Source organism: Oncorhynchus mykiss, chromosome 12 (assembly GCF_057628025.1).
Source record: "Oncorhynchus mykiss isolate SJ-2025 chromosome 12, ASM5762802v1, whole genome shotgun sequence".
In the NCBI taxonomy this organism is placed as follows: Eukaryota; Metazoa; Chordata; class Actinopteri; order Salmoniformes; family Salmonidae; genus Oncorhynchus; species Oncorhynchus mykiss.
The window spans coordinates 37,325,422-37,392,804 of record NC_143033.1 but is presented as its reverse complement, the minus strand read 5'-3'; the positions used below and the strand labels follow the sequence as shown (position 1 = coordinate 37,392,804).

The 67,383-nt window shown below is 41.6% G+C and overlaps 3 protein-coding genes across 6 annotated transcripts in view; all 3 read left to right on the top strand.

The window, feature by feature from the left end:
- The first annotated feature begins 16,988 nt into the window (after positions 1 to 16,988).
- On the top strand, positions 16,989 to 29,347 carry LOC110537523 (hexokinase-2). The gene is made up of 11 exons (XM_021623628.3): positions 16,989 to 17,129; positions 17,397 to 17,507; positions 19,565 to 19,727; positions 20,023 to 20,171; positions 23,091 to 23,210; positions 23,495 to 23,590; positions 23,857 to 23,956; positions 24,571 to 24,754; positions 24,910 to 25,065; positions 25,367 to 25,600; positions 26,078 to 29,347. Exons 2-11 carry the CDS (start codon positions 17,397 to 17,399, stop codon positions 26,265 to 26,267), a joined length of 1,503 nt encoding a protein of 500 aa, XP_021479303.3. The 5' UTR covers positions 16,989 to 17,129; the 3' UTR covers positions 26,268 to 29,347.
- Positions 29,348 to 30,458: 1,111 nt separating this feature from the next.
- Positions 30,459 to 42,784, top strand: LOC110537522 (uncharacterized). The gene is made up of 10 exons (XM_021623627.3): positions 30,459 to 30,629; positions 33,736 to 33,882; positions 34,157 to 34,264; positions 35,460 to 35,865; positions 36,145 to 36,263; positions 36,536 to 36,683; positions 36,940 to 36,992; positions 37,143 to 37,240; positions 39,035 to 39,167; positions 39,390 to 42,784. The coding sequence occupies exons 1-10, from the start codon at positions 30,609 to 30,611 to the stop codon at positions 40,857 to 40,859; spliced, it is 2,703 nt and encodes a 900-aa protein (XP_021479302.3). The 5' UTR covers positions 30,459 to 30,608; the 3' UTR covers positions 40,860 to 42,784.
- Positions 42,785 to 51,231: 8,447 nt separating this feature from the next.
- The window catches only part of LOC110537521 (drebrin), a 99,629-nt gene continuing 83,477 nt past the window's right edge, over positions 51,232 to 67,383 (top strand). The window contains exon 1 of one of the 4 annotated variants that reach the window (XM_036937479.2): positions 51,232 to 51,516. In XM_036937479.2, coding sequence (XP_036793374.2) covers positions 51,434 to 51,516 — 83 coding nt within the window. In that variant the 5' untranslated portion in view covers positions 51,232 to 51,433. The remainder of the gene's footprint in view (positions 51,517 to 67,383) is intronic. The other 3 variants (XM_036937477.2, XM_090192388.1, XM_036937476.2) reach the window with 3 other exon arrangements.

The following is a 67,383-nucleotide window of genomic DNA, read 5'->3' as shown; positions in this document are numbered from 1 at the left end:
AGTTAATAGACTTTTTTGTAAGGTAAAATCAAGTTTGACATTTCCAAGTGGAAATTGCAAACTTCAGAAGCATTTTTAAACCTCAAATACACAAGTAATACATTTCCTGTAGTACCTACTGGGCACAACATAATCTGAAACGCAACCAAAACAAACAGCAAATGCATCCAAAAGTTTGCCACCAGCTTGATGTAGTCATTGCGTGCTAGGAATATGGGACTCGATAGTACATTTTTGACTAAATACACAAGTGAATTTTTCAAATACTTATGACCCCTTCAAATGGGGCGACTAAATCCATAAAGTGCTTTCATTTCTAAACAGTAAAACCGATATTCATGAAAATACCCTTAAATAAAAGGTTTTATTCTCTACTGTGAAAATATTTATCAAATCCCAAATTTTAGCTTCACTGTCCAAGTATATACATAGTGTATGTACAAAAGGTAGCCTAAAATAAAAGTTGACATTCTGGACTGTGGACTGTTCTAGTGTTGGAAGCCAATGTGAACGGCAGAGACTCAATGTTGTAAAAGCGGAAATAAACTCAGTTGAGATTAATCTTGTTAAACTATTATGGTCGGTTTCTGCCTGACCTGGCCTCTTTTCTGGACCCCACGCCATCTTCTGAAATCTGAAGTGAAATGGGTGTGTGGCTCCCCCAAAGAACAGCTTTCAGAAAGTCTACTGACGACACAACAGTGGTAGGCCTGATCACCGAAAACGATGAGACAGCCTATAGGGAGGTCAGAGACAACAACTTCTCCCTCAATTTGAGCAAGACAAAGGAGATGATCGTGGACTACAGGAAAATAAGTGCTGAACAGGCCCCCATTGAAGAGACTAGTGGAGTGGAACGAGAGTTTCAAGTTCCTTGGTGTCCACATCACCATCAAATTATCATGGTCCAAACACACCAAGACAGTTGTGAAGTGGACGCGACAACACCTTTTCCCCCCAGGAGACTGAAAAGACAGTCACGGACCAGGATGTCCTGCTCCCAGGCAGACTAAATAACTTTTTTGCCCGCTTTGAGGACAATACAGTGCCACTGACACGGCCTGCAACGAAAACATGCGGACTCTCCTTCACTGCAGCCGAGGTGAGTAAGACATTTAAACGTGTTAACCCTCGCAAGGCTGCAGGCCCAGACGCCATCCCCAGACGGCATCCCCAGCCGCGCCCTCAGAGCATGCGCAGACCAGCTGGCCGGTGTGTTTACGGACATATTCAATCAATCCCTATACCAGTCTGCTGTTCCCACATGCTTCAAGAGGGCCACCATTGTTCCTGTTCCCAAGAAAGCTAAGGTAACTGAGCTAAACGACTACCGCCCCGTAGCACTCACCTCCGTCATCATGAAGTGCTTTGAGAGACTAGTCAAGGACCATATCACCTCCACCCTACCCGACACCCTAGACCCACTCCAATTTGCTTACCGCCCAAATAGGTCCACAGACAATGCAATCTCAACCACACTGCCCTAACCCATCTGGACAAGAGGAATACCTATGTGAGAATGCTGTTCATCGACTACAGCTCGGCATTCAACACCATAGTACCCTCCAAGCTCGTCATCAAGCTCGAGACCCTGGGTCTCAACCCCGCCCTGTGCAACTGGGTACTGGACTTCCTGACGGGCCGCCCCCAGGTGGTGAGGGTAGGCAACAACATCTCCACCCCGCTGATCCTCAACACTGGGGCCCCACAAGGGTGCGTTCTGAGCCCTCTCCTGTACTCCCTGTTCACCCACGACTGCGTGACCGCGCACGCCTCCAACTCAATCATCAAGTTTGCGGACAACACAACAGTGGTAGGCTTGATTACCAACAACGACGAGACGGCCTACAGGGAGGAGGTGAGGGCCCTCGGAGTGTGGTGTCAGGAAAATAACCTCACACTCAACGTCAACAAAACTAAGGAGATGATTGTGGACTTCAGGAAACAGCAGAGGGAACACCCTCCTATCCACATTGATGGAACAGTAGTGGAGAGGGTAGCAAGTTTTAAGTTCCTCGGCATACACATCACAGACAAACTGAATTGGTCCACTCACACAGACAGCATAGTGAAGAAGGCGCAGCAGCGCCTCTTCAACCTCAGGAGGCTGAAGAAATTTGGTTTGTCACCAAAAGCACTCACAAACTTCTACAGATGCACAATCGAGAGCATCCTGGCGGGCTGTATCACCGCCTGGTACGGCAACTGCTCCGCCCACAATCGTAAGGCTCTCCAGAGGGTAGTGAGGTCTGCACAACGCATCACCGGGGGCAAACTACCTGCCCTCCAGGACACCTACACCACCCGATGTTACAGGAAGGCCATAAAGATCATCAAGGACATCAACCACCCGAGCCACTGCCTGTTCACCCCGCTATCATCCAGAAGGCGAGGTCAGTACAGGTGCATCAAAGCTGGGACCGAGAGACTGAAAAACAGCTTCTATCTCAAGGCCATCAGACTGTTAAACAGCCACCACTAACATTGAGTGGCTGCTGCCAACACACTGACACTGACACTGACTCAACTCCAGCCACTTTAATAATGGGAATTGATGGGAAATTATGTAAATATATCACTAGCCACTTTAAACAATGCTACCTTATATAATGTTACTTACCCTACATTATTCATCTCATATGCATACGTATATACTGTACTCTATATCATCGACTGCATCCTTATGTAATACATGTATCACTAGCCACTTTAACTATGCCACTTTGTTTACATACTCACCTCATGTATATACTGTACTCGATACCATCTACTGTATCCTGCCTATGCTGCTCTGTACCATCACTCATTCATATATCATTATGTACATATTCTTTATCCCCTTACACTGTGTATAAGACAGTAGTTTTGGAATCGTTAGTTAGATTACTTGTTGGTTATTACTGCATTGTCGGAACTAGAAGCACAAGCATTTCGCTACACTCGCATTAACATCTGCTAACCATGTGTATGTGACAAATAAAATTTGATTTGATTTGAAGATATGGCAATGGTCCCCAGATCCTCAAAAAGTTATTCAGCTGCACCATCGAGAGCATCCTGGTTGCATCGCCGCCTGGTATGGCAACTGCTCGGCATCCGACCATAAGGTGCTACAGAGGGTAGTGCGTACGGCCCAATACATCACTGGGGGGAAGCTTCCTGCCTTCCAGGACCTATATACTAGGCAGTGTCAGAGGAAGACCCAAAAAATTGTCAAAGACTCCAGTCACCCAAGTCATAGACTGTTACCTCAACTAACCTGTACCCCCGCTCATTGACTCAGTACCGGTACCCCTTGTATAAAGCCTCGTTATTGTTATGTAATTTTATTGTGTTACTTTTTTATTTATTTTTTACTTAAGAAAATATTTACTAAATTAACTTAACTCTATTTCTTGAACTGCATTGTTGGTTAGGGGATTGTAAGAATTTCACAGGAAGGTCTACACCTGTTTTATTCGGCGCATTTGACAAATAACATTTGATTCGATATGTATATGTACATGTAGATAGAAGTGACTATGCATAGATAATAAACAGAGAGCAGCAGCAGCGTAAAAATGGGGGGGGGGGGGGGGGGTCAATGCAAATAGTCCGGGTAGCCATTTGATGCCATATTAGAAAGGAAATATGCATAGCAATTTTACTAATCTCAACAATATTACAAGCATTAATTTAGGTCTGCTTCAATGGCTTTTATAGGTTGGCAAGCATTGTTAAATGAGGACTGACGTCAAATTTGAACAAATTATGGTACAAATTATGGTATGTCCTAACACAACTATTTAATTACATTGAAATTAATGCATTTTAAGGTGATGTATAATGTAATGTCCTTCAAAATGGTTTTCTGGACAAACTGTGTTTTTTATTACTATTATATGCATTCTTTTATAGGCAACCTGTAGTCTGAATATTGATGAATTGTGGTTTACCAATGTACAGTTGAAGTCGGAAGTTTACATACACTTAGGTTGGAGTCATTAAAACTCGTTTTTCAACCACTCCGCAAATGTCTTGCTATCAAACTATAGTTTTGGCAAGTCAGTTAGGACATCTACTTTGTGCAAGACACAAATATTTTTCCAACAATTGTTTACAGACAGATTGTTTCACTTATAACTCATTGTATCACAAATCCAGTGGGTCAGAAGTTAACATACACTAAGTTGACTGTGCCTTTAAACATCTTGGAAAATTCCAGAAAATTATGTCATGGCTTTAGAAGCTTCTGATAGGCTAATTTACATAATCTGAGTCAATTGGAGGTGTACCTATGGATGTATGTCAAGGCCTACCTTCAAACACAGTGCCTCTTTGCTTGACATCATGTGAAAATCAAAAGACCTCGAAAAAAAATTGTAGACCTCCACAATTCTGGTTCATCCTTGGGAGCAATTTCCAAACACCTAAAGGTACCATGTTCATCTGTACAAACAATAGTACGCAAGTATAAACACCATGGGACCACGCAGTCATCACATCTGTCTCCTAGAGATGAACGTACTTTGGTGCGAAAAGTGCAAATCAATCCCAGAACAACAGCAAAGGACCTTGTGAAGATGCTGGAGGAAACAGGTACAAAAGTATCTATATCCACAGTAAAAAGAGTCCTATATCGACATAACCTGAAAGGCCGCTCAGCAAGGAAGAAGCCACTGCTCTAAAACCGCCATAAAAAAGCCAGACTAGGGTTTGCAACAGCACATGGGAACAAAGATCGTACTTGTCCACTGGCCTGATGAAACAAAAATAAAACTGTTTGGTCATAATGACCATCGATATGTTTGGAGGAAAAAGGGGGATGCTTGCAAGACGAAGAACACCATCCCAACCGTGAAGCACAGGGGTGGCAGCATTATGTTGTGGGGGTGCTTTGCTGCAGGAGGGACTGGTGCACTTCACAAAATAGATGGCATCATGAGGCAGGAAAATTATGTGGATATATTGAAGCAACATCTCAAGACATCAGTCAAAGTTAAAGCTTGGTCGCAAATGGGTCTTCCAAATGGACAATGACCCCTGTGCTAACAAACAGTATCTGGATATTATGTGTGAAATCAAATCAAACTTTATTTATCACATGTGCCGAATACAAAATGTGTAGACCTTACTGTGAAATGCTTACCTACAAGCCCTTAACAAACAATGCAGTTCAAGAAAGAGTTAAGAAAATATTTACCAAATAAAATCGAACAAAAAAATTATAAAAATTAACGCAATGAAATAACAATAACGAGGCTATTTACAGGGGGTACCGGTACCGAGTCAATGTGTGTCTCTGTGTTTGTTTGCACCAGATAGGGCTGGTTAGGTTTTTCACGGTACGTTTATTGTTTTGTATTGCATCGTCATTATCTTTATTAAAGATGTATGAAGATAACCACGCTGCATTTTGGTCCGATCCCTGCTACACCTCCTCTTCAGAGGAAGAGGAAAACCTTAACAATTACATTGCCCCTCCCCCCCATTTGTTTTATATGCTGCTCCTACTCGTTTATTTTCTATGGACATTCACTTTACCCCTACCTACATGTACAAATTACCTCAACTAACTTGTACCCCTGCACACTGACTCGGTACTGGTACCCCCTGTATATAGCCTCGTTATTGTTTTGTTATGGTGTTATTTTGTATTATTTTTAATTTTTTACTTTAGTTTATTTGGAAATATTTTCTTAACTCTTCTTTAACTGCACTGTTGGGCTTGTAAGTAAGCATTTCACGCTAATGTCTACACTTGTTGTATTCGGCGGATGTGACAAGGTTTGATTTGACTGTAAAATGACTGTAAAAACTGTTGAATTTCTGTGGATTGATGAGGAAATGAAAAATGTTATGGTTGAGAGGGATGAGGCAAAAGGAATTGCAAATAAGTCTGGTTGCATAACCAATTGGCAAACCTACTGCAAATTGAGAAATCATGTGACTAAACAGACAAAGAAGAAGAAACTATAGTATGACACAAAGATAATTGCCAATTTTTTATTGCCAAGATTAGAATAATTTGGCATGACATGCCATCAACAAATGCTGAACCTACACATCCAAGTATAACTGATCAAATTATGAAATACAAACATTGTAATTTTGAATTCCGTAAAGTGAGTGTGGAAGAGGTGAGAAAATGGTTGTCTATCAACAATGACAAGCCACCTGGGACTGCCAACTTGGATGGAAAATTTCTGAGGATGACAGCGGATGATATTGCTACCCCCATTTGCCATGTTTTCAATCTAAACGTACCAAAACGTGTGTGCCCTCAGGCTGTCACGGATCCCTCCGGAACTTTCATTACGCACACCTGGGCCCCTATTCCCACTGATTGTATTTGTATATACAGTGGGGCAAAAAAGTATTTAGTCAGCCACCAATTGTGCAAGTTCTCCCACTTAAAAAGATGAGAGAGGCCTGTAAATCACATTGTAGGATTTTTAATGAATTTATTTGCAAATTATGGTGGAAAATAAGTATTTGGTCAATAACAAAAGTTTATCTCAATACTTTGTTATATACCCTTTGTTGGCAATGACAGAGGTCAAACATTTTCTGTAAGTCTTCACAAGCTGACTAAATACTTTTTTGCCCCACTGTATGTGCCCTTTGGTTTCCATTGGGCGGTCGATTATTGTTACAATCTCCACTGGTACGTGCGAGTACCTGTGCTGTGTGTTTTTGCTTTCGTGCCATTGTGGATTGCAGATGATTACGGGTCTCAACGCGGGTGTTAATCATTGTGCGCGTGTTATTTATTCAAGGTACTCCTCGCTCTTTTGTTTGGGTTTTAACCCTGTGTTTTGTTTAGTGTTTGGTTGGTCTTCATCCCTGTGCCTTTACACGGCACGCAATAATTTGGGTACAATTAAAAAAACTATTACGCATTCCTGCGTCTGTCTCCCGAATCTCTTCATACCAACGTGACAGTGGCCTGGAGGGAAGCTAACCCAAAAAGAGTAAAGCACCCTTTACTGGCTCAACTAACTGACCAATCAGCCTGTTACCAACCCTTAGTAAACTTTTGGAAAAAATTATGTTTGACCAGACACAATGCTATTTCACAGTAAATAAGTTAACAGACTTTCAGCACGCTTCTAGGGAAGGGCATTCAACATGCACGGGACTTACACAAATTCATGATTGGCTGAGAGAAATAGATAATAAAAAGATTGTAGGTGCTGTTTTATTAGACTTTAGTGCGTATTTTGACATATCAATCATAGTATGCTGTTGGAAAAACATAAACTGCTCAAAAGAATAAAGGGAACACTTAAACAACACAATGTAACTCCAAGTCAATCACACTTCTGTGAAATCAAACTGTCCACTTAGGAAGCAACACTGATTGACAATAAATTTCACATGCTGTTGTGCAAATGGAATAGACAACAGGTGGAAATTATAGGCAATTAGCAAGACACCCCCAATAAAGGAGTGGTTCTGCAGGTGGCAACCACAGACCACTTCTCAGTTCCTATGCTTCCTGGCTGATGTTTTGGTCACTTTTGAATGCTGGCGGTGCTTTCACTCTAGTGGTAGCATGAGACGGAGTCTACAACCCACACAAGTGGCTCAGGTAGTGCAGCTCATCCAGGATGGCACATCAATGCGAGCTGTGGCAAGAAGGTTTGCTGTGTATGTCAGCGTAGTGTTCAGAGCATGGAGGCGCTACCAGGAGACAGGCCAGTACATCAGGAGACGTGGAGGAGGCCGTAGGAGGGCAACAACCCAGCAGCAGGACCGCTACCTCCGCCTTTGTGCAAGGAGGAGCAGGAGGAGCACTGCCAAAGCCCTGCAAAATGACCTCCACGGCGACCTGGAGACGCCGTGGAGAACGTTCTGCTGCCTGCAACATCCTCCAGCATGACCGGTTTGGCGGTGGGTCAGTCATGGTGTGGGGTGGCATTTCTTTGGGGGGCCGCACAGCCCTCCATGTGCTCGCCAGAGGTAGCTTGACTGCCATTAGGTACCGAGATGAGATCCTCAGACCCCTTGTGAGACCATATGCTGGTGTGGTTGGCCCTGGGTTCCTCCTAATTCAAGACAATGCTAGACCTCATGTGACTGGAGTGTGTCAGCAGTTCCTGCAAGAGGAAGGCATTGATACTATGGACTGGCCCGCACGTTCCCCAGACCTGAATCCAATTGAGCACATCTGGGACATCATGTCTCGCTCCATCCACCAACGCCACGTTGCACCACAGACTGTCCAGGAGTTGGCGGATGCTTTAGTCCAGGTCTGGGAGGAGATCCCTCAGGAGAGCATCCGCCACCTCATCAGGAGCATGCCCAGGCGTTGTAGGGAGGTCATACAGGCACGTGGAGGCCACACACACTACTGAGCCTCATTTTGACTTGTTTTAAGGACATTACATCAAAGTTGGATCAGCCTGTAGTGTGGTTTTCCACTTTAATTTTGAGTGTGACTCCAAATCCAGACCTCCATGGGTTGATACATTTGATTTCCATTGATAATTTTTGTGTGATTTTGTTGTCAGCACATTCAACTATGTAATGAAAAAAGTATTTAATAAGAATATTTCATTCATTCAGATCTAGGATGTGTTATTTTAGTGTTCCCTTTGTTTTTTTGAGCAGTGTATATGTTATGGTTTTACACTCCCTGATACACTGCGGATTGAGAGTTATTTAAAAAGGATGTTCTTTAATGGCATCCTCGAACATAATCCAGGTAGAATCAGGCATTCCCCATGGCAGCTGTCTAGGCCCCTTACTTTTTTCAGTCTTTACCAATGACCTGCCACTGGCTCTGAGTAAAGCCAGTGTGTCTATGTATGTGGATGAGTCAACACTATACACGTCAGCTACTTCACTAAACCCAAAACCTCAACTAAATCTTGTAATGAATAATGTGGAAATTGAGCAAGTTGAGGAGACTAAACTTGGAATAACCATGGATTGTAAACTGTTATGTTTAAAACATAATGATGCAACAGTAGCTAAGATTGGGAGGCGTCTGTCCATAATAAAGCGCTACTCTGCCTTATCAACAAGGAAAATTACAACTGACCCAGAAGATGGCAGCACAGACGGCCCTTAAATTTACACATAGAGCTAACATTAATAATATGCATGTTAATCTCTCATGGCTCAAAATAGAGGAGAGATTGACTTCATCACTACTTGTTTTTGTAAGAGGTATTGACATGTTGAATGCATGGAGCTGTCTGTTTAAACTACTAGCACACAGCAGCGGACACCCATGCATACCCCTCTGTCAAGGCTCAGGAGAAGACCCAGATGCAGACAGTTTTGAAGTAACAAAAGTTTATTACAAAAACAGGGGTGCAGGCAGAGGTCAGTAATCCAGGGTGATATAACAAGGTACAAAATGACAGGCAGGCTCAGGGTCAAGGCAGGCAGAATGGTCAAAAACCTGGAAAGATAGAAAACAGGAATTAGAGACAGACAGGAGCACGGGAATTAACGCTGGTAGGCTTGACAAAACAAAACTAACTGACAACAGACAAACAGAGAACACAGGTATAAGTACACTGGGGATAATGGGGAAGATGGGTGACACCTGGAGGGGGGTGGAGACAACCACAAAGACATGTGAAACAGATTAGGGTGTGACGCCCACAAGACATACCACCTGAAGTCTTTTCACAGTCCCTAAGTCCAGAACAGACTATGGGAGGTGCACAGTACTACATAGAGCCATGGATGCATGGAAATCTTTTCCACATCAAGTAACTCACGCAAGCAGTAAAATGAGATAAAAAACTGATAAAAATACACCTTATGGAACAGAGAGGACTGTGAAGAGTCACAAACACAGGTACAAACACATAGAAGCACACATAACATACACACTATACACACACGTACACCTGGATTGTGTGTTGTAGTAGAGTAGTGGCGGGAGGGCACACATTTAATGTATTGTGAACATTTTTGTAAAATGTATTTTAATGTTTAAAAAATGTATTATAATGTATATTACTGCCTTCATTTTTGCAGATATCATCTTACTCATATATTTAACACATACTTACAGATTATAAATTGACTTGTAAGTCTATATCATTAATTAATTAATACATTTTTTGTTTGACTTTCAGTGTAAGGTGTGAGGAACTAATATGATATCTGGATTGTAGTGTATATTATACCACCAGATGTTGCTCATTATGAAGAGACAATGCTGTTCAATATGTATTTTTTGTCTAAAACGTGTACATTGTGGAGAGCACACAATTAATATTTTTTTCATACAAACTGATTATAAATAAAAAAGACTTTCAGCAAATTTACAGCTAGTTATTTGTGTAAGTTTAGGTTTCTCTAAAGCAGGTATTTCCAAACTGGGAATACCAGAGGTACGCACAATGCTGTCGGGGGTGAACCAAATAAAAACGTGATTCACATATAAAATACTTTTAAAAATATTTATATATATTTTTTTTTAAGCAAAAACAGTCCATTTATATTTTCCAACAGGGCTATACATTTGGGGTTCACTTATATTGGGAGTAGTGCCTTTCTGTCACACTGTGATCTGGTTCACCTGTCCTTGTGATTGTCTCCACCCCCTCCAGGTGTCGCTTATTATCCACGGCGTATATATCCCTGTGTTTCCTGTCTCTCTGTGCCAGTTCTTCTTGTTTGCCAAGTCAACCAGCGTTTTTCCTTGCTCCTATTTTTCCCAGTCTCTGCTTGTTTCTAGTCCTCCTGGTTTCGACCCTTGCTTGTCCTGACTCCAAACCCGCCTGCCTGACCACTCTGCCTGTTCTGACTACCAGTCTGCCTATCCCCTTGTTCTGATTTTGGACTCAGATCTGGTTTCTGACCGCTGCCTGGCTTGACCTCGAGACTGCCTATCGTCTGGTACTGTTTGGACTCTGACCTGGTTTATGAACTCTCACCTGTCCCCGACCTGCCTTTGCCTACTCCCTTTGTTATAATAAATATTGGAGCTCTAACATCTGCCTCCTGTGTCTGCATTTGGGTCTCGCCTTGTGCCCTCATACCTTTCCTCAGCCACATTGTGTTATATGTGCAAAAGTACTATCTCACAACTCGATGAAACCGTCACTCTTGCGCAGACATTTAGAAACAAAACATGCCAATTTGAAAAATAAGCCACAGGAGTTTTTTTGAGCGAGAATTAAGATGACTTTCGAGTAGTAAGACATGTATAAAAGCAAAATATACCATTAATAAGAGTGACGTTGTCTTAAATGGTGAGCTGCCCGAGTGGCTAGGACAGGCAAGCCCCATACTATTGTGGAGGACTTAATTCATCCTGCTGCCGCGGATATGGCTGGGACAATGCTGGGGGAAAAGACCAAAAAAACTATACAGACAATGTCTCCATCAAACAACACTGTTTCACGATGCATCAGTGGCATGGCAGGAGATGTTTTGAAACAATTACTGCTTCGCATAAAAGCCAGTGAATTCTATGCATTACAGCTGGATGAGTCAACTGACGTGGCGGGCCTGGCACAGATCCTGGTATACTGTATGTCCGTTACGTTTATGGGGGGCCAATTAAGGAAGACATCCTCTTCTGCAAACCAGGACGACATGAGAGGATATTTTTAAAAGTACTGGACCGCTTTGTGACATCAAATGGACTGGTCAAGATGTGTTGGTATCTGTACTGATGGCACAAAAGCCATGACAGGGAGACATAGTGGAGGGGTAACGCGCGTGCAAGCAGTTGCTCCAGACACCACTTGGGTACACATCCACCGAGAGGCTCTTGTTTCCAAGGGAATGCCTGACAGCTTGAAAGACGTTTTGGACACTACAGTGAAAATGGTTAACTTTGTTAAAGCAAGGCCCCTGAACTCTCATGTATGTTCTGCACTATGCAATGATATGGGTAGCGACCATATAACCCTTTTACAACATACAGGAGTGCGCTGGTTATCAAGGGGCAAAGTATTGACACATTTTTTTTTAATTGAGAGACGTGCTTAAATTTTCTTTACTGACCATAATTTTCACTTGTCTGACCGCTTGCATGATGAGTTTCTCACATGACTGGCCCATCTGGATGATGTTTTTTCTCACCTGAATGATCTGAATCTAGGATTACATGGACTATCTGCAACTATATTCAATCTGCGGGACAAAATTGAGGCTATGATTAAGAAGAAGCTCTTCTCTCTCTGCATTAACAAGGACAACACACAGGTCTTTCCATCATTGTATGATTTTTTGGTGTGCAAATGAACTCAAGCTTACAGACAATGTCAAATGTGATATAGTGAAGCACCTGAGTGAGATGGGTGCGCAATTACGCAGGTACTTTCCCAAAACGGATGACACAAACAACTGGATTCGTTATCCCTTTCATGCCCTGCCTCCAGTCCACTAATCAATATCTGAACAAGAGAGCCTCATCGAAATTTGAATTTAATCAGAAGCCACTGTCAGATTTCTGGATTGGGCTGCGTTCCGAGTATTCTGCCTAGGCAAATCGCGCTGTTAAGACACTGATGCCCTTTGCAACCACGTACCTATGTGAGAGTGGATTCTCGGCCCTCACTAGCATGAAAACTAAATACGGGCAGACTGTGTGGAAAATGATTTAAGACTGAGACTCTCTCCAATACAACCCAACATTGCAGAGTCATGTGCACATTTTCAAGCACACCCTTCTCATTAACCTGTGAGTTATTCACAATTATTTTTGACGAACAAATGAGGTTTTATATGTAAGATGGTTAAATAAAGAGCCAAATTATTGATTATTATCTTATTATTTGTACCCTGGTCCTATAAGAGCTCTTTGTCACTTCCCACAAGCCGAGTTGTGTCAAAAACACACACTCAGTCTTATGTTTAATAAATGTTTCATATAGTGTGTGTGTGTGGCAGGCTTACAATGATGGCAAAAAAACTTTTGAGAGTGTGCTGACCCTGGTGCTAGAGGGGGTTCGCAGCTGGAGGTTAACTGTTTGAAGGGGTACGAGACTATAAAAAGTTTGGGAACCACTGCTCTAAAGGAAACAGATCTGAGATAGGCTTACATAGGATTCTGGTGGTCAATTGGTTGTGTAGTAAAACAGTGTAGCAATCTCTCCAACAGCCGCTGAGGTGACCACAAGATTGGTACCCTTTTGAGGTTTCCTCTTCCTGTGATTTGAAGCAACTGGATGCAATGTGAACTGGATGCAATGCTTTTTAAATGTTTGTGCATGTTGTTATTTTGTACGTTTCTGCCCAAGACTGGGTCTGTTGAGTGAGGCATTGCTAGTGGATGTTAGATAAATATCTGGTCATGATCTCATATTCACAATGCATATTAGAAGGACAAGATGAATGTGGTACAATAACAGTCGTCTTTTAGAGTGTTATTATGCTTTATGTATATTTATATACAGTATATTATACAGTGCCTTCAGAAAGTATTTGACCACTTTACTTTTTACACATTTTGTCGTGTTACAGTCTGAATTTAACATTGATTCAATTGAGATTTTTGTCACTGGCCTACACACAATACCCAATAATGCCCAAGTGGAATTCTGTTTTTATACATTTTTACAAATGTATTAAAAATGAAAGCTGTAATGTCTTGAGTAAATAAGTACTCAACCCCTTTGTTATGGCAAGCCTAAATAAGTTCAGGAGTAAACATTAGAAATAACAAGTCACATAATAAGTTGCATGGACTCACTCTGTGTGCACTAATAGAGTTGAACATGATTTTTGAATGACTACCTCATCTCTGTACCCCACATACAATTATCTGTAAGGTCCCTCAGTTGAGCAGGGAATTTCAAACACAGATTCAACCACAAAGACCGAGGAGGTTTACCAATGCCTCACAAAGAAGGGCACCTATTGGAAGATGGGTAAAAAAAAAAAAGATATTGAATATCCCTTTAAGCATAGTGTATTTATTCATTACACTTTGCATGGTGTGTTAATAAACCTAGTAACTGCAAAGATACAGACGTCCTTTCTAACAGTTGCCGGAGAGGAAGGAAACCGCTCAGATATTTCACAAAACAAAAAGTCACAATGGTGACTTTAAAACAGATACAGAGTTTAATGGCTGTGATAGGAGAAAACTAAGGATTGATCAACATTGTAGTTACTCCACAATACTAACCTAATTGACAGAGTGAAAAGAAGGAAGCCTGTACAGAATAAAAACATGCATCCTGTTTGCAACAAGGCACTAAAGTAATACTGCAAGAAATGTGGCAGAGCAATTCAATTATTGTCTTGAATACAAAGTGTAATGTTTGCGGTAAATCCAATACAACACATTACTGAGAACCACTCTCCATATTTTCAAGCATAGTGGTGGCTGCATCATGTTATGGGTATGCTTGTAATCATTAAGGGCTGGGGAGTTTTTCAGGATAAAAAAGAAACTGAATGAAGCTAAGTACAGTTGAAATCCTAGAGAAAAATCTGGATCAGTCTGCTTTCCACCAGACACTGACAGATGAATTCACCTTTCAGCAAAATGTGGAATAAATTAAGTATGAACAGGCTTCTTTCTGAAGGCAGTATAAACAGTGCATTCGGAAAGTATTCAGACCCGTTGACTTTTTCCACATTTTATTACGTTACAGCCTTATTCTAAAATGTATTAAATTAATGTTTTTTTATCATCAATCTACACACAATACTTCGTAATGGCAAAGTGAAAACAGGTTTTGCGAAATCTGAGCAAATTTATAAAAAAAGGAAAAACAAAAATACCTTATTTACATAAATATTCAGACCCTTTGCTATAAGACTCTAAATTTATCTCAGGTGCATCCTGTTTCATCCTTGAGAAACATCTACAACTTGATTGGAGTCCACCTATGGTAAATTCAATTGATTGGACATGATTTGGATAGGTACATAGAGTTGAAGTCGGAAGTTTACATACACTTAGGTTGGAGTCATTAAAATTTGTTTTTCAACCACTCAACAAATGTCTTGTTAACAAACTATAGTTTTGGCAAGTCGGTTAGGACATCTACTTTGTGCATGACACAAATATTTTTCAAACAATTGTTTACAGACAGATTATTTCACTTATAATTCACTGTATCACAATTCCAGTGGGTCAGAAGTTTACATACACTAAGTTGACTGTGCCTTTAAACAGCTTGGAAAATTCCAGAAAATTATGTCAAGGCTTTAGATGATTCTGATAGGCTAATTGACATCATTTGAGTCAATTGGGGGTGTACCTGTGGATGTATTTCAAGGCCTACCATCAAAATCAGTGCATCTTTGCTTGACATCATGAGAAAATCAAAAGAAATCAGCCAAGACCTCAGAAAAAAACTGTAGACCTCCACAAGTCTGGTTCATCCTTGGGAGCAATTTCCAAATGCCTGAAGGTACCACGTTCATCTGTACAAACAATAATACGCAAGTATAAACACTATGGGACCACGCAGCCGTCATACCACTCAGGAAGGAGATGCATTCTGTCTCCTAGAGATGAACGTACTTTGGTGCGAAAAGTGCAAATCAATCCCAGAACAACAGCAAAGGACCTTGTGAAGATGCTGGAGGAAACAGGTACAAAAGTATCTATATCCACAGTAAATCGAGTCCTATATCGACATAACCTGAAAGACCGCTCAGCAAGGAAGAAGCCACTGCTTCAAAATTGCCATAAAAAAGCCAGACTAGGGTTTACAACTGCACATGGGGACAAAGATCATACTTTTTGGAGAAGTTTTCTCTGGTCTGATGAAACAAAAATGGAACTGTTTGGACATGATGACCATCATTATGTTTGGAGGAAAAGGGGGAGGTTTGCAATCCGAAGAAAACCATCCTAACCGTGAAGCACGGGGTTGGCAGCATCATGCTCTGTCAATGTTTTTCAGTGGCAGGGACCTGACAGAGCTTGAGAGGATCTGCAGAGAATGGGAGAAACTCCCCAAATACAGGTGTGCCAAGACTCAAGGCTGTAATCGCTGCCAAACGTGCTTCAACAGAATACTGAGTAAAGGGTCTGAATAAATAAAACAAGGCTGTAATGTAACAAAATATGGAAAACGTCACAGGGTCTGAATACATTTCGAATGCACTGTATATGGAGCAAATATATATGCTTTATGTACAGTTGAAGTCGGAAGTTTACATACACCTTAGCCAAATACATTTAAACTCAGTTTTTCACAATTCCTGACATTTAATCCTAGTATAAATTCTCCGTCTTCGGTCAGTTAGGATCACCACTTTATTTTAAGAATGTGAAATGTCAGAATAATAGTAGAGAATGATTTATTTCAGCTTTTATTTCTTTCATCACATTCCCAGTGGATGAGAGGTTTACATACACTCAATTTGTATTTGGTAGCATTGCCTTTAAATTGTTTAACTGGGGTCAAATGTTTTGGGTAGCCTTCCACAAGCTACCCACAATAAGGTGGGTGAATTTTGGCCCATTCCTCTGACAGAGCTGGTGTAACTCAGTCAGGTTTGTAAGCCTCCTTGCTCGCACACACTTTTTCCTTTCTGTCCACAAATGTTCTATAGGCTTGAGGTCAGGGCTTTGTGATGGCCACTCCAATACCTTGACTTTGTTGTCCTTAAGCCATTTTGCCACAACTTTGGAAGTATGCTTGGGGTCAATGTCCATTTGGAATATTATATATTCACATAATTGTCTTGCCTCATGATGCCATCTATTTTGTGAAGTGCACCAGTCCCTCCTGCAGAAAAGAACCCCCACAACATGATGCTAGCTTATCTAGAGAGACATGCCAGTTGCATCATTTTATGGATTGTATTCATTATGCTCTCTAGCCTTTATGTCATTTTTTGTGTTTATACTGTATGTGTAATACATGCACTAAGATTAATTTATGAATAAGTTTGGCTACATGAGGAAGTTAATGGAAATCATTACCAAAATATCCTTTTGAATGAAATACAATGTGTGTAATGAATGCGCAAATCACAAAGTGCAACTATCCCCACCTCAATGAATTGACTAATTGTAGCCTACAAGATTATATATAGTAATCACGTGAAGGCATTTTGTGTAATCTACATACCCGTTCTAGAGGTGGGTGTATCATCACCATTCCAAGGCAAACTCATGTGCAACTGTTTTGCAGGAAGTTGATGCAAGTCTGAACATTGCTGTCAAGACACGAATTTGTCCATTTAATCCACCAAAGGTTAGTCTAATTCTTTAAAATAATTGTCGTTATTATTGGTCTTTTGTACAATTTTCTGTCACATTTCCTAAAATAGTTGAAAAGGCTACAGAAGTTAGAAGGCTACAGAAGTGAAGACTACTGATTTGACACACAGAGCACATTATTGGGTCTTGAGATAGAAATTGAATAGTCAATATGGTACTGTACTGTAATTGCAAAAGTGACACATTGAAAATAGTTTTCTCTGCTAAGAATTACTAACATGTCCCCTATGTGTGTGTCCAGATGAGTTCCACAGATACCAATGCCGAGAGCGACGACCCTGTCCCCAAGGGGGCCAGACTGAGCCGGGCCGTCGCAAACCTGGACACCATCCCCCCAGACACCCTCAGTGAGGTACACCTGCTGCCTCCACGGGACGTCCCATAGAGACACACATAACCTCTGACCTTTCTCCTCTTATACTAGACCTGGGTTCAGATATATGTATTTGATTATTTGTTATTTAAATACTCATTTTCTGTGTATTTGAGTATTTTCTAATAATGTGGCCCGAATCAACTACTTCTATTGGAATAGATTAGTTTCTTATAAATGAAGGTATTTTCAAATACCTGGGAGTGTTATTTGAGTCAGTGTATTTGAGTATTTTCAAATACTTTCCATTTGTATTTCCAGATACTTTCCAATATTAAACTATGTGTTTTTTTTCAAATACAAATATCTAAAATGCTTACTTTCAAATGTTTTTCTAATTGAAATACCCTAAACAGTATTTGAACCCAGGTCTTATACACAGTAGAGGGGACTTATTTGAGTGTACTCTGTCTAATGTCTCAAGGCACTTGTATTGATATCTCATAGTTTGAACATAATCACATTCCTCTTTGTCTCTCTGGTTCTAATAGCTAGTCCCCTCATGGCGTAACCCATAATAATGCCTCATCGCTTTTGTCCACATTTTGAAAAGGTGTGTGGGAACACTGGTTAAGTACAAGAGGATCATTTATGTGACGTGTGACGTGTGTGTCTGTTCTGGTTTGGCGTCTCTCTCCTGGCTTTGTTTATGTGTTTTATCCAGTCAATGGCATCTTTCTTGATGTTATGATTCCACTGTACAGTAGGTGTTTGTGAAAAATGCAATCATATTTCTTAAAGCGGTTGCAATTATAGTGCTATCAAGTCTAAACACATCAAATAATCAAAATGAACCACATTGTCATAGTCATGGAGGTACTGAGGCTGCTGTTATCGTGCAGAGACGGGAGACACTGATCTACCTGCATGATCTCTACCTCTGCCTTGCTGTCCCCTGCCAGGGCATATTTCACAACAGCCTTAAACTGAGCCTGAGTGAGAGAGAGGGGCGGGGGGAGAGAAAGAGAGGAAGGCCCCAAACATTTAAGGAAGAGGAAAAGAGAAGCATGTAGAGGTGCAATTGTGTGTAATATCTTCAGAGGTCTGTAATGTGTTGATGACAGACTACGTTCGACCAAACAATACCAGCTTTCTTCCTGTGGAATGGAACGTTTCCTATTTTGCCCGTTTTCTGGTTCAGGTTATACCCCCGTTGACTGATGAAGTCAGACATTAGTCAGTGCTGAAAGTTGCCAATGACATTACAATTATAATTTTTATTTTACCAGGTTAGTCTCATTGAGATGAAATCTCTTTTGCTAGGAACATGGGTAAATAAAATGGCCCACCTGGATGAATTAAGATGTACATGTATTGTAAATATAGTGCACTTTTTTCCAGTAATTATGTTTTATTGTCACATACACTGGATAGGTAAAGTGAAATGTGTTGTTTTACATGGTCAGCCATAGTAGCACGGCATTCCTGGAGAAAATTGGGTTTAAGTGCCTTGCTCACGGGCACATTGACAGACTTTTTGTTCACCTTGTCAGCTCCCAATGCTCTAACCGCTAGGCTACCTGCCGTACCCTGGTTTCTCCAGACAATATATCTGTGTCATCATAATCGGCTTTACAACATTTATTTAAGATTACAGTACAACATTTCATGAAGGGAACTATAAAAGGAGGATTAAATCATCTTGCGAATCATCCAGTAACATTAGCATGATATATTTCTTCAACTGGAGATGTAATATTACAGACAGAGAATTGCTATGTTGTGGACAGCTGTTAGACACTGCCACCTTTTGGGGAAACCTGCCTTTCTTCGTGCTGGCTATATTGGTCATCTTGATTTACACGTCATAATGTCGCTGGTTATGGGGAGTATCTTTCCCATAGATGACATTGACAATGCTATCCTTCCCCTGAAATTGAAATATCAATTTGGGTTGGGGTAAATTCCATTTCAATTTAGTCAATTCAGAAAGTAAAATGAAATTTGAATTCCTATTTCCGTTATTGAAAAGCAATTTTAGTTGAAACTTTCTGAATTGAAATGGAATTGACTCCTGATATCAATCCCTCTCATAGGTAGAAGAGTGTCTGCAGCCTTTCCGTCTCTCTTTGGAGAAGCTGCAGGACGTGTCATCTCGCCTGAGGAAGGACCTGATCAGAGGGCTGGGCAAACACACACACTGCCGGGCACCCGTCAAGATGCTGCCCACCTTTGTGAGGGCAACACCTGATGGGAGAGGTACAGTACTGTAATCTGTATTCCTTAAAGACTCTCCATAGTATGCACCGGTGAGAGTATGGCCCTTTGTTGAGACCTGTACTTTAGTAACCTAATTAATTCAACTGGAGGCATACCATTCACCAGACAGCCTCTCACCCAGACTGAGGTGCCCAGTCTGAAATGAATCTATAGACCCCAACACACTTCTTCATGTCCTCTTGCACTGTAGATATGATGGATTATTGATCATTGATTTTGGGCTGAGCAAATTGGCCAACAGTAACATTTTCCTTGAATTGATTGGTCCCCACAGAGAAGGGGGACTTCTTGGCTCTAGACCTGGGCGGGACTAACTTCCGGGTGCTGCATGTCCGTGTGGTGGAGGAGATGCAGAAGCTCCTGAAGATGGACAGTAAGATCTGTGCCATCCCCCAGGAGATCATGCTGGGGACGGGAGAACAGGTGTGTGTGTTTGGGATTTACATGTTTGTACAGCTGATCACATCCCACCCCTCCCATGGGGCGGTCATTCTCTAACCCCAGGTGGGAACAGTGCATGTAAATCCCTCTGATGTTACAATTTCTTACTTTGTAAACATAGACTTTCAATGGTTCATTAAATCTAACTTCAACTACAAATATTGAACATTAGCTGGGAAACCGGCTGTCTGTCAGCCACAAAATCCCACTTAAACTGAGAATTTAACATGAACATACTCATGTGAGAATAAACCACATTATATTTTACTGTACTTTATGATGATTTAAACAGTAACCTTGTTTGATAAAATGCAATAACAGAAACCAGAATTATTCTGGATTAGTGATGAACTGGAACGCTATTTAGTTAATAAGGGTTCCTGGTTGCAGGTTTTATTTACAAATCTTGGAAGATGTGTTAAGAGAAGTTGTATAATTGAGAGATTTTTTGTTTTGTGTTTCAATTGTTTTTTTTATATCACTAGGAATGCAAATGTACTGTTTATGTACGTATGTATAGTACCAGTCAAGAGTTTGGACACCTACTCATTCTAGGGTTTTTCTTTATTTTGACTATTTTCTACATTGTAGAATAATAGTGGAGACATCTAAACTATGAAATAACACATAAGGAATCATGTAGTAAACAAAAAAGTGTTAAACAAATTCAAATATATATTATATTTGAGATTCTTCAAAGTAGCCACCCTTTGCCTTGATGACAGCTTTGCACACTCTTGGAATTCTCTCAACATCACCTGGATTTCTTTTCCAACAGTCTTGAAGGAGTTCCCACATATACTGAGCACTTGTTGGCTGCTTGTCCTTCATTCTGCAGTCCAACTCATCCCAAACCATCTCAATTGGGTTGAGGTCGGGTGATTGTGGAGGCCAGGTCATCTGATGTAGCACCCCATCACTCTCCTTCTTGGTCAAATAGCCCATACACAGCCTGGAGGTGTGTTGGGTCATTGCACTGTTGAAAAACAAATGATTGTCCCATTAAGCGCAAACCAGATGGGATGGCATATCGCTGCAGAATGCGGTGGTAGCCATGCTGGTTAAGTGTGCCTTGAATTCTAAATAAATCACAGACAGTGTCACCAGCAAGGCACCATCACACCTCCTCCATGCTTCACGGTGGGAACCACATATTCAGAGATCATCCTTTAGCTACTCTGCGTCTCACAAAGACATGGCGGTTGCAACCAAAAATCTCACATTTGTACTCATCAGACCAAAGGACAGATTTCCATCAGTCTAATGTCCATTGCTTGTGTTTCTTGGCCGAAGCAAGTCTCTTCTTATTATTGGTGTCCTTTAGTAGTGGATTCTTTGCAGCAATTTGACCATGAAATCCTGATTCACGCAGCCTCCTCTGAACAGTTGATGTTGAGATGTGTCTGCATTTATTTGGGCTGCAATTTCTGTGGCCGGTAACTCTAATGAGCTTATCCTCTGCAGCAGAGGTAACTCTGGGTCTTCCTTTCCTGTGGCGGTCCTCATGAGAGCCAGTTTCATCATAGTGCTTGATGGTTTTTGCGACTACACTTGAAGGCACTTTCAAAGTTCTTGAAATGTTCTGCATTGACTGACCTTCATGTCATAAAGTATGATGGACTGTCGTTTCTCTTTGCTTATTTGAGCTGATCTTACCATAATATGGACCTGGTCTTTAACCAAATAGGGCTATCTTCTGTATACCGCCCCTACCTTGTCACAACACAACTGATTGACTGAAATGCATTAAGAAGGAAAGAAATGGGCCTCCCGGGTGGTGCAGTGGTTAAGGGTGCTGTACTGCAGCGTCAGCTGTGCCACCAGAGACTCCAGGCTCTGTCGTAACCGGCCGCGACCGGGAGGTCCGTGGGGCGATGCACAATTGGCATATCGTCGTCCTGGTTAGGGATGGTTTGGCCATTAGGGATATCCTTCTCTTATCGCGCACCAGCGACTCCTGTGGCGGGCCGGGTGCAGTGCACGCTAACCAAGGTTGCCAGGTGCAAGGTGTTTCCTCCGACACATTGGTGCGGCTGGCTTCCGGGTTGGATGTGCGCTGTGTTAAGAAGCAGTGCGGCTTGGTTGGGTTGTGTATCGGAGGACGCATGACTTTCAACCTTCGTCTCTCCCGAGCCCGAACGGGAGTTGTAGCGATGAGACAAGATAGTAGCTAACAATTGGATACCACGAAAAAGGGGGTAAAGTTTTTATTTAAAGAAATTAAAAATTAAAAAAGAAGGAAAGAAATTCCACAAATTAACTTTTAACAAGGCACACCTGATAATTGAAATGCATTCCAGGTGACTACCTCATGAAGCTGGTTGAGAGAATTACAAAAGTGTGCAAAGCTGTCATCAAGGTTTCCATATGTGTTATTTAATAGTTTTGATGTCTTCACTATTATTCTACAATGTAGAAAATAGCAAAAAAAATTAAGAAAAACCTTAAATGAGTAGGTGTGTCCAAACTTTTGACTGGTATGTATTTACGTGTGTACAAACTGTATATATATATATATAAACATTATCATTTATTTGGCTACAGCAAATACAGTGTCTTATAAACCAATCTGGGCTGGGTATCCTGAAGATACATGACACTATAATAAAATAAATCATATTCAAGGGAATACATATGGGTGACTCATAAGGGTTGTGACTTTGCCAGGTCTCCTCAGATTTGACGGATGAAAGCTATGCTCAGTTTCTAGAGAAAACCTTACGTCTGACAAGACGCCAACCTTGCTTCATTAATTAAAAGCGAACATCACTTTTTGACAGGATGAATCGGTATCCTTTACCAAGCACCCAAGATATTTGCCATCAATATTACGCTATTAAATAACACTAATGCCACTGTGAGATTTTGACTAATTTGGGATTTCTCTCTTTCTATCTCCAGTTGTTTGACCACATCGCTGCATGCCTGGCTGAGTTCCTGGAGTCTCTGGAGCTGAAGGATCAGACTCTGCCTTTAGGCTTCACCTTCTCCTTCCCCTGCGAGCAGAAAGATATCGACAAGGTCAGTCACACTGCCCCAGAGACACACATACAACAATTATCCATACAAAAAGGAGACATCTGCACGCTTCAATAAAGCAATTAAAACATAAACTAGGGGGAGGCATCTCATTCAGTCAGGACTGATATGAGTAGGACATTTTTCGTCCGGTCCCCAGTGGAAAGACAGTTGAGTAGCATCAAGAATGTCATTCAAGGATAGTTATGTTGTGGTGGTCAATTCCCATTTTAATCGTGTAACACACTGTGCGAGAATACTGTAGCTAATGGGACCTGAACTTCCAGAGCCTCCTGATCCACTGGACCAAAGGCTTTAACTGTTCCGGAGTGGTAGGAGAGGACGTTGTGAGGTTACTGAGAGAAGCCATCCACAGGAGAGGGGTGAGTCTATAGGCCCCTTTGAACCATACAACTATCATCATTATTGCAAGATACAACTATCGCCACTTCTCCCCTAAAAATGTTTTACTAAATTAAAAACGTTTAATGTTATTACTACGGTATTATATAGTTAATATTGGCACACAATTGTGTATTTTACAGATAGGTACTTGTAACTTTTGCTTGAAGTGGTACCCTCAAACTTCTCTTCCCCTCTCTCTCTCTCTCCCTCTCTCTCTCTCTCGCTCTCTCTCTTACTCCCTTAGGATTATGACATTGGTTCCGTTGCCATGGTGAATGACACGGTGGGGACCATGATGAGCTGTGGATACAGGGACCAGAGCTGTGAAATTGGCATGATCATTGGTAGGTAGCGCCTAACTTTACTGCAGCCACACTACTGCAACCATTGAATTAGAGAAAATAACACAAATAAAAGCATACTATGAGATGTGTCCCATTTAGCCTAGCAAGTGAAGGGGAGGGTGACTGTAGTAACCATATAGAACAGTAATAGTATCATGTTATTAAAAGAACACATGCATGTAGGTTAGGGATGTTAAGAATAACCATGGAGAGTCATATTTGGGCTCCCAAGTGGCACAGCAGTCTAAGGCACTGCATATCAGTGCTAGAGGCGTCATTACAGACCCTGTTTCAATTCCAGGCTGAATCATAACCGGCCGTGATTAGGAGACCCATTGGGCGGCGCACAATTGGCCCAGCGTCATCCGGGTTAGGGTTTCCCCGGGGTAGGCCATCATTGTAAATAAGAATTTGTTCTTAACTGACCTGCCTAGTTAAATAAAGGTTCAATAAAAAAATATATATATATATCTTGAAACACATCATGTAGTTTCTAGCACTTTCATACTGCAATGGCTCCCTCTGCTGGAGATGATGGCAACATGGTTTTGTGTGCGTGCATGTGCCTATGTGTTTGCATGTGTTTCTGTCTAACATTGTCTTTGCCTCCCCAGGGACGGGGACGAATGCATGTTACATGGAGGAGATCAAAAATGTGAAGAGAGTAGAGGGGGAAGACGGCCGCATGTGCATCAACACAGAGTGGGGGGGATTTGGAGACGACGGATCCCTAAAGGACATCCAGACTGAGTTTGACCTGGTGGTGGATCGAGACTCACTCAACCCAGGCGTGCATGTGTATGTGTTTTTAATTCATGAGCAGTTGAAAGTACATAGCTAAAGTACATAAAATACAGCTATGACTGTAACTTCTATGCTTGGCTCTCTTGACTACATCCTGGCCCATTTATCGACTCTCTGTTGTATGCTTGTGTGTCTGTCTCTGTATCCAGCTTTGAGAAGATGATCAGTGGGATGTACCTGGGAGAGATAGCCAGGCTGGTGTTGGTGAAGCTGGCTCGGGACAAGCTACTGTTTGGAGGAGATCTATCAGTGGCCTTGCTCACACAGGACAGCTTTGAGACCAGATTCATCTCCGAGATAGAGGAGTGAGTGACAGACACGCCATGCTCTTATGTGTCATATATCTACTTACACAGATCCTAAATATAGCAGTTATTTTTAAATATGAATGTGCTACATAATACCGAAGCTTCCATTGTGTAGCAATGAGAAAAATGAGGTGTCTTTACAACTATATTATACCATTTACCATCAATAGGCCTTCTCAGTCAGTTTAATCCTTAACAACCTATCTATTTGAAATCCATGTATGTCACTTATATCAGCTTGCATTCATACCAAAGTATATTGATGGATGACTCAACTGACGAGTGTTGCTTGTCTCAGGGAGAACACAGGACTGCAGAAGGCCCAGGAGATTCTGTCAAAGCTAGACCTGCCTGCCGGGCCTGTGGACTGTCAGATTGTGCGTCTGGTGTGTGACTCTCTCTCCACACGCTCGGCCCAGTTGTGTGCCACTGCCTTGGCAACCATTGCCAACCGTATCCGTGTCAACCGTGGACTGGACCATCTAAGCACCACAGTGGGGGTGGACGGCACAGTATACAAGAAACACCCCAAGTATGTTCACCTCAAATAGAAATTATATGACGTTTTTCCACAGGGTTATTTCAGTGAAAAGATACAACTAAATCCTGCTTTTATTTGTCACTTGATTGAATGGAGGATATCCTCTTGTGCTGCCATAACTGTGGATTTCCTGCCTTATTTTTCTTAGTGTATTCACAAGTGGCTGAATCTCAATATCTCAGTCTTACCACTATCCTCCCTTCCTAAAGTGAATTATATTCCTCTCTCAACCTTAACCCTACCTTTCCACTCACTCTGTCTAAATGCAGGAATTTCACATGATAGAAGTATTTAATGGAATAAGCTATTTCGTGTCAAGTGAGATTGTATTTAGTGTCAGGTGAGATTGAACTCTCAGGACCTATGTCAGTGTCAGGTGTCCAGGTAACCATACATTGATTTAACTATCCCCCCTGTCTCTCTCAACACGGTCCCTGCCCCACCACCCCAAACGCTTTTCCCCTCCAGCTTCAGTGAGAAGCTCCAGGAGACTGTACGCATCCTGGCCCCCAAGTGTGATATCACTTTCCTCGTCTCCGACGACGGCAGCGGGAAGGGAGCTGCCATGGTAACGGCAGTGGCACAGAGGCTGGCCATGCAGTCCCGGATACTAGAGGACATCGATGGAGAGGAGGAAGAGGAGGATGAAGAAAATTAAGCCATGTATTCGACCAGACAACTTGAAATGCAGTACCATGAAAATGTCCCCCTCAAATGCTTTTGTCATAGACAAAGATTGTAAGGTAGGGGAGACCAGGGAACAAAGTAGGAAATAGTCTACTTTTAGTCTTTAGCTTATTTGTGAAAATATTATTTGAGTTAGATTTATAATATTTTTATGCAAACATAGTGCATTTGGAAAGTATTCAAACGCCTTAACTTTTTCCAGATTTTGTTGTGTTACAGCCTCATTCTAAAATTTATGAAATACCCCATAAGGACAAAGTCAAAACAGGTTTTAAAAATGTTTGCAAATTTATTCAAACAAAAAAACAGAAATATCACTTTTACATAAGTACTCAGACCCTTAACTCAGTACTTTGTTGAAGCAACCTTGGCAGCGATTACAGCCAGGAGTCTTCTTGAGTATGAAGCTACAAGCTTAGCACAGCTCTATTTGGAGAGTTTCTCCTATTATTCGCTGTAGATCATCTCAAGCTCTGTCAGCTTGGATGGGGAGCGTCGCTGCATAGCTATTTTCAGGTCTCTTTAGAGATGTTCGATCGGGCTCAAGTCCCGGCTCTGGCTGGGCCACTCAAGGACATTCAGAGACGTGCGTTGTCTTGGCTGTGTGCTTAGGGTTGCTGTCCTGTTGGAAGGTGAACCTTCGCCCCAGTCTGAGTTCTTGAGCGCTCTGGATCAGGTTTTCATCAAGGATCACTCTGTACTTTGCTCCATTTATGTTTCTCTCAATCCTGACTAGTCTCCCAGTCCCTGCCACAGCATGATGCTGCCACCCTCATGCTTCACCGTAAGGATGGTATTGGCCAGGTGATGAGCGGTGCCTTGTTTCCTCCAGACGTGATGCTTAGATTTCAGGCCGAAGAGTTCAATCTTGGTTTCATCAGACCAGGGAATCTTGTTTCTCATGGTCTAAGAATCCTTTTGGCAATCTCCAAGCAGACTGTCATGTGCCTTTTACTGTGGAGTCGCTTCCTTCTGGCCACTCAACCATAAAGGCCTGATTGGTGGAGTGCTAAAGAGATGGTTGTCCTTCTGGAAGGTTCTCCCTTCTCCATAGAGGAACTCTGTAGCTCTGTCAGAGTGACCATCGGGTTTTCGGTCACGTCTCTGACCAAGGCCATTCTCCCCTGATTGCTCAGTTTGGCCGGGCGGCCAGCTCAAGCAAGAGTCTCGATGGTTCCAAGTTTTATTCATTTAAGAATGACGGAGGCCACTGTGTTCTTGGGGACCTTCAATGTTGCAGAAATTGTTTGGTACCCTTCCCCAGATTGGTGCCTCAACACAATCCTGTCTCAGAGCTCTTTGGACAATTCCTTTGACCTCGTGGCTTGGTTTTTGCTCTGACATGTACTGTCATCTGTGGGACCTTATCTAGACAGGTGTGTGACTTTCCAAATCATATCCAATCAATTGAATTTACCACAGGTGGAATCCAATAAAGTTGATGATCAATGGAAACAGGATGCACCTGAGCTCAATGTCGAGTCTAATAGCAAAGGGTTGAATATTTACACTACCTTTCGAAAGTTTGGGGTGACTTAGAAATGTTTTTGTTTTAGAACGAAAAGCACATTTTTTGTCCATTAAAATAACATCAAATTGATCAGAAATACAGTGTAGACATTGTTAATATTGTAAATGACTATTGTAACTGGAAACGGCTGATTTGTTATGGAATATCTACATAGGCGTACAGAGGCCCATTATAAGCAACCATCACTCCTGTGTTCCAATGGCACGTTGTGTTAGCTAATCCAAGTTTATAATTTTAAAAGGCTAATTGATCATTAGAAAACCCTTTTGCAATTATGTTAACACAGCTGAAAAATGTTGTTCTGATTAAAGAAGCAATCAAACTGGCCTTCTTTACATTAGTTGAGTATCTGGAGCATCAGCATTTGTGGGTTCAATAACAGGCTCAAAATGGCCAGAAACAAAGGACTTTCTTATGAAACTCGTCAGTCTATTCTTGTTCTGAGAAATGAAGGCTATTCCATGCGAGGAATTGCCTACAAACTGAAGATCTGGTACAACGCTGTGTACTACTCCCTTCACAGAACAGCGCTAACTGGCTCTAACCAGAATAGAAAGAGGAGTGGGAGGCCCCAGTGCACAACTGAGCAAGAGGACAAGTATATTAGAGTGTCTAGTTTGAGAAACAGATGTCTCACAAGTCCTCAACTGGCAGCTTCATTAAATAGTACCTGCAAAACACCAGTATCAACATCAATAGTGAACAGGCAACTCCAGGATGCTGGCCTTCTATGCAGAGTTCCTCTGTTCAGTGTCTGTGTTATTTTGCCCATCTTAATCTTATCTTTTTATTGGACAGCCTGAGATACAGCTTTTTCTTTGCAACTCTGCCTAGAAGGCCAGCATCCCGGAGTTGCCTTGTCACTGTTGACGTTGAGACTGGTGTTTTGCTGTCATCAAGGCAGAGGGTGGCTACTTGGAAGAATCTAAAATATAAAATATTTTGACACTTTTTTGGTTACTACATGATTCCATATGTGTTATTTCATGTTTTTTATGTCTTCACTATGATTCTACAATGTAGAAAATAGTCAAAAATAATGAAAAACCCTTGAATAAGTAGGTGTCCAAACTTTTCACTGGTACTTATGTTGATATACATGGGGAATGTTCCATAGGTCAATATTCAATAAAGAGAATATTTCGAATTCTGCCTGAAAAAAAAATGTTGGTCAATAAAACAAAAAATTATTAATGGATTTAAGCAAAACTTCCTATGCAAGTAGATATACTAACCAAACATTAGCATATTGAATAATAGTGGTTTCTAATTTGAGTTATTTAGTTGTTACTTTGTGTCCTCATGCCAGAGTGTTAGTTCAGCCTTTTGTGAACTAACACTCGCAATTAATTTTTTACCCCTTACTAGCTCTGACTTTGCTGATAGCTACTTTATTGAGTAAAAATGTACTTACTATGACTGTGATATGTGGTTGTCCCACTTAGCTATCTTTAGATGAATGCACTAACTGTAAGTCACTCTGAATAAGAGCCTCTGCTAAATGACTAAAATGTTCAATGCACATGCCCTGTGTTACTTTGTGCCCCAGTCTCCTCTACATGCTAAACACCTCACTCACTTTCTTGCAACCTACTGTATGGAAACTGAAATAATGAAATCATGAATTAATTCAACCTACTGTATGCATGCATGACTGTAAGTCGCTTTGGATAAAAGCATCTGCTAAATGGCATATATTATTATATTATTCTTACAATGTTCAACTTCTCTCTTTTTTACAGTATCGTTTTTAAATACAGTTATATTGACAACTGCAATGCAATATTTCCTGTATTACATGGTCAACTTTCAAGGGGGAAACTATCTTATTTCTGAACCTGCTGTATGTGAAATTAAAATAATGTTTAAAAAAATGTATTAGTATATATCATTTTATACTAGAATGAAAACTTTGAATTGGGATTATCTCACTGTATTTAGTATATTTTTAGACCAGATACTATAACACTGCAGCCATATTGAAATGGCAGCTTGTTCATACAATTACTATCTTGGAGTACACATTTATGAATTTCATGGTCAAGCCAAATATAAGTTCCACAGAATGGAAAGGTACACGTGCTCACTCCCCCTGTCGGAGAAACTAGAGGAACATCAGGTTATTCAATTAAAGTTTTCAGCAAAATTAGAAAACTATAGAATATTCAGACACTCCAATTGACAGACCACGTGTTCAGAAAGTGTTGAAAATTAAAGATGGCTAGCATGATACAGATACAATGCTGCAATGTCAGTTTCCCTGCCACCCCCAGTAGGCTAGTAGTTACAATGTTGCACTGCCGAATGTAACAACTATCACGTGTTCGACTTTGCTCTTCAAATTTCCCACACTATACGGTGAATTTATCATGTACAATACGAGCCACGATTACTTAAAATTATCACCAAGTATTTGTCTCCACGCATGCTCCGTGGTTATAGCCGACCAATGTATCAGCTCAACAACTTTGATATTACAATGTAACTAAACTTCATTGATGCAATACCATCGTGAAAAATAAAAGAAGGACATTTTTAAACTCGAACCACAATGACTTCAGGATGATAAAAATGTCCTTACATGAAAAATATCCACTTTCATATGAACAATATGTTATAGCCTACTCTCGCAAACAGCTTTGGCCACACCTAGATCCTGTCCTATTTTCACAAAAAAAGAGAAACCTTTTCTTCTTGAGCATTTGTTTGTGTGCCGGTGAGTTCCCGGCTGTGTAACTTGATAGGGGGCTCTGAGAGGGAATAAGGGAATGTGTTACTGCAATGGAGCAGAATGCAATACAGGTAAAGCCGACACTCACTTTATATTATTTTGAAATAAATCGTGATTTTCCTATGCGCACGCATGCCACTTTTACCTGTTGATATCGAAAATAAACCGACTGTGTATCGGTCTCATTTTGATATCAGTTTGCCCTTTTTCAAATCTGTAATTTTGTTTAGAATGTCGAATTGATTGTTATCCTATCAAGCTAAAAAGACTTTCGCAATTACAACTTTGCTGGATGAGTCACAACTTTCCAAGGGAGAAAATAGCTCGCTATTATATTTTGAAAGCCCCAAATTCCGCTGACATGATTATAGGATTTTATTGGTCAGGGTTTGCAATTTAATTCAACTTCAATATGTCTATATTTTCTTCTTGTTAATGATTGATTTCTTTGTGTGTCGTGTCGACTACTTACGTTCTCCCTCTCTACCCCCACCCCCACATTTCCACATTAAAGACAATTTTATCTGACGATTCCGCAATATTAAGAAACTTTTATGCTTGTTTTTCAACCAAATCGATGGTATTGTAACTTAAAATCAAGTTTGGAGTAAGTCGAAAATTAATATTTTACATTTGCAGTGACGTGATATTAAAGATTAAAATATAATCTAAGGAACAAGGTGGAGCAGTTTATTTAGCGAACAAATGGCCAACATATGGGTATAAAAAAATCCCTGACATTATGTATCGTGTTTATTTGGTATAGCTCAAAATGGAATGTTAATATTGTGAGGAAATCGCTGTACTTTGTACTTGAAATTGCGAGGATTAGCTTGATTGTATAATACCAGGCCCACCAAAAACTTCTGTCGAATTGTAGGACTTCAGTAACAGTAGGCCTATATTGGTTTTATATTAAATATCAGAAAGATTGAACATAATATAGGCTATACTGCACTCATAATGATATTTAAGTTGTAGCGTATACAGTAATCATATGTTTCTCAAAGTTATGGTGGATATTATATGTTCCAATTATCTAATGTCTAATGATATAGGCCTACTTTTCCACTTCGTATAATGTTGTAATATTGTGTAGACAATGTTTTGTATAATAGGATATCCAAGGTCACATTGTTATTTTGCAGAAATAACACATTTTCCATTCGTTTCTCTATTTCTGGAACAGCAGTGCAGGCTATATCAAATGCCATCATGAGCATTAACGTATCCTTTCAGTAGGTTCGTTTTTTCCCCTTCAAAATCCTTCTAAAAATTGAAAATCCAGTTTTATGTGGTTTAAGGATTTACTGTAAAATCAGCCTTGCCTCGTTTTCACCACTAGTTGGCCAAGTGATCAACGTGTGCACGCACAGCTCTGTTCCTGCTGCATTGGAAGGGGGGTAGGGGACGGGGGTGCCGACAATGGGCGGGTACGAGGGGTGCGAATTTGAGCATTTTCCTCATTTAGGCAGCTAGGATATACCCTATAATAGAACTACAGGGGTATTAATATATATATATATATATATATAAATATATTATATTTTTAGATTAGGCCATCAGAGTTTAAGGTTTATATGAATTAAAATAGCCTGTTTACAACTCATTTCTTCATAGTTTTGATTCATCACAAAACAAGTGTTTTATGTTGGATATCCAATTGTATCCTTTTATTTTTTATAACCCTTTCAAATATGCATACAGTCACATCATACTATCTGTGAATACGGATTGCCTACTAAATAGATTAGATATGGGTATTAGATATTTTGGAATGGATATTGGTGCATGGTGACACTAGGGTGGAAAGCAGAGCAGGCTCTGTATTTGGCCTAATTCAGATATTGAAAGCCATTGTAATTTAGTGAAAATGGCTGTCCTTTGTGGCCAGTAGCAGCGAGGTTGCTCTCATATAGAGAGCCATATATTGAGCAGAACAACATGTATGAACTAATGCTGATAAATGGGGAGGAATGCAGGCCTTTGCCAGGAACATTTGGTGGAATCTGAAAGTTTATGCTCATGGCCCAAATGGATAATTGGTATCATGTGAATGAGTTTTTCTGTATACGAGTTGTTTGACATTCAAATTGTACACATAGAAGGGATGACATCTGTATTTGTTTGAGTTTTGCAATTTAAATTAAATTTCCTGTGTCTAGATTACGGACATTTGTGATGGGCTCAAAAGTTAGTTGTACTATTAGCTTTTTTAAATTATTATTTTTAACATTTATTTAACTAGGCAAGTCAGTTAAGAACAAATTCTTATTTACAATGATGGCCAAGTTGTAACAAAAGAAGACTATGATTTCTGGGATTTTTCACGAAATGTAATCCATATAAGGGTCCTTTTGGAGGAAGGATTATTGACATATATTTGACATTTGTATCTTCAAACATTATTGAAAAATTATTATTTAAAGTTGGAATATTTGTGACATTTTGGCCTTACCAAGGCCTCTAAGAGTGTATTAAACATAATACACACTACGGGCATTTCAAAGTTCCAAAGTGGGATTTCAGATACTTTTAGAGTTAGGATCCAACCAAACAGTAAATGTGAAACTATATTCAAAATGGTCGCCCTCTGCTGGTGATTTGCAGGATCTACAATGATACAAGTATGATGGCTGTAATTGGTTACATCGCCTGTTCGAAAATATAATTTAAAACAAATAGCCAAATCATACTTTTTATTGTTTCAGTATTGATGTTTATATTCCTGAATTAATGTAGTTTTTTTAAATCCAATACTACTCATTATTGAGCAAGCGGTACAGCTAAAGAGGAAACATTAAATGCTTAAAGACAAAATTTCCCAAATGTTTAAACTTCAATTAATTATTCCTCAATTATGCTTTAAAAATGACCCTTCTATTGATTACATTTTGTGAACATACTAAAAATCATGGTCTTGTTTTGTGAGGAATCACCCTATTATTCAAATTGTGTATTATTTTCTGTTTAAAGGAAGTTGATTTAAATAGCAAATCTTTAACAGAGTTGTATTCATACCATATTACAATTTAGCTTAAATGGACTCCATGAAAATCAAATGGGGAACAAGACTACATTTACATTATGGATCGAGGTTGATTCAGATCACATGCCCTGTCATTGAACAGACGGGAATGGTTGAAATACTCTGGCCTCTCTCTCTCGCTCACACAGTGGTTAGGTGCTCCCTCCTACCTGCGCGGCTCATTTGCCTTCTATAAGTCAGTGAGCTGTGGGTCCGGGTCCGCTGCTCAGGTCTGGAAACTGGGGGAGTTCTACTATGTACGCTGTGGCCCTGAAGAACCTGTGGGCATTGCTGAGGTATGAATTCTAATAGCTGTGTTAGATTGCACATTATACTTGCCATACAAGGGGTGTATTCAGGGTGGTGACTGTGTAGAACGTTGCAGATGGATACTCAATATCTGTTCTTCCCTAAGGATTTCTACCTGATTATGAACGTTCTGTAACATTGCACCCTCATGAACGGACCCCAGAGTTTTGGGATTAATTCCTTCTTGTGCCACTGTACCGATTACGTATTTATTGTAAGTCGCTCTGGATAAAAGCATCTTCTATGTATTTCTTATTTCAGGTGATGTTACTGTGGGAGGACCAGGCCCAGTGCCATCTGCTGGCCAGCTCCAGACTCTACTTCCTCCCTGAGGATACTCCCAAAGGCAGAACCAGAGAGCATGGCGAGGTGGGTAGGGGGCAGGGCACCACCAAGCTTGATCGTTTTACATAATGTAGAAGTGTTCAAAACTAAACTATAAAAATGTTAAAACTATGTACATTTTAAAATCTACATTACTGTAAACACTGAGTGTGGTTGTCATACTTTGTTTCACCAAGAATCACACAAACTTACCGGCCATATGTCATTGCTAGACTAGCATGTCATAGACAGCATATCTCATGAAAGGACATACTGTACTGTGCATTTCTTCCATATTCAAATTTTGGCTTGGGTTGATGCAATAATGGATTGTGTGTGCCTGGCTTTTAGCCTACTTGTTTAACCACAAGTGTTTCACAATCTCAATTTACAAATGGTTGCCACATAACTAACTATTAACAAGAATCATTAGATTGATGTGTCACTTTTCCCCTTCTTATTTGTGAAATGTTTTTAACTTGCACAATTCATGTATAATGAAATGCATTCTTACTAAAGTATGTTCTTCATACCTAAAGTTTTAAACGTGCATAAGAATGGCAAAGAGTAGTTCTATGAGATGTTATACTTGTATTTTTATTTATTTATTCCATTCCAAAAAAACATTTTTTTTTGCTGGGATCATGAATCCCAGGTTTTCCAAAGTCTCCTATTTCACTATAGTGCTATGTTAATCATAGTGAAAAATAACTTCTTTAGAGGGGAGTCATGGTAAAATGTTTTACCTGTTACAGTTTGTTGTTCATGTAGTCCCCTATAGTTGGAGGTGAATGTGAAAAATGTGTGAGATAGGCCAGCTTGCTTCTATCAGTGGTATAGGTGTGTAGTGCCTGAGGCAGAAGTGCTGTGGATCATTGTCACTGGTGTCAAACGGGTCTGGGAGGCGTAGGAGAGCTCTGATGGCTCCTCATGTGCCACAGGCCATTGGTACTCTGACTGGGAGAACTTAATCTTGTCCTATGTGGTGAAGAACTGTAAACCAACCACATTCTGTGTCCACTAAAGAAACGGGTTAGGGTTAGTAGGGTTACTAACTTAGTGAAGTCTAAGGGAATTTCTTCACAGCAATTTGTTTTTGCATGGGATGTATTTCCTTGATTCTTAAAAAATAAAAATAATATTGGTGGCCCTTTCTTTGAGGAGGGTATGCACAAATAAAGTAGTATGGCTTTAATGGGGATCTAAGTGTGTGTGTGTGTGTGTGTGTTTTGTCCCTCAGGATGAGGTGTTGGCTGTCTCTAAGAAGATAGTGGTGCGGGTGGAGGATCTGGTGAGGTGGACCTGTCCGGAACCTCAAGGTTGGAAAGGAGGCAGCCAGAAGTCCAGCAGGACCAACGGTCATCACAAACCCACCCCTATCATTACCAACGGAGCCCCAACGCCATTCAAAGAGAAGGCTGAGAGTGAGCGTCTAGGGGTCAAGGTGCTCAGCTACCCCCAGTACTGCCGCTTCCGCGCCCTGCAGAGGCGCATCCAGGACGAGGTAGGGTTGGGACTCCAGAACCCCCATCTGCTGGCCCTGGGAGGGATCAGGGTGGCCCAACACAACACACAAGTCCTCTATTGCCGGGATACTTTCAACCACCCCACCCTGGACAGCAACACCAGTGTCTGGACACAGCTGGGTGAGCAGCAGGCTGGGGGAACTTGATCTCTCTATTAATGTAAATGTGGCCAATGGCTGAAGTGATTATATATTTTTTTAACCCTAATTAGACAATGGAATCTAAAATGTGTGGACAATAAATTCAAATGAATTAATGCAACCTTAAACAATTATATTAACTCATTTACTGTATGTTGTGGTCATCTTGTAATTTTGTACTTAGTTCAATGTTTTTTGAAAGGCAAATTATTATCTTGTTATTTTGAATTAGGATTAAATGTATATCTCTCATTCCAAGGATGCACCTCTCTTAGCTTGAAGGGGCGACCCCGCAAGAGGAGAGGCAGGCCAGAAGGCCAGAAAGCTATGGAGCCACCAGCCCTCAACCAATCAGAGTCCTGGATAGAGAGAATGAAGGTACACTTTGTTTTGTTCTAATAACTGTTGATATGGCTACATAACTTTCAGATGTCTTATTATTCACCTCATATTCACGTAGAAATTACTTAATATCATAGTAATTACCTTTTAGGTTTCTTTGTCATGAAATGCATCAGAATACACTCTTTATGCCAAGTAGTTACTATTCTTAGACGTGAGAATTCCACATTTCCTAATAGACACCAACTGGAATGGGGCTGTACAGCATTACTAGATGTAGTATTGTTATAACCTTATGTATCCTGTAGGAGAATGTGATGGGCAGTGTGGAGATGCACTGTGAGGAGGGCTGTCTCCCCCACTCTGATGAGCAGCTGTTCCTGGATCAACTCTACTGCTACATGGAGCGCTGCGGCTCACCCATCAGCAAGGTTCCCAACCTCGGCTTCAAGAAGAGTGAGTCGCTCACTGATGACTTCATCAACCACCATTAATACTCCTACCAAAGGTTTTGAATACAAAGGGTCCTTTGCTGTACTTTCAGTTTGATTTGATGAGTTTTCCCTACGGAACGAAATAAAATGTTCCCACCGTGCGGTTCTGTCTTTGAACAAGCTGTATATCTGTCAGCGTTGTAAACCAGACCGTCAAGGCCACAGCTCCTAGGACCTATGATATGCTTTAACACTCTTGTCTGTCTCCGTGTCTACAGTTGACCTGTTTGTCATGTACTCTGTAGTCAAACGGCTGGGCGGCCATGAGAGGGTGAGTAGTGAAGGCCATCGTTCTGTATCATCCACATATCTAGTACAATAGTGGTACGATTGCAATAGCTAAGCAAATGAGTTCATGTTTATGGAAATAATTAACGGTCTAAAAACGACTTTTAAACCATTTACAATCTCTCTCCTGTAGGTGACGTCCCAGCGTCTGTGGAAGAAAGTGTATAATGAACTAGGAGGATGCCCGGGCAGCACCAGCGCAGCCACCTGCACACGGAGGCACTATGAGAGGTGAGGCAGGAACACTGCTTGTGCCCAGACCAGTTTACATTGTGCCCCACCTAAAACATGCCTATTCTTCTTGTGACAAAAGGAAACCATGTTTATAACCACAGTGCAAAATATAACCCAGGCTTCAGCTGTGAGAAACGCTGATTCAGGGGTCTGATACGATTTAATAAACAAATTCAATATATACTATTTCTCTAGAATTATAGGCTAATGCAGGGGTCTCCAACCTTTTCTAGCATGAGAGATACTTTTAAAAAATTAATCGTCACAAGCTATTTAAAAAAAAAAAATTCTAGCTTTCAAATGGGCACGTTCGTCTCTTCTCCCCTGCAACTCTTCCCGGGGTCCTTAGTGTACAAGAGGAAGTAGTACATAGTTTCCTGTCAATATACCTGGTAAAATAATGGTTAATTAACAACTCAAATCTGTAATTTCTTTCCCAAGTTTTGTTTTATGTTTTCCCAAATCACGTTTTTTCAGTTGTATTTTCCTGGTTTAGATTTGTCGAAATTACAATTGTTCATAGAGAAACAACAAAATTGGACGCCAATGCTTAAATCACATCAGACACTTTTTATATATTTATTTTTTTAGGTGTGGAAGAAAACAAACACATTGAGTTTTTAGTGTAATTATCCTTTAATTTCTGATCTGGCCCTTTAATTGCACATCTAGTGAATGAAGAATGTGGGGTCTAATCTGCCTGTCCAGTGATGGTTTTGTACTGCTGCTGATTCATGCCAAAGTTTGCAAATAAGATACAAATGATATACTTACTCATAATATACAGTGCATTCGGATATTAATCAGACCCCTTGACTTTTTCCACATTTTGTTGTGTTACAGCCTTATTCTAAAATGCATCATTTAAAAATCTCATTTTATAAACTATCACATTTACGTAAGTATTCAGACTCCTTTACTCAGTACTTTGTTGAAGCACCTTTGGCAGCAATTACAGCCTCAACTTCTTGGGTATGACACTGCAAGCTTGGCACACCTGTATTTGGGGAGTTTCTCCCGTTCTTCTCTGCAGATCCTCTCAAGTTCAGTCAGGTTGGATGGGGAGTGTTGCTGCACAGCTATTTTCAGGTCTCTCCAGAGATGTTCAAGTCCGGGCTCTGGGTGGGCCAGTCAAGGACATTCACAGACTTGTCCTGGAGCCACTCCTGCATTGTCTTGGCTGTGTGCTTAGGGTCGTTGTCCTGTTGGGGGGGTGAACCTTCGCCCCAGTCTGAGAACCTGCTCCAGAGCGCTCAGGACTTCATCAAGGATCTCTCTGTACCTTGCTCCGTTCATCTTTCCCTCCCATTTAATTTAAGGTTTTAGGGAAAATATTTCTGTCAACCCACAAGATGGTTATCACATCAACTGGCTACACACGGAGTGATAGACAAACGCGCTCACCACACAGATTGAGGCAATATTGTTGGAAATTAATTGGCAGATATTGTGTTTTAGTTTTGGCTTTTAAGCCAATAGTGGCTAACCAGGGGTGGGATAATGTAAATGTTGCGTTGATAGCAGCTGGGAGCTTGCAGGAGGGTGTCACCAGTCCCACACTTGCGAGATTTGTTTATGATCGTTTGCGGTGGAACACGTGAAAATTGCTTTTACTTTCAGAGTTGTTTGGCTAGTTGCTCATTGGTGGGCTGACCTATTAGAGACCCCTAGGCTAATGGGATGTACAGTACCTGGTTGAAATCCACTGCATTTTAGGCTTTTTGGCATTGGTGTTTCCTTACAAAACGTGTTTTTCATTTTGGAACTTTTGGTTTTGTGTGTTTCCCTCAGGCTGATGCTTCCCTATGAGGAGCACATACATGGAAGAGGAGCAGAACTCAAACTCCCAGCATCCACTGGGCCTATCCGGGGCAGGGGGAGGAGACCGCTGGTGAAGAAGACTGCAACCCCCACCCCTCCTCCAGTAAGTGTCTGCTCATCTCTCACTCCACATACAGTTTATTGTTGACTTGCTCAGTTCATGTCAGTCATTTGATATTTAATATGCTGTCATCGCTAGTTGTCTTGGCTTGACCTGAATCTGATGTAAATTAATGTATTCTATTACATTATAGAGACTAACATGAGAATCATTCAGAAAGTGTAACTGAATCCATCCTCATGTATGGCATCTCTCTCTCACTAGACTATTTCTCCAGACGGTGTGGTGGTAGTGAAGAGGGGCAGGGGCAGACCTCCAGGCAAAAAGAACCAGGCCAAACTTCTAGCCTCCAAGGCCAGTCCAGTGGTCCTGTCTCCCCCAGCCAAACCCAGCCTGGACCTAGGGTCCAAACCCCTGCAGGACCCCTCTCTCCAGTCCATGTCTGTGTTCCAGGGGCTAAACCTGGCCAACATGCCACTAACCCCAGAACTGTCCCCCATGTCTGCCCCCTTCCTCCCCCTCCTGCCCAAGAGGGAGGTAAAGGTGGCGAACGGGGATACTCAAGCACCATCACCCACTCTGTCTCCTGCAAATCTCCTGTCTGATCTCCCCAGGCTCCACGCAGCGGGCTCCCTAGGAGGGTTCAGGCCCTCTAAAGGCCCCTGTCCCCTGGATCTCTTTAGGAGCCGACTGGGCCTCAATAGCTTAGACAGCCCTGGTCTAAACACCCAGGACCCTGCCTCCCACCAGCCCTCAAGCTTCCACCTCCAGGCCAAGGCAGGGAGCTCAGAAACCCCCCTTCCCAATGGGGACCAGCCCCATCTGCAGTCTCACCACCAGTGTTTGGGGTGTGGGCTTGATGAGGCAGCCCAGGGGGGGGGGAACAGCAGTACTAGCACCAGGGAGGGCCGTAGCAGCAGGCCTCCCCTGCCCCCTCTCCGGGTCCTACCCCTGGATCTGGACTGCAGCCTGCAGGTGCGCCAGCTGATGCATACACGGCTGGGCTTGGCCCAGCTTCACTCCTTCACCAAGCGGCTGTCGGAGGTCTTAGCCCAGGACCTGAGTGGCAAGCCCTGTCTACCCATCACCCCTCCCCCAGAGCAGGCCCTACCGCTCAACCTCAGCAAGCGCTCCACCACCAGAAGATCTGCCTCTGATACTGGCTCCTGGATGGCTGCAGGGGATCAGGAAAATGGTGACACCACACTCCCCTTAGCTAAAAGGCATAGAATGGAGTCGTGCGAGGAGGCTGAGGACCTGAGCTCACCCAGCAGGGCAAGGGCTTTCCTCCTGGAGCTGCCTTGTCACACCACCAGCCCAGACACCAATTCTCCATCTCCCCAGCTCTGCCTCACCAAGTCTGGGGAAGGTTCTGGAGACACCCCTCTGGAGAACCAGGGCAGGACGTCTGACTCTGAGCCAGTAATCCAGGTGAAGGTGGAAGAGGACTGGAGGGAGAGCAGCTTTGTGGAGGTGGAGCCTGTGGAAGACTGCTCTGTAAGAACAGAACAGGAGAGGGTGGAGAAAGAGGGAGGAAATATAAAGATGTGGGAGAATGGGAAAGAAGAGAAGATGGCAGTTGAAACTGTTCAAATGGAGGATGGTATACAACAGCAATCGGAGGAGGGAGAAAAGGCAGTAGTGGAGGGGAGTAAACTGGAGAGGGTAGAAGAAGAGGGTAAAACCATAAATATGGAGGATGCTATATCAGAGAGGGGACTGAGGACTCCTTAGCCCACTCTACAAGTGGCTCTGGGGGCCAACAGGAGGATGAGGAGATGTGATATTGAGGCTTCTGTCAAAGGGCTGCCCAGTTCTGTCCTGCCTCCAACCCAGGCCCAGCCAAGGTACCTGAACAACTGCACACAACCCCAACAGCCTCACGACTAACACCGACAATCACTCCTCCACTCTCCCTTATGGGAGGTAACTCTCAAACATACAATCAAAGACTAAAATCCTGTGAACTCAGTAACGACACACACACCTTTGAAAACACTGCCATTTGCCTTGACACTATTCAATGATCTAATTCTGTACATTGTATGATACTATGCATAATACAACTTTCGGGCTTCATCTAACTTGAATTATGTAGTTATATTAAAGCTTAACTTGTATTCTACGTTCGTAGGAAATACTGTAGTTTTTTTTCTTTTCTTTTTACTGTTAAATGAAGTATATTACAAAACAATCAGTAGGTCAGAGGTTTTTATAACAATCCACTCCCTTCCTGGACCAAGTTTTCCAAAAGCATCTTAAGGAGAAGTTCATCGTTAGAACCATAGGATCAAGGATACAAAAAGATGTGCCTTAAATCTCTTGTGCTCTGATTTGTAGTCATTCACGGAGTCACACAAATGGCAACAACCAGGAAAACATCTGATTGTTTTCCAGTAGTGCCCTTCAGTCTTGCATTTATTACTTCCTGTTTGTTTCCAACGACGGCAGGATTTGCACTCCTACTGTACTGGTTCCCTTTCCTTCCTTTTATGCGGAAGTCACTTACAATATTTATTATTTAACTTTCTGATGCCAATTGTAATGTATTTTTAATGTCTGTCTAGTTTCAAAAACAATATTCTGACACCACTGGCCTGGTTAACGTGAGATTTAGTCGTTGTTGCCTTATTCCGAGTCAATTGACACCAGTAATTCTGTCAGACAGATATCTGAAATGCCATGTTTTGTTTACGGTAAACTGGGGTGTTCCCAGACCAGATGTACAGTAGCAGGGGGATTTTATTGACTATCAACACCAAATGTGTTACTGTATGATTACCATAAAGAGAGTAAAGGTTCTCGGCTGTAGAATTTTACAAAAAATTTAACTTTTCTAAAACCTACAAAAAAAAGTTTTCCTGTTGATATCCTTATTAAATATTTGGTTAAACAATTACAGCTGGTTGTGGCTCAAACTGTTTTATATTGAGTGTTTATCGTCATTGCAGCCTGGTCTATTTCTTTGTTTAAAAGTGTCCGCATACCATTGAGGTGAATGGTCCACATGCCGGCCATTGGGTGAGATGGCAAAATGTAGTAGTTGAGCTACACATCATTTTGGTGTGGCAAGTTCCTCATTGAGTTGAATAGGTATTTAATGCTTTTACTTAAATAGTTTGTAGCTTTTTGATGTTATTAGTTTAATTATAGAGTTTAAGATCAAATGTTTACATTTCAATTATGCATGTAGAACAAAATCAACTTAATGTTTTTGCGTCTTTTTAAGTACTTTGAATACTGTCTGACTGGTACTTTATTAGATGGTTCACAGTATACCAACTTCTGGAATGGTTCAAATGGGGAAAAAGTATCTTCAACTTTAACATATGGATGGTCATAATTCATAGAAAAGAAAATTGCAGCGTATGGAATTGATTTGCAGTTGTCGCCGATCAACTGGCTTTTCTTTTCCCTCTTTGTTTTATTTCTTGAACACCTGCTAGAGTTAATGTCATGTAGTTGTCTTTATTTAAATCTGTATCTGTTGATCTTGTTCATGGAAGAAATCTGTCTCAAGTATTCATTTCTCTGTGTATTAGAGTACGGCCAGCGCCGTGTCACATCTTGACTCCTGTACTCGATGACAATTTGATTTATATGGTTGTTTCAACCATTTGTTTTAACACTGTATATTAAATGTGCAAAAATCTGAAAAACATAAGTTTATAGACTGAGTATACAAAATATTAAGAACACCACTTTCCATGACATAATGACCAGGTGAATCCAGGTGACCGCTATGATCCGTTATTGTTAAATCCACTTCAATCCGTGTAGATGAAGGGGACCCTTGAGAGTAGCAGGTGCCAGGCGCACCGGTTTGTGTCGAACTGCAATGCTGCTGGGTTTTTCACATCCAACAGTTTCCCGTGTGTATCAAGAATGGTCCACCACTCAAAGGACTTCTAGCCAACTGGATCTGGGAAGCATTGGCGTCAACATGGGCCAGCATCCCTGTGGAACGCTTTCGACACCTTGTAGAGTCCATGCCCCGATTAATTGAGGCTGTTCGGAGAACAAAAGGCCAACTCAATATTAAGGAAGATGTCCCTGATGTTTGGTATACTCAGTGGAGCTGTTTTGCCAGACACGGTGACTAATCCTGGACTATAAAATCTATTTCAATGGAGATTCACCTTTGAGCTTGCTTTTTAGTCCAGGAATAGGGTTAATCTGTGTCTGGGTAATTGCCCCTTTATTGTAGGAAAAGGTCTCTTTCTGTAATGCAAGAAGTATAGAGACTGACAGTTTCCTAAATTGACCACTAGATGGAGACCACAGGCCAGCACTGTCCTATGCGAGGCCTGACTGTGTTGTACAGTCCTGGAGGGGAGGAAGGATATTCTACACTACAGAAGTAACTGTTGAGTTTGCTACAAAGCAAAAAATATCAATGCAGATATATTAAATAATTGAACAGCCCAGAGATCTGGATTCACAAAGAATAGATAGGCGTTTCAGTAGGCTTTGCACTTGGGTATGTGTCAATTGCTATAATTTGAGAAAGTGTTTTGGTAACCTCAAGGCATAATGGTATCGCAAATAATTTATTGAGACCTTCCAGAGAAACAGGTGGGGGGGGCAAGCAATTATTTAAAAAATATAAAATTTACTTTCAGTAGCCATTGTATTGTTTTAGTGCAGGGGTGGGCAACTCCTGTCCTCAAGGGCCTGATTGGTGTCACACTTATTCTCCGTCCCTAGCAAACACAGCTGATTAATCAAATTGTATTCTAAACCAAAGCTCATGATTAGGTGACTATTGGAGGCAGGTGTGTTAACTCGGGCTGGGGTGAAACTGTTACACCAATCAGGGCCTCGAGGACTAGAATTGCCTACCCCTGCTTTAGTTTAATATTTATTCTTCACACCTTTATGAATTAATTGAATGTCCCACAAGCACACAAATACTTGCATACTTTTCCATATCATATAAACCCTGCATTCCTGTTGATGGAAGCGGCTCCTGTATTCAATGCCACAGCCAGGCTGGACACTTTGTGTAAACAGTCACAGCAAAAAGGAAATTAACACATTCCAGAAGCCACCAGATCATTGCTTTGTTGTTCTTGGCACCACACAGTAGAGAGTTAACTGGGGTCCAGGTATGGGCAGAGATGTGTTATTGTCTGTTTAGCCATGTCATGGACAAGCGTCACTTTTTCTATTGCTTTCTATAACGGGGATTGCTGCCCTGCATTTTTGGAGCCGTTTTTGTCGAATACTGAAATTCCTGTCATTCAGCTACTATCTGTGGTCCGATTTTGTTTTCCAACTTAGAACTCTCTCTGAGGCCAGGCTTCACTGGTCTGGTATGGGGATTGTATTTTTCCTGCACAGCAAGAAGTTAACCTTTTGGGAGATATAAATGTTAGTTCTGTAACGCTGGCCTCCTAGTCTCAGACAGACTCTCAGACGGCACGTATTTTCTCCACACTTGACTAAGGTTGTGTTGACTAAAGTAACACTAAACACTTCTTTCAGTGCACAAAGTGGTAGTGTGAGATTTACATCTTGTTAATAACTCTTACACCTTGCACAAGATTACGATCCTTGCCTCTAAAAATAGTAATTCAAATAAACCTACAACTGAACTTATATTTTTCCCTATATTGGGCCACTGCTTTGATGTTAGTTTTTGTTCGTTATAGGATAGGATGTCCACAAGGGAAAATTGTCAGACACATATTATGTGGAAAATAAAGCACAGAAAAAGGGATGTCTGACCAAATGAAGTGTCTTGTTTTTTCTCCTGGTGTGTTTTTTCGGCACATCAACCATCTGTCTGTTCTCCATGGCGGCAGAGTGAGAGAGAGGGAGAGCGTTCAGGGGGGCCTGTGTCTGAGCAAGACTTATAAGGACACCCCGTGATTGTTTTCCTCTTAGACGTGAGGGTGAGTCAGTGATAGAAAATTGTTGTTTGTGCATGCCTGCCTACAGTATGTGGCGGCTGTGGCAGACTGTTCCAAGGATATGGTCCTCATCCCTTATAGTCGGAGGACTTGGCTAAAGCACAAAGTTCTGGGACCAGGGTAATCAGAGTGTGTGTTGAGTGGAGATGTGAGTTGAAACTAAAGCCTTTTGTCTTTGTCCACCTGCCATCTCTCCCCTTCACCCTCCAGACTTCCTCAAATAGAACCAGATCAATTAATCAATACCACTCTGTTATAAAGTCAGAACAAGCTGCGTATTGTCCTCAATCTAACTCTGTTTCTCCAGCCCAGTTTGAAAGTACTCTGAATGAATATGAATATTACTTTGATCAAATACGAGAAATGAATTCTAATGCTGTGGTATTTATTTTTCAGACAGATTAAATCAACTAGTTTGTGATGTGTAATCCAGTTTGAGCTTGATGCAAAAGCTGCTGTTTTCTCCTCCCTTCAGCCCTGACAGAGTAATTTGGCCATTCAAAGACTCCATTAGAAATGAGAGCTTGGTGTCAGAGCCCTGTATGGAGCTGCTGGCTCAATCCCCTGCTGCTCCATTTAAGACAGGGTGTGAGCTTTGGGCACTGAGGCCAAAGCACACACACCACGATCCCACCCAAACACACACCCCATGTATGCATATTGCTGCTGGAGAATCCTGGACGTTGGATCCCAGCCCAGTCTCTGCCGGACAGATGTCTTCCCTGAGGACAATAACCAGTGAAAATAATTGGTACCTTAGTCGTCTGGAGGAGACACTGAGGACCGAATGGATGAGAATTAATTAATGTTAACCCACTTAACAGGCAGGGGAGGGTGGGCGCTCGGGGCCAAACACAGATCCTCATATGATGAGAGCAAGGAAAGAGGGGTGTGAGCATGTGTCGTATGAGGGTCATTGATGTGGAGATGGGGCTATCGTTGGATAAAGAGGATAAGAGAATATAAACTCAGCAAAAAAAGAAATGTCCTCAAGATTCAACAACTGAGACATAAACTAAACAAGTTCCACAGACGTGACTAACAGAAGGGGGGGGGGGGGGGGCGGGGGGTCAAAATCCAAAGTAACAGTCAGTATCTGTTGTGGCCACCAGCTGCATTAAGTACTGCAGTGCATCTCCTCCTCATGGACTGCACCAGATTTGCCAGTTCTTGCTGTGAGATGTTACCCCACTCTTCCACCAAGGCACCTGCAAGTTCCCTGACATTTCTGGTGGGAATGGCCCTAGCCCTTACCCTCCGATCCAACAGGTCCCAGACATGCTCAGTGGGATTGAGATCCGGCCTCTTTGCTGGCTATGGCAGAACACTGACATTCCTGTCTTGCAGGAAATCACGCACAGAACGAGCAGTATGGCTGGTGGCATTGTCATGATGGGGGGGGGGGGGGGGGGGGGTTACGCAGAGAGGAACAGGTGAACCCAAGTGCAGACTCAGACAAGGAGACTGACATGAGGTAACCAAGGTATTTATTGAAACACGGGGAAGATGGAGTGCAGGCCAGGGGAAGCTCGGGCGGGTTGCAGGAAACCAGGTGCGGAGGCTGAGGCTGGTGCGAGAGGTGTTGGGACAGGGTACGCAGGTCCGGCAGGGAATCCAAGGGAGCAGTAGAGTGGGGGATCCAGGACAGAGTAACAGGACTGACAAGACGTGGGACTGGAGACAGGGACCAGAGTCAGAGCGGGCAGAACTGTAGCGGAGAGGAAAACAGTGTCAGGCAAGGAAAACAGGATCTAAACAGGAACAAACGGCTAGAAACATAGACTGACTGAGCAGAGATTACAATCTGGCAGCGTGGAAGTGGCAGGGCTGAGTATTGTAGAGGTATTGATTATGGAACAGGTTGCAGCTGGTGGGGATCCGCCCACACAATCACACAGAGAGAGAGAGAGAGAGAGAGGTGGCGGCAGGTCAAGGAGACACAGGATGAGCAATATAGTGCATGGCAGTTGCAGATGCAAGGGGGGGGGGGGGGGGGGGTAAATGATTGACAGTCATCATCTCTATTTCTGAGTGGCATGCTGTGATGTGTGTCAGGCTGGTGAAGGATTAATAATATGAAACCTTAAACATATGTATAAATTAGCGATATTATTACCATATTATAAACAGTTTATTCCGTACTGTGATGTAAAGTGCTACCGCTATGTCCATTGACAATACCTGTTCGTTCCTCTCATGGATGCTAGACACGTCCTGTCCCGTGTGCCCCCCTATGGCAAAACATTGTTGTAGCCTCCCTCTTAGCACCGGAGAAAAAAAAATTCTGCAAATCTACATATTTTGCCATAGGGTGGTGTAGATAAAATGTTTCAGATTAAAAGCAAATTTTTTGCAATTCTACTAATTTTTCCAATTAACAGAGAGAACAATTTGCTGTTTTAAAACAAATGTAATGCGATTCTACTCATTTTACCATGGGGCGGAGAGAAAATGTTGCAGTTTTATAGCTCATTTCCTACAATTCAACAAAATATATGGGCCCAGCTAGCACATTTGGTTCCTCGGAAGTTGTGGGAACGTATGTTTTTGGTTTCACATTGGTTGTAGGAATAAAATATCTGAATGTTTTTTTAATAACTTGCTTAAAACATTCACTGAATGTTTCAATAAGACTTTTAATAACACTGCTATCTTATTTGGGGTTAATGTTTTTGAACTCCAAACACAGGAATTACACATGGAAATTCATTTCCTTAGGCAGTAATTATGCAAACACATGTATTTTTATTGTGACACAGCATCAGTGAGATGGAAACCTACAATCTTCTGTTCTCTATCCATGGAATTAGTCCTCTGCGCCACCAGGATGGAGCTAGCATGCCATGTTTTTTATGCATACACAGCTGTTCATTTTAGTCTATTCAAACAGACCCCATTCCAAATTTGGTGTGTCTCCCGCAGGACAGTTGAGCTAAAGTAGGCTAATGCAATTAGCATGAGGTTGTAAGTAACAAGAAAATTTCCCAGGACATAGACGTATCTGATATTGTCAGAAAGCTTAAATTCTGCACTGTCCAATTTACAGTAGCTATTACAGTGAAAGAATACCATGCTATTGTTTGAGGAGAGTGCACAGTTATGAATTTAAATGTATTAATAAACCAATTAGGCACATTTGGGCAGTCTCGATACAAAATCTTGAACAGAAATATAATGGTTCATTGGATCAGTCTAAAACTTTGCAAATACACTGCTGTCATCTAGTGGCCAAAATCTATATTACGGCTGGGCTGGAATAATACATTATGGCCTTTCTCTTGCATTTCAAAGATGATGGTACAAAAAAACACGTTTTTTTCTTTGTATTATCTTTCACCAGATCTATTGTGTTATATTCTCCTACATTCATTTCACATTTCCACAAACACAAAATGGTATCAATAATATGCATATCCTTTCTTCAGGTCCTGAACTACAGGCAGTTAGATTTGGGTGTGTCATTTTAGGTGAAAATTGAAAAAAGGGTCTAATCCTTACAAGCACTCATTAAGATCAGGCGTAGTCAATTAGCGTGCACGGCCAACACACCTGAACACACTTAACAAGATAGATAATTTTGAATTAAAGTTTTGTTAATGCTGAGTGCTGAGCGATTCGTGCTTTCTGAGGTCGGTTTGGTTTTGGTTCGATTAAAAAAAGAATCACGGTTTTCGGTTTGTATTATTTCTTTAAACATTAAATGGATTTGGAAATAATTACATTAAATTGATTTTAGAGATTTTTTTAATGGAAATTCCAAAGCCAAAAATAGTGAACATTGAATTGCCAAAACATTGAAAATATTCCCTTGTCTCTGTCAGTTCCACATTGGGTAGACATCAATAGAAAAATACTTTTTATTTGAGGACTTTATTATTTTTCATTCCTTAAAGTCATCATCTCTTCTCTGCTCAGGCAGTAGCAGTCAGCCAGCCAGACCATCTAACATGATCTATATCTGTTCCCCATACTTTTCTGTCTTTAGTCTTCCTATTTAGCTAGCCTGCCTAAGTATGCTGCGGAGCTGTCTGACTCAATCATTTTACATGTTCTTCAAAGTAGATAAGGTATACTTTCATGAACTAGCTCTATCCCCCTGCTCTCCTCATTGTGTTTTGATGTTCCTCTCTCATGCAGTCTCTGTGTATCAGTCTCTGTGTATCTAACCTAAAACAAGCCCATGGACACACTTTGGCTGTGTTTACTTAAGCAGCCCAATTCTGATATTTTTTAAATTAATTGGTCTTTTGACCAATCAGAGCAGCTCTGAAAAATATCTGATGTGAAAAGATCTGATTTTATTGGTCAAAAGACCAATTAGTGGAAGAAAGATCAGAATTAGCCCAATTATGTGTAAAAGCAGCCAAAGTGTGTCCATGAGTTTGTTCGACAGTGCAGGCAACTGCCAACTGACTGATCTACAAATTACCTTCCATCATAAATAACTACTCATTATTATTTGTAGATCAGTCAGTCAGTAACAATTTACCCATGATATACAGCATTACGGTTTTGATCCTCTTGAACACGGCCCATCTCTGTCTGAGCCGGAAAGAATAGGTGCAATGGATTATGGTCTTATAGTTATTTACCCATTTTTCTGCTCTGAACTAGGATGAATATTTGCTTAATGAAAACTACAACTCCCTTCATCCCATTGTCCACATAGTTGTTGACTTGATTTCTTTCATTAATTATTAGATTTCTCTCTAGAGAAACTGCTGTTGGGCTCACACACACAAAAAAAAAAAAACGGAATGGAATTCAAGTAATTGAATCTGTACCGGTACCCCCTGTATATAGCCTTGTTATTGTTATGTACATGTCTTGTGTTATTTTTTGATTTATGAGAAAAATAAAAAAAAACTTCAGTTTATTTAGTAAATATTTTATTAACTCTATTTATTGAACTACATTGTTGATTAAGGGCTTGTAAGTAAGAATTTCACAGTAAGGTCTACACTTGTTGTATTCGGCGCATGTGACATACCTTTTGATTTGATTTGATTTGAACCAACGTTGGTCAATAACCGGAAAAACTACATTACGGGGAATCGCTCAGCACTACTTAATGATCTTGGAACAATTTGAGAATGTTTTTGGACCCCAGGAAGAGTAGTTGCTGCCCCCCACGCCAGATAGCATATAAGCAAATCAAGCCATGGCAAACAAAAAATGAATTACCAGATAGTATAGCTGTAAAACTACAACATTTTCCCTCAGCCTCATGGCAAAACGTGTAGGAAATTAGCTTTCAAAATTCTTTCAGCCTTATTGCAACATCTGTAGAATAGCATGAGATTAGCTCTAAAACTGCTGGAAGAAAAGCACTGAGACTTCCCCTGAGGGTCCGTCCAACACTGACTGGGTAGGAGTTGCCCGTAGGCACAGATCTAGGATCAGCATACCCTCCCCAAACTGTAACCTTAACCATTAGGAGCAAAAACACAAAAGATCAGTGTGTAAGGGTAACACCATCCTACTCAATCTGACACACTGGCCTGCTTTGGACTGCACTCAATAATACACTGTAGATCCAGACTGTGCTCTAGGGTCTGTATCCCAATTACCAGTAGACAAAACTGTTCTCTCTCTGCCAAATCTGCATACAGTACAGTACAGACTCTCCTAGTCCTCGGGGCTTGGGTTGCTCACTCAGAGAGCTCCAGGGGCACGATGACGCAATAACACACTGACACATTTCTCATCCCAGACACACACTCCAGACTGGGTCGGATGTGGTACTATCAGAGCATGATTGCGCCGGTTATTTGCAAGTAAAACGTTCTCACTCAGAGGAAAGTTTCAGCTAGCTACAGCCTGGAGGCTTGACAGCCTAGAGCCTAGACAGCAAACCCATCTCTGGGGAACCAGCCAGTACCAGACAAAGCATAAAACAATAACAGTGATTAAATATTGGGCTGTTTTTATCAGAGAGCAAGTTATGAAGAGGAGTAATGAGAATGTAGTTTGTCAAAGTGTAAAAAATATGACTTTGGTCCAGCATTATGTTCCAACCCCAGATTATTGTGTGTCTAATAATCGAAGCCCCCTCTCTACTGTTAGTTAGACCCCCATTCCTATAGGCTATATTGTTCAGAAATAAATTATTTGACTTGTCATTTCCCTGGTCTTTGTCAGGTCAGGCCAGGTCAGATCACGGTATTGTGCTGACTTTGACGGTGTAGGCCAGTGAGCACTCTGAGGCGCTAGGACCCAGCAGTGTTTTTTAGAGACCAGTGAAAAATTCGCACTAGGACCACGCAGCTAGCGAGGCAATAGCGCTGCATTGTCTTTGTTCCTCCACTCAGAATCTCTCCCCGTCTCTCTCTATCCTTTCCTCTACTTCCATTACAGTATTACACGGGTCTGGATGATTGCAGAGACAGCAACATGGCTGTGAATCTCAGCAAGAACAGACTGGCCCTTCTAACAGCCTACCAGGATGTTATCAACGAGACCTCGTCCACCGACTGGTAAGTTAATTGAACATCCCTTCTCTATCACGGCTCATTGGCTTTAAGTGTTTTATTGCGGGGTTTAACAGTTGAGCGGCGGGGTAAAGGTTACTATGTCAGGATTCATGGTGCATGTTGATACATTTTCTAGTGGATCGGTTGCAATATAACGGGTCCTTTCCAAAGCTGTCAGATTAATCGGTTCAGGCCATGGGAAAATGTATTTTATATAATTAAATCCCCCAAAGTGCTGAAATGTGCAACTGTTCAGAGCATACCAATTGACACCGGTCCCTGCTCCTAGTTAAGAAAATCAGCAGGCACTGTGCTCAATTATCAAATATTGAGCAAGAAAGAAAGAAAGAAAGAAAGAAAGAAAGAAAGAAGGATTCATTGTTTGTTATGGACTAGTTTTTACTTTGGACCACTGTCTTTCTGACTGTCCCAGACACTTTGCGTTGTGGGGAGCCCCTGAAAAGGTTACATGTTGAGAACATCTCAGTTCTTTCCCCTTTTGCGAAAGCATACCGTTCTCGCAATTTGTACATCTCCATTTGCACATGGCATATGTAGCGTTCTTGCATCCCAACGAGCGAGTGTAGAGACGAGAGGAGCAAGGCGATAAGTGTCAATCTATCAACACTCGATGTGACCGGCCCTGCTTCCTCTCATTATACGCGATGTAACTGCTCGTTTGTCCCTGTTAGGAGGGAAATGTTAGTAAATGGGATGGAGTATGAACTCAGCCTACTGAGTGAGCGAAGGTCCCGTGTGTTTTATCCACACATTCCATCCGGCCTTGTGTCAATGCGGAGGCGTTTGACTTCCCTTTGTGTGGAAATGGATACACAGTGGTAAGTGGAATGAATATATTTTCACTTACAAAACCAGCTGGACTTACTTGGCCATGGAAGCAAGAGTGAGACTGAGATTCTGAAAGGCTGCACCCATTGACGTCCAGTGATGATTATATCATCTCTCTCTTTTGAAGAGGGTAGGCTATAATATGAGTAGGCATTGGGCTCAACTCTAAGCTAAACTGCTTACGTTATCATATATTCCAACTAGAAAGATAACGGCTGTCTCTCTTTCTATTGATTTCAACAGAGTGATCTGATTGAATCATCGACAACATATCTGCTTTGTATCTCTTCATGTATAAAAGATGCCTGACCTAATGTGTATCTGGTTGAAAGAAACAAATCAATACTTAATCAGTCTGTGGCGTAGCCCAGTCTTCAAGCAAGCCCCCCCCCCCCCCCCCCCCCCCACCCCCCTTTGATTTTTTAGCCATGGGGCAGGGATAATTTTTTTTGAGTTTAGTGCTCAGGGATTGTTAAAAGAAGGGACTATCTCAAATATTTGTCTTAATATTAACGACATTTGAAATATACTGTATATTTTGATAGATGATGCTTTGGTCTATCACACCATGTAAAGGATCATCCTAATTTGTAGTTATTTTTCATGAAATGCACATGACTGGATTTATATCAACTCCGTGAGACACCATAACAGGTATTCTATTTGGACAATTATTGTCCAACAAGTGTTTAAAGGTCGTGATTGTTTAATTCTAACATTAGATTATTCATATATGTAATACAAATCTCCATTTATTTTTGTTTTGTAGCACTATATAATGCTCCAGGGCTAATTTCGTTAGCATTTTGGCATGTTTTTCTAGATTTAAAACCAAAAACATTTAACTCAAACATTATCCCTTCAATTGTTTAAGCATATATTGCAGAACAGTGATTACACTATTTTTTTCAGATCTTAAGGGGGGCTACCATCAGTGACTGAGTTGACAAGCCACTGACTGACTTGACAATTAAGATACACAAAACAGACGAAAATAAGTTTAATACAAACATTTGTAAAATAAAGACTATTTTGGAAATCCTCAATAAAAACAACCATTCTATCAGATCTTTTAGCACTCTGACGGAGTTGATGTTTTTTACGAATTTGGCAAAATAAAACATTTCAAGTGGTATACACACTAGCCATTTTAGTTTTTCTTCAGTTGCTTTGACACTATAACCTAATTAAATGTAACATTTTAACCAAAATTCTTATCATGCAAATGGAGTTGACACTTTATGATTGTGACCATGCTCCAATATTGTTTAAATCTATCAAAAGTATCAAACTTTCTTCCTTCCAGGCTTTTTCTTCTCTTGACTTTATGTTGCGATTGGCAACTTTCATAAATTAGGTGCAATTACTGCCACTGACCTCGTTCGTCTTTCAGTTACCTACGTGGGTATAACCAATGAGGAGATGGCACGTGGGTACCTGCTCCTTTGAACCAATGAGGAGATGGGAGAGGCAGGATTTGTAGCGTGATCTGCATCAGAAATAGAACTGATTTCTATTTTAGCCCTTAGCAACGCAGACGCTCGTTGGCACGTGCGAGCAGTGTGGGTGCAATGATTGAATAACATAGATTTCAGGCTGTAACACAACAAAATGTGGGGAAAGTCAAGGGTGTGAATACTTTCTGAAGGCACTGTATACAGCTTGTATGTGTGATAAAGACTTATTGAGGGGAGGCATCCCCCCTCATTCGGTCTGTTATAGCCAACCCAGTAGCCACACTGCCAAGGAAATGCACACCTATAGTTGAATATTACCCGCGCTTTTTGTTCAAGTGGGTTTCACCAACATCATTGCCAAAGGTTAATATTTCCTTTGGCTGTGTTTTTAAATGTCGCCAGGACCCATTTTATTTTATTTGCTTATTTATCAGATGCCAAAAAAATTGCCTGATAATGCAAAGGGCTGAGGACTTGACCCCATTACTCGCATTTGATCTGAGCAAAACAAAGACCACCATCTCTGACCCTAAACAACCTCAATCCTTTCCCCTCTCTCCCTGTCCATATCGTACCCCATCATCATCTATAACATGGCTGCCAGGGCCTCCTGGCACAAGTGTTTTTATTCACACAATCTCAAACACATGCACGCACACACTTACATGCACTCACTGTAAATACCAGTCCATTTATCATACCCAATATCCTATGCCCTCAGCAATATGAGCCCTCTACCTGGGCTCGCAACACCCTAGAGACACCTGGGTGTCTTTCACATAATAGCAGTAAGAGGTGGATTCACTGTGGACTTTCTGTTCGTATAATTGACCTTCCTGATGTCCTTCTTTTCTCCAGTTGGGAGGAGAGTGGAGACATTCTGCCCTACACACACACACACACCCCTCCCATCATGCCTTTAATCATTTTAACCAATTCTCTGAAACCTGAATACAAAGATAGTTGTGTGGTGTGGGAGGTACAACAATCAAACACTGGTGGTAACTACCTAATTCTGGGTCAGAAGCTGCTGTCTGTCTGATTGTGGCATGACAAGACATTTTTCAAAGCATTTCAAAGAAGGCAGACGAAGCCAAAGTGATAGCAAGCAGAAGGAACCCAGACGGATGATGGATGATATTGTCTTTGGGTTCAATGAGGGCCAGCCATAGCCTCAGTGACAGTAATGGCTAGAGCCTAGAGGACATTTGACAGGCTCTCCTTCAGAGTGCCCGCAAGAGAGAATTTTGTATTTTTGAACTCCACCACGAAGAGGTGAAGCACAGCCGGCTAGAATATCACAAGGCTTATCCAATATCAAACACACATAGACATCTGGAATGTTCCATATAGAGTGCTGGCTGTTGCTGATTCGCTGGGCTCTATTGGTTTGACCGGTAGCCCTCTCAGAAAGCCATTACCTGACATGTTTCCTATTGGGTCGTTCCATGTCATTTCAGCAAGCCATGACTCCCACCATCTGATTGTTCTGAAATTGTTTCTGTAGTTAAACGGATAAGATAAGCATTCTGGAAACATTATTTTGTCTGAAATTAGCCTAATTGATTGCACCCAACCAAACTGACAATTTTAAATGATAATGATTTAATATATATGAATTCTATAGGACTTAACATACATTTCTTTCTAACAATGAGTAAGACATGAGGAATCCAAAGAAGTGGACAAATGCCCACAGACCCACAGACCCCACACACCCCACCACAATCCCACACCAACAAAGAGTATATAGTATCAGACCCCCCCCCCCCCCCCCCCCTATTCAGAGAAATGTCATTTGAAGTTGAGTTTACGGTATGTCCCACCCTACATCCTGATATTACCAGGTTCTGCCCACTAGATGGTGCTATTCCTGCTATTAAGGGATTATTTGTTAAAGGGATAGGTCACCCAAATACACAATTATATATTGGTTGTCTTACCCTGTAAGTATATTGACCAGATATAAAAGGAACCCATGCCTTGGTTTTGTATACCGATGTGGTAACCTACCGTTTGTAAAACGGGCAATTCACCGTTAATCTCTGTCATTTGGTTACATCGATTTCTGTTAATGCATGTATTAATTTACCTTTACCTCTCATTCTCGAAATGGAAACATTGCAGAGTTCAAAACATGCTACACTTGTGAGAAACAAGTTGAGGTATATTTCATGCCATCATTTACGTGCTCCATGTGAACAATGAGCATGTGTCTGGTTTCCCTGTCCTTTTAATGTTGACAGAGTGCGCGCGCCCGCCTGACCACGCGTAGAAAGCAGTACCTGCCTGGCCTGCTTCTCGCAAATGCCAATAAAAAGAAAAGATTAAGATGGGCAAAAGAAGTCACTGGACAGAGATATGGATTTTTCTTTGCAACTCTGCCGAGAAGGCCAGCGTCCCGGAGTCACCTTTTCACTGTTGACCTTGAGACGGGTGTTTTGCGGGTACTATTTAATGAATTTGCAGTTTTCTGCTGTGCTAACATAATTGCAAAAGGGGTCTCTAATGATCAATTAGCCTTTTAAAAGTATGAACTTGATTAGCTAACACAACGTGCCATTGGAACACAGGAGGTTGCTGATAATGGGCCTCTAGATTTTCCATAAAAAATATTCTAGCTACAATAGTCATTAACAATGTCTACACTGTATTTATGATCAATTTGATGTTATTTTAATGGACAAAACATCTGCTTTAATTTAAAAAACAAGGACATTTCTAAGTGACCCCAATCGTTTGAACTGTAGTGTGTCAATGCCACTGCCATCGAATGACCGCAGCAGCAGGGTTTGTGATGTAATGCGAATATTTCAGTAAAAGTGGGAGAAACCCATCGGACTAAGTTTGAATGGTTTTGTGCGTTGAAATAGGATCCGTGTTAAACATTTGTATATGCAGAAAAGCAAACAGACAAGGAGGCAAATATCTTTATCTTGACTCCGTTAATGTTGTGGCAATACAAAAATGTACAGATCCTCATCAACCTGACATTTGTTGATTTAATGTTTAAAGTAATAACCTGAATAATACAAGCTAAATGCCATGATAATAACGGAATGTAATGGCTTGTTTCAAGTAGGTTTTTATTAAAAAGTATATCCATGTAGTCAAGTGTACAAAAATAAGTGTTTGAGTGTTTATGTAGCTTGACCTCTTCTTTCCTTTTCCACCCTCCCTGCCCCCCAGCCCTTCCTCCTCAACCTCTTGCCTCCTCCCATTCCCTCCTCCTCCAATTCCTACCCACTCATCTTCCTCCTCCGTGGGTCACTGGACCTCATTCATATAATTAGCAAGAAAAATCCCTGAAATGCTAATTTGAAATTCAATGTTATTTCGCAAGAATCCTGTTCCTGTCCAAGTGTTTTGGTGTTTCGAGTTCACTATGAAAGCACTACTACAGTAAGTACTATATAACCCTCCAGTGAAGGGACATTAGCATTTACAATGTCTAAATTTGGTTTGGGAAAGCATTTGCACTCCACTTGCACTTTTCACACCAAGGGGTTAGAGATGAATTTGGGTAGATAAGAGAAGCTATGTAGTCAAGCTGCAGAAGAGCTGTCTTCCACTAACACGCACAATTCATACCAAAGGCTGTCTACTTTTCCATTTTCCATGCTCGATCACTTCTTTCAAGGTCACCGACAGGAATAATACGATGTTTTGGACCCTTTCACTGACTGTTTCATGGTGTAGGGCTTTGACTGCTCCAAGATCTCCAAAGACAAACTGTAGAAATGTCCAACTATCATCCTCTGCAAATGGAGGACAGAGATGGGTTGCATTGGCTTTTGGAAGAGCTGAACCTCCCCTCTGAAAAATAAATGATCCTTTCTTAAGGGGAGCCAAAAGCTAGAAAGCAGACATGAACAGATGCTTTTGGTTTGCTCCGCTCCTTCAGTCAGCCAGTCAGTCACTCGGCTCATCAAATAAGGTATAGAAACATCAGACATGGCATTGAAACCCCCTGACACTGGAAACTCTACTGTTTGCTCTCTGCTGCCAAGAAACGGCCTTGAAACCAGCGAGGGCAGTGGGAATCTGTAAAGCCGTGACCGATAGGCTTGTAAAATCACTTGAAAAATCACCCTGTTTTGAATCCAATTAACTCACTGAATTACTAGTCTTATTCATTCAGACCTTCTTCACTCATCTCTTATTGTTTCCGGTGCCAACTCGAGATGGCCGCCTTGCTTCGCGTTCCTAGGAAACTATGAAGTTTTTAGTTTTTTTACGTGTTATTTCTTACATTGGTACCCCAGGTCATCTTAGGTTTCATTACATACAGTTAAGAACTACTGAATATAAGAGCAGCGTCAACTCACCATCAGTACGACCAAGAGTATGACTTTCCCGGAGTTGATTCTGTGTTCTGCCTTTTCACCCAGGACAACGGAATGGATCCCAGCCGGCGACCCAAAAAAACGATGTCGTAAAAGAGGCAAACGCGCGCCACTCCCTAGCATACTACTCGCCAATGTCCAGTCTCTTGACAACAAGGTTGATGAAATCCGAGCAAGGGTAGCATTCCACAGGGACATCAGGGACTGTAACTTTCTGTGCTTCACGGAAACATGGCTCACTCGAGAGACTCTATCGGAGTCGGTGCAGCCAGCTGGTTTCTCCACGCATCGCGCCGACAGAAACAAACATCTTTCTGGTAAGAAGAGGAGCGGGGGCGTATGCTTTATGGTTAACGAGACGTGGTGCGGTCACAACAACATACAGGAACTCAAGTCCTTCTGTTCACCTGATTTAGAACTCCTCACAATCAAATGTCGACCGCATTATCTACCAAGGGAATTCTCTTCGATTATAATCACAGCCGTATATATTCCCCCCCAAGCAGACCCATCAATGGCTCTGAACGAACTTTATTTGACTCTTTGCAAACTGGAATCCATATATCCTGAGGCTGCATTCATTGTAGCTGGGGATTTTAACCTGTTGCGACGAGCAATCCCGTATCCGGGAGCGTAATTATAGCCTCAAGCGCATTACCATAACGCAATGTTAACTATTCATGAAAATCGCAAATAAAATAAATATATTGGCTCTCAAGCTTAGTCATTTTTGTTAACAACACAAGAAAAGCATTCAAATAAAATCATTTACCTTTGAAGAACTTCGGATGTTTTCAATGAGGAGACTCTCAGTTAGATAGCAAATGTTCAGTTTTTCCAAAAAGATTATTTGTGTAGGAGAAATCGCTCCGTTTTGTTCATCACGTTTGGCCAAGAAAAAACCCTGAAAATCCAGTCATTATAACGCCAAACTTTTTTCCAAATTAACTCCATAATATCGACAGAAACATGGCAAACGTTGTTTAGAATCAATCCTCAAGGTGTTTTTCACATATCTATTCGATGATATATCCCTCGTGGAAGTTTAGTTTCTCCTCTGAACGACGTGGAAAAATGCCTGCAGCTGGAGATTGCGCACCAATTTCGACGGAGGACACCAGGCGGACACCTGGTAAATGTAGTCTCTTATGGTCAATTTTCCAATGATATGCCTACAAATACGTCACAATGCTGCAAACACCTTGGGGAAACGACAAAGTGTAGGCTCATTCATTGCGCATTCATAGCCATATAAGGAGACATTGGAACACAGCGCCTCAAATCTGGGGCACTTCCTGTTTGAAATTTAATCTTGGTTTTGCCTGTAGCATTAGTTCTGTGGCACTTACAGATAATATATTTGCAGATTTGGAAATGTCAGTGTTTTCTTTCCAAAGCTGTCAATTATATGCATAGTCGAGCATCTTTTCGTGACAAAACATCTTGTTTAAAACGGGAACGTTTTTCATCCAAAAATGAAATACTGCCCCTAGAGTTTCAAGAGGCTAATCTGAAAACAAAACAAGACTCCCTAAATTGTATCAGCATATCAATTGCGCAACCAGGGATGGTAAAACCTTGGATCATTGCTATTCTAACTTCCGCGATGCATATAAGGCCCTCCCCTGCCCTCCTTTCGGAAAAGCTGACCACGACTCCATTTTGTTGCTCCCTGCCTACAGACAGAAGCTAAAACAAGAAGCTCCCACGCTGAGGTCTGTTCAACGCTGGTCCGACCAATCTGATTCCACGCTGTTTCGTATTGCGTCAGACAACAACATTGACGAATACGCTGATTCGGTGAGCGAGTTCATTAGAACGTGCGTTGAAGATGTCGTTCCCATAGCAACGATTAAAACATTCCCAAACCAGAAACCGTGGATTGATGGCAGCATTCGCGTGAAACTGAAAGCGGGAACCACTGCTTTTAATCAGGGCAAGGTGACCGGAAACATGACCGAATACGAACAGTGTAGCTATTCCCTCCGCAAGGCAATCAAACAAGCTAAGCGTCAGTATAGAGACAAAGTAGAATCGCAATTCAACGGCTCAGACACAAGGGGTATGTGGCAGGGTCTACAGTCAATCACGGATTACAAAAAGAAAACCAGCCCAGTCACGGACCAGGATGCCTTGCTCCCAGGCAGACTAAATAACTTTTTTGCCCACTTTGAGGACAATACAGTGCCACTGACACGGCCCGCAACCAAAACATGCGGACTCTCCTTCACTGCAGCCGAGGTGAGTAAAACATTTAAACGTGTTAACCCTCGCAAGGCTGCAGGCCCAGACGGCATCCCCAGCCGCGCCCCCAGAGCATGCGCAGACCAGCTAGCTGGTGTGTTTACGCACATATTCAATCGATCCCGATACCAGTCTGCTGTTCCCACATGCTTCAAGAGGGCCACCATTGTTCCTGTTCCCAAGAAAGCTAAGGTAACTGAGCTAAACGACTACCGCCCCCGTAGCACTCACCTCCGTCATCATGAAGTGCTTTGAGAGACTAGTCAAGGACCATATCACCTCCACCCTACCTGACACCCTAGACCCACTCCAATTCGCTTACCGCCCAAATAGGTCCACAGACGATGCAATCTCAACCACACTGCACACTGCCCTAGCCCATCTGGACAAGAGGAATACCTATGTGAGAATGCTGTTCATCGACTACAGCTCAGCATTTAACACCATAGTACCCTCCAAACTCGTCATCAAGCTCGAGACCCTTGGTCTCGACCCCGCCCTGTGCAACTGGGTACTGGACTAGGCAACAACATCTCCACCCCGCTGATCCTCAACACTGGGGCCCCACAAGGGTGCGTTCTGAGCCCTCTGCTGTACTCCCTGTTCACCCACGACTGCGTGGCCACGCACGCCTCCAACTCAATCATCAAGTTTGCGGACGACACAACAGTGGTAGGCTTGATTACCAACAACGACGAGACGGCCTACAGGGAGGAGGTGAGGGCCCTCGGAGTGTGGTGTCAGGAAAATAACCTCACACTCAACGTCAACAAAACTAAGGAGATGATTGTGGACTTCAGGAAACAGCAGAGGGAACACCCCCCTATCCACATCGATGGAACAGTAGTGGAGAGGGTAGGACGTTTTTTAAGTTCCTCGGTGTACACATCACAGACAAACTGAATTGGTCCACCCACACAGACAGCATCGTGAAGAAGGCGCAGCAGTGCCTCTTCAACCTCAGGAGGCTGAAGAAATTCGGCTTGTCACCAAAAGCACTCACAAACTTCTACAGATGCACAATCGAGAGCATCCTGTCGGGCTGTAACACCGCCTGGTACAGCAACTGCTCCGCCCACAACCGTAAGGCTCTCCAGAGGGTAGTGAGGTCTGCACAACGCAAACTACCTGCCCTCCAGGACACCTACACCACCCGATGTCGCAGGAAGGCCATAAAGATCATCAAGGACAACAACCACCCGAGCCACTGCCTGTTCACCCCGCTATCATCCAGAAGGCGAGGTCAGTACAGGTGCATCAAAGCTGGGACCGAGAGACTGAAAAACAGCTTCTATCTCAAGGCCATCAGACTGTTAAACAGCCACCACTAACATTGAGTGGCTGCTGCCAACACACTGACTCAACTCTAGCCACTTTAATAATGGGAATTGATGTAAAATATATCACTAGCCACTTTAAACAATGCTACTTAAATAATGTAGGGTATGTAAACATTATATTATCTCATATGTATACATATATACTGTACTCTATCATCTACTGCATCTTTGTAATACATGTATCACTAGACACTTTAAACTATGCCACTTTGTTTACATACTCATCTCATATGTATATACTGTACTCTATACCATCTACTGCATCTTGCCTATGCCGCTCTGTACCATCACTCATTCATATATCTTTATGTACATATTCTTTATCCCTTTACACTTGTGTGTATAAGGTAGTAGTTTTGGAATTGTTAGCTAGATTACTCGTTGGTTATTACTGCATTGTCGGGACTAGAAGCACAAGCATTTCGCTACACTCGCATTAACATCTTCTAACCATGTGTATGTGACAAATAAAATGTGATTTGATTTGATCGCACCAAACGGACTGTGATGTGAATTTCGCCAACCCTTTTTTTCCTCCTATCACAGCTTTACTGTAGTACGACTGGTGAGACTATGGTTGTAAATGTCAATTCTCTTGGCCTTTGAATATTTGCTCATAAACCCAGAGGCATGACATTACTTTAGACAAACAGCTTGAGCAGAATGAAGAAGATATCTGTCGTGCTATCACAGGGTAGGTACAGTGCAGTATAGCGACAGTGATGTATTCTGGGAAAAAATGTAATTCTATGAAGTGTTTTCACCGTGGTCGTTGCTGACAGTGTGTCTGTCACCCTGTGTGCGGGGAGAAAGAGCCATATTGTGAGGGACATGGTCACATTTTCAGCTTGTTGAATACAGGTCTGAATACGAGACTTGGAAGTCTGGGCCTCGTGTGTGTGTCTGTGTTCTGATTCCGTAATGCCACTTTGAATGATGTGCTGTTTGGTTAGGCCATGTGTTGTAGAGGTAGTGCCTTCCAAACCAAAGTGCTGACCTGATTCCTATTTGGAATTCAATGTATATATATTCCTGCTACTCCCCCCCCCCCCCCCCCCTTTTCCATTCTGACCTTGAGTCTAATTTACTCACTTATCTTTTACAGATGGTGGGCATTAAGTGTGTCTGTACATACAAAACAAACACGTCCAGATTGTATGCTGTTTTTATGACTTCTACAGCTCAGTATGTTTGCTGAAACCTGATCAAATACAGCGAGGAGACAAATACATCATCGAAACGTACCGTCTGCAGGGAGTCTCTCGTGAAGAGATTCATAGCCACAGCAAATCTTTTGCTCCTGCACACCACAAGCTCCCGCAACCTCTGGACCCTACAGAGAAAGAAATCCTCACTGTGGAAATGGATGCCTGTATAATAAATCCTAGAATTCCTTCCCTTTCAGAACAATACCGTGGTGAAAATGCAGATTATTTGGCTCTTGGGTATACTGTCAGTTGGCCTCAGCAGATTAGCGTCAACCAACGACCAGAGCGTGTGAGACAGTAACAATAATCCTGTCGTTGTAGTGTGTGGGTGTTTTGGCACAGCCTCAGTTGTTGAAACTGGACTGTTATTCTGCTGCTTATTGTGATTATCAACATGCCACCATCCAATGACAGAGAAAGCAGAAACTAAAGCCATAATAACACTGACTAGTGTTTTATGTTGTGAAGGAACAGGGTTTGAGAATCCTTCACAATGGGTTGATGAGTGAACTATTAATATTTAGCAGGTTTCTTAGTACATCATTATCTGATCAATGCACTTTTGTCCCAAAGGAACGTATGTAAAGGATTCTGGTCCCCTCTAAAGTGTTCAAATAAAAACTTCCCTTTCAGCATCATCAGGACCGTTTCATCTTGGTGAGAGGAATGTTTTCCTAACCGTCTGCGCCAGCTAGCATTACTCGTCTCAAATGGAATTACTCCTCTCAGGCGTCTCGTGTGCGGAACACAGCAGCAGTCAGCTCAACTGCAGCATCGTCATCCCTTCAGAGCACATCTGGCATTGCCCTCTCTCTCGCTCCAGCAACCGTGGCTATTTCTGATGCTAACAGGCTTCAGCGTAAATAACGAAGTGACTAGCTAGCATATGTATCCATCACCAGCCCAGCATGCTAGCTCGCTCGCTGACATCTTCCCTCATGACCCACCCCCACTCCACTTCAATTCCTTGTGAGTCCCCCCTCCCCCACAATCACAACCAGCTTTAGTTCCTACCCCACACCCCACACCTAGCCCTCAGACTGGACTTCAGTTGGGCTTGATGATCAGCTGTGTGGAAGTAATCAGCCCGCTAATCCCCCAACAGTAAACAGCATACCTCCAACTTTAAACATCTCACCCCCTAGATAAGCCTAGCTGTGCGAGTAGTTTTGGCATAACAAAAACACACGGCAGTGTGGTCTTATCAGAGAGCTGCATCCCCCTGCCTGCCAAAGTACAGCACGCTTCGCTCCAGGCCTCTGCAGTGGTCCTGCTGAGTTGCGCTTATGAAAACTAGAACCTGATGAAATATCAACAAAAATATTTTCTTCGGGCCTTCGACAAACTACTACAAGGTGGTGAAATCAAAGCAGAAGACTGTGGCCTTTGTGCTTTGGTTGGCGGTAGTTTGAACTGTGTGTCTCCTTTCTCACACTGTGTCAGGTGGATCCCAGCGCACTCTATCCCAATGGGACTTCCTGTCAGGAAACACTCCTTCTAAAATAGGCCCAGCAGCTAGAAGCTTCCCCCAGGTGGTGGCTGTGGCATCTTCTGTGTTACTATGCTCTTTGTCTCAGTCTCATTTCTCCTGGCTCGACCTCCTTCCTTCCTGCATATCTTTCCTTCTGAACGGAAGACACTGCTTAGCAGGGATATGGAGGCTATCCCCAGTCAAGGCTATTCATTGACTTTGCCATTTCCACTTTGTACCGTAATTACTATTTCCTGTGTTCAGTTTAGTTCCAGAGACTTTTTCTGTGCTCTCTTTTCTACAATGGTATTGTCACAGAATACCGATGAGGCACTCTTTTGCCTCTTCCTCCATATGCATGGAATTGATTAGGCTGTTATAAAACAGTTCCCAAATTGTTGAACTGTAGAAATAGGAGGCAAAGCTTGTTTCCAAGGCATGTCCTGTGGTTGTGGTTGTGTGTGCGTGTGCTGAAGCTGGTTTCTAAGATGACACCTCTTTAAGCCTCTGACAGGGAGGCTGGAAATTGTGCGGTCAGGACCTACAGCTTCCATTTACATGATCAAATAATGTAAGACTTCACCCAGGGGTATGTATTATCATGGTTAAAGTAGGAGGACATCTTATGCTCTCTGGTCAGATAGTGTTTAGTCAGGTGATGACTGGTCTGTAGCATAGATCAATGGTCATCTTTCAATTATATTTTGATTGCTATGTCACTGTAATGAGTGATTATAACAAGATTATCAAATATGTTCTTTATATACTGTGGGTCAAATGATTGACACCCTTGACAAAGATGAGCAAGAATGACTATCAAATAATTAAAATAGTGAGCTATATTGTATGCTAAAAGAAATGAGGAAATTATATTTTATATTAATGCAATTGCTCAAAGAAAGATGATTTAGTTCTAGTATATTTTTTCCCCCAAAAAAGTAGCGGTCAAAATTATTGACTCTCCTAAAGATTCTTGTAAATAAAGTAGTCCCATATTCCTAGAATGCAATGACAACATCAAGCTTGTTGGATGCATTTGCAGTTTGTTTTGGTTGTTTCAGACTAATTTGTGCACATAAAAGGAATGGGAAATGTGGAATCACCTTTATTGTAAATAAGAATATAATATGATTCTAATCACTTCTATATTAATGTGGACGCTACGATGATTACGGATAATCCTGAATGAATCGTGAATAATGATGAGTGAGAAAGTTAGAGGGTCAAAGACCAAACCCCTAAGACAACTGGCTACTAGAACTAAACCGCTAGACATGGGGCAATGTAATTTGGTATGTAAACCTTGTGTAATTTGGTATGTAAACTTTGTGTATATGTCCTTACGATGTGTGAATATAAAGTCACTGCAGCCTTAGATGTCTGGTTCAACACCAGTTGGTGGCACTATAGATGTTGGTACCAGTGGCACTATAGGATACTAGCGCAATAACTATTGATCAAGTGGACATTGTCTCATGCAAATTAATGTTAGATTTAAATTATACGGACAAACAATGTGAAATATTGTGATAGTGCCTGCTTTGTTATCCAACTGATCTTGTCCTTTCTGTCATCCTGTGAACCCCGTTCATTGCTGCTCGCAGCTATATTATTATTTAGCGATTTAAGGTGAAGCGTTTTGAATGAAATATAGGCCCACTTCTATATTCTTATATTCTAAAGTATTTTTACATTCATCAGCCTTATGCTTTCCGATGCTCCTGCTAGGTCGATATTTCATTGTCTGGTATCATAATTACTTGACACTATAAGAGAAGTTTATTATTGTGGGTTTTTGGTTGCAAGCAAGTTTTGCTTTAAAGCAACACTCCGGTTTTCCTTTAAAAAAAGTAAAAAAAATAAAATAAAAAAAAAGCAGGTTTTCTGTGTTGGAATGGTGGGGGCATACCCTAACAACAGAATGGTGTGGGTGTATACCGGTCACAAATGATTAATGCGAGTAGTCAGCTGATTGGCCAGCTCATCCTCCTCAGGAGTATAACATCATTCTCTGAGGAAATAGCAAGCATTTTTTATTTTTATCCAGCGGTAATGCAGGGCTATATTCTGCCTGTTGGTTGCAATGCACACAGTGTGTTTTTAAAGAGGCCTGTGCTAAAACAATGAGTGTCTGTCCAGGTGACCTCCCAGGGGCCTCATTTATTAAAGGTGTATGCGTACAAAATAACTCTAAACCTTGCATCTATTGATAAACAAAATATTGAGCGTCAATTCATATTTTCCATAGATGTGTGCTGTTGCGTTTACTGAAATTGTTTGAATAGACAAAAAAACTTGCAGAATGCATTGTCAGTGTTTGGCAATCGCTGTAGACGGGATGTTTAAACAAAATAATGTAATAAAAATGAAGACTCTAACATTCTGCCCACGTTTCTACTTAAATGTGATCAAATTATTACTTGTTTTTTGATACTCTCATAGACTAGTTACATCTCCAAATGAGTTTGACATTTTTTCTATTAAAGGTAAATGGAGGATGTTTTCATAGCGGGGTTGGAATGCTCGTTCACAAGCGTCCAAATATAGTATGGCTCTGATTTTATCAATGATAACACGCACAGACTGCCCTGGTTGGAGCTGCACCAGAAAAAGCCAACGCAATGCCACGCAACTTAAGAAACAATCAAAGCTGAATTATTCATTTAAAGCGCAACGGTTCTGCTTGCTAGCCTGAAGTCAATTATTTATTCCACGTTTATGGTTTGCCATAAATGATGAAACATAGTCATGGCATGTTAATGGTGATGTTAAGCAGTGAGAACAGTGGTCCAAGACACAATGAAGTATTCTTTAGTCGAAGATGTGTTAAACAAATCAAAATCTGTCATATTTGAGATTCTTCAAAGTAGCCACCCTTTGCCTTGATGGCATTATTTCATAGTTTTAGCACAAACGGTTCGGACGCTACCAAACAAATTTGGCACTTTGACGGTA

Excerpts from the sequence above, each read along its gene's own strand:
- LOC110537523 (XM_021623628.3), top strand. The coding sequence starts at position 17,397 with ATGAGTTCCACAGATACCAATGCCGAGAGCGACGACCCTGTCCCCAAG. Across the intron at positions 20,172-23,090 it reads TGCTGGGGACGGGAGAACAG|TTGTTTGACCACATCGCTGC; the intron begins GTGTGTGTGTTT and ends TTCTATCTCCAG. Across the intron at positions 25,601-26,077 it reads GTATACAAGAAACACCCCAA|CTTCAGTGAGAAGCTCCAGG; the intron begins GTATGTTCACCT and ends TTTCCCCTCCAG.
- LOC110537522 (XM_021623627.3), top strand. The coding sequence starts at position 30,609 with ATGGAGCAGAATGCAATACAG. Across the intron at positions 33,883-34,156 it reads AACCTGTGGGCATTGCTGAG|GTGATGTTACTGTGGGAGGA; the intron begins GTATGAATTCTA and ends TTCTTATTTCAG. Across the intron at positions 39,168-39,389 it reads CAACCCCCACCCCTCCTCCA|ACTATTTCTCCAGACGGTGT; the intron begins GTAAGTGTCTGC and ends CTCTCTCACTAG.